Consider the following 53,226-nt stretch of genomic DNA (forward strand, 5'->3'; position numbering starts at 1 on the left):
AATTTGCTGACTGAATGAGTGAAAGCCTACAGCCTGCGTGGGCTGAGTTAAGGGGGAGCAGGATTGTTCTCGCTCAACCAGAAGAGCAGAAAGCTGGGCTCAGGTTGGGCCCAAGGAGCTGAGCACACATGGCAAACGCTGTCTGTCACCCTGACAGGGAAGAGGGGTTGAGGATGGTGACCCCATGGCTGGGGCTGGGGGGGTGGGGCTCAGGATTTGGGGCCTTTCTGTACAGGAGGTCAAAGCTGGCTCCCCATCTGGGCTGTCAGTCTAGGGGCTCAGTGGGGGGGTGGTTAGGAACACAGGGTAGGGGGGACCACTTCCTGCCGCTCTTGGGGTCTGCTCAGGGCCAGGGTGTATGGTCTTCTAGGGCAGTGGGGAGGACACCCCCTTTCTTACCTCCTGGGTGGGGAACCCGGAGCGCCCCTGCCTGGTCATAACCCAGGCCAAAGCCCCGTGCCCCTGCTCCATGCCCCACCCCAGGAGTGACAGTGGGGAGGGCCTGGTCCCCTTCCCAAGCAGAGAGGAGGGGGCCGCCGGTCTGCATCAGTCACCTGAACAATGCAGAGCAACCTCCCCGGAAACATTCATAAGTTTAATCCACGCCAGTAATAAAATCGCATTACATTTCTCATAAAATAAATGTTCCCATTTATATACAGAAGACAGACTGTACAGGCCCAGCCTGGCCCCAGGAGGGGTCACACACAGACGGGCGGTGGCGGTGGAGGAAGGGACGCCCCCCACCCCCCATCGAGGATGGAGATGTTCTGATGTGGCAGGACAGCGGCCGGCCAGGCTGCACGGGCAGAGCGGTGGGCTGGCCGGCCGGGCGGGCAGGCGGGCAGACAGACAGACGGGCCCGGAGGCCAGGCGCCGGGCGTTACTGAACCTGGGACTCAAAGGTGCCGTTGAGCTGCCCCTCCTCATAGTCCACCTGGCACAAGATCATGTTGTTCTTCAGGAAGAATTTGTCTCCCACACAAAACCTGGAAAATCCAAGCGAGAGGGAGAGAAAGAGAGAGAGAGAGGGCATGGGGGGGCCACACAGCGGGGGCTCCAGACAGGACCCGGCCTGGCCCAGGAGGTGGCACATGTGAGAGGGGGGTGGGGCAGGGGAGTTCGCTCCTTGAAATTGCCAGAGGGCGTTGCCCAAAGCCCTGCTGCACACCCGGCCACCTGCCAAGCCCTCGGACACCCCCTGAAGACTCGGGTGGTAGGACAGACGGACAGTCAAGCCTGGCCTCCCACAGTCAGGTCTCCCATGGAGGTGGGGAAAAGGCTGAGCTTGGTGGGGAGGTGGAGGAAAACATAATGGTCCCAGAGAGGAAGAAAGAGAGAGAAGGACAAAGAAACACAAAAAGACTGCGAGAGGAGAGGGACAGAGAGAGGTAGCAATGGGGAAGGAGGGAGGGATGAAATGGCTGATCTCTCCATCCCTCTGCCCCCCTCCCAACTGAGAGGATGGCTGAGTAAGGCATTCTTCCTCCAAAGAGAATCTGTGGGTTTCCAGGACATCCTTCCAGGAGGCGGTGACCCCGCCCCCAATCTCCTCCCCTGCCTGAAGAAGTGTTGGCCCCCAGTCCTTCTCAAGTCCTAGGAGATTCCAGTCCTTCCCCAAAGATGTCCCCAGATTGGCTGAGGCCTTTAGTGAGACCCCAGGGCCACTAACCCACACCAAGTAGTATCCCAGTCCAACCACCAGGTGGTGCTGTAACTTCACCGAGCTCGCCTAACAAGGGGTCTGGCAGCAGCCCCAGGTCAGATCCGCGTTCCCTGCAAGTCCCTCTAGACCTCACCCTCTAGGGACACTTGTATGACTCCTACCTGACCTTGAAAACCAACCTTCCTGAGAAAGGGGCCTGCTTTCTGGTGCTAGGCTCGCAACCAGGGCTGGAAGTTGGGGTACTAAATAGGGGTCAAAAGACAGACAAGGAGCTGGCCTGCAACCAGAATCAGAGTGGGGACAGGAGGGAGTGCTCATTTCCTGCAGGAATTCTGCCTCTCATGTCTAGGAACCCCTTTTCATACACATAGTGCACACAGATATGCATCCATACACACATTTTAAACACACAGGTACACACATACACACGCACATGCACATACAAGGCACACACACATCCCCCCATGAAAAATTAAAATGCATATTGATCCCATCATGTACACATACCTCCTTACACATGGACATTTGAAAACACACATAACTTCACATGCACACTTACACTGTACACGCACAGGAAACTTATACACAGCCTCATCCAATGGCAATCACACAGAAGTGTGCCACACAAATATGCACACACAACATGTAAGCACACATATTTGGCTAACAGGTTTAGGCACACGTAAAACACAACAATGTGCACACACAGGCGCACGGGCACACATATGCACACAGAACCCACTTCTGCATGCACGCCCCCATGGTGCTCCTAGCCTGTCCAGCAGGCCTCAGGCTGGGGTCTGGTGAGTGCATGGATCTGCCACCAGGCCAGCACTCACCTCTGGTTGCAGAGCTGGCAGGCGAAGCAGTCAAGGTGGTACACGTTGTCCCGGGCCCTCATCACCATCTCGAAGGCTGGGATCAGCTTGCTGCAGGCAGCACAGTTTCCTGTGGTGCCAAAGAGCCTGCCCAGGGAAGGCGCAGAGGGCTCATGGTCCTGCCGGGGGCATCAGTGAGGCATTGCCTCCACCCAGCCTGCCCCACCTCTCACCCTTGTGGTCTATGCAGTTGGGCTGGGTGAGGGCACAGGAGTTTCTAGATTATCCTAAGAGATCTGGCCTCAGAGAAATCAGCACATCTACCTGGACAGGGAGTGCAGGGGGTTAGGGGTCAGCTGACATGCCCAATCACAGATTGACAACGCCCCTTCCCAGGGTCCCACTGGGGTCCCTAAAGCACCTGGGGTCACCAGAAGAGCATGAGCTGGGCTCTCGGCACAAGCTCCAGAGTCACACAAGCCTGACTATTAGAGACAGTCTGCCGATCATGGCTGTGTGTCCTCAGGCAAGTCATTGAATCTCTCTGATCCTCTTTTACTGCAACTGTAACATGAGATTGTGGTGAAAATAGTTGTGAACACTTGGTCACAAATTAATATTGAACAATGATATAGCCTTTACTATGTGTCAGACACTCTTCTAAGAGCTCCAAAATTAACTCACTTAATCCTCATGCATGAGGGGGTAATTCCATTATTATCTTCATTTTAAAGATAAGGGAAAGGAGGCATAGAGAGGTAAGCAACTTGCCCAACATCACACAGCCTGGCCCCATAGAGTGTGTACTTGACCACTGCACAAGGCTATCTCCCACCTCTAAAATGACAGTATATGTTATAATCTTTTTCTGCTATCAATTAATTGTGTGGCTTGTCTGAGACTCTTCCTTTCTCTGAACCTCAGTTTACCTCTCCGTAAAATGGGGGTACTGGACAAGGTGATCCTATTTAAAGATCCTTCTGTGACAGAACTGATGCTGAAAGGAAGCTCCAAGAACATCTGGCACAAACGTCTCTTTGAGGCAGGTGCCCGTCCTCTTAGCTACTGGTTGTGCTCCTCTAAGGACAAGGAGTTCACTTCCTTCCCATTTAAGCCACTTTTGGTCTGGATGTTCCAATGGTCTGAGCCAACAAGGCACCAGCTGTTTCTCTGCACACTGGTGCAGCATGCCACAAGCAAAGCAAGAGGTGGATATGAGGCTCCTCTAATCTTCTATTTGTCCAGCTCAAGCTCGGGCACTTGGAGGTGAATCTTGGCTCCATTATTCATCAGCCCTGGCTGCCTGGTGGCTCAGATTAAGGCAGACAAAGGCTGGACCGTAGCATCTGCCTGTCAAGGGGGCCTTTCTTGCCACCAGTCCAATGAGCAGTCGCTGCAGAGAGGGAGGGCTTTGGACAGCTCTTCTCTGGGGCTGCACAGCTCAAGAAAGTACCCCCTCTGACTAGGCCCATTGGCCTACCTAGCCTGAAGGTCACGCCTCTGCCTCTGGCCAGAGCCCAGGAAAAATACCTTTAGTCCCTAGTAACTGGCAGGTCCCCAAATGCTTGTGGGTGCTTTGGCTCAGCTGACAAGCGCATCCTGCACCAAGGTCCTCCTCTCCAAGCCCTGTGGACCCATCAGATGGTCTCTCACCTCCCTCTAACCTGGTGGGTTCAGCCTGCAGGTGACCCACTAAACCTCCAGGCTGGGAGGCCCCTCTGTGGTTCGCAAGGGGTGAACCCACAGAAGCATCCTTTCTTAACCCCTCCTCTGGGGCTCAGCCTCTCCCCTCCAGCCCCTGCCAGAAGCACTGAGTCACAGATCCTGTTTAATTACATCATTTTTTAAAACACTTGCCGAAGGCAGAACTTAAAAGGAGAGACAATAAGTAGATAGAAATCAGGCACTTCTGGGAAGTTGGGGGCCTTCCTGATAACACCTCTCCCAACGTGCTCAGACGTAAGCAGGGGGAGCCCCGCAAAGCCCTTGCCCTGACCTGTTAATTAATCCAACGGGCTTTCCTTTCCCACAAGGCCCGGCCACCATCCAGCAGCCAGGACTGAGCCAAATGCAGATGCTGGGTCTCCGCCAAAGCCCCTGCTTTGTGGCCTCCTTCCAGCCTTGATGGTGTCATAAATGGCCTAAAGGAGGGTTAATTGGGGAGGCAGCCCCCGGGGAATAAGGATCCGGGTTGTGGGGGAGGGCAAGTTAGAGGTCTGAGGAATGCAAAGCAGGGAAACATTCTTTTCATCACTCCACAGGGGAGTAAATGGAGGCCAGGAGAAGACTAGAAGCCCAAAGGCTCGGAGCAAACTCAAACCCAAACATCTAAACCAACAACAACAGTGGTCCTTTTTGGGATGCCCATTCCCAAGGCCTTCCTGGACATGGAGGGAGTTGGGCACTGGGGAGGAGGTGGGAAGGAGACTTCATGAGGGAAGAGGGCCCTGGAACATCAGAGCCTCCCCACCTGCTCCCTGCAGCCCCTCTGAGATGGTCCCTTGGAGATTCAGGGACCAGGGTGGGCTGGGGCACCTGGCAAAAGCAGGGGCAGAGCCAGCCTGGCCCCTCAGGAAGCTTCTCTCAGATGCCAATGTTACAAATATCTGCCTTGGACCTGGGTTGGACATTGAGTGCAAGGAGTTAAAGACATATCCCTGTGAAGTTTCTTGCAGAGGCTGAAGGTGGCAATGGGGAGCCCCGAGTCTGCTCTGCTCCAGGGGCTCCTTGAGTGTCGGGGGAGAGGGGGGAGGGGCAGGAACATAAGGGATGATGGACACACAGGCCATGCCCAGAAGCATGCAGAAGGGTCTTAGAGGAAGCGGCAGCGTCACGCTGGGCCCTGGAGGATGGAGGGGTTTCTGAGCAGGAGAAGGGCAGGGAGGGTGCAGGGGAAGGGTGGAGAGGGCGCTGGCAACCCACCTCAGGTAGTCGCGTCGGCACAGGATGAGGTTGGCCTTGGTGTACAGGGTGGAGCCCACCTCGCCCAGGCGGCAGTCGCAGCAGGCACACTTGAGGCAGTCTTCGTGCCAGTACTTGTCCAGCGCCTTCAGCAGGTAGCGGTCCTTGATCTTGCGGTTACAGCCCGCGCAGCCCTTCTGCTTCCCTTTGGGCTGGACGGAGAGCATCGGCACGCCTGCAGATCGACAGGTGGACAGATGGACAACAGAATGGGCACCGCAGCTCCGGCCCAAAGGGACTTGGCCACGAGAACCCTCGAGGAATGGGGAGCTCATTGTTTCTCTCTGCTGCCCCCTCAAGGGTTAGGGCCCCCAGGAGGCCTCGCTTTCTCCCCACGAACCTCTTCCCCAGGCCCTGGATCCTGTCCTGCGCGTTGCATAGCACAGCCTGCTTCCCCTTCCCTGGGAAGGCTCCTGCAGAGGCTGATGGTGGCAACAGGGAGCCCCGAGTCTGCTCTGCTCCAGGCCGCACCCAGCCCTAGGCCGTGGCTGCCCTGGGGTGTTCCTCTTCAGCCCAGTCATGGCTCCCTGTGAGGTCTGATCAGGAGTCATCCCCAAGCCCTCCTCATGCAGCCACAATCCCACTGGCTCTTTCAGCAGCCCCCAGATGAAGTCTTAAAATGCACTTGCAGTCTACTAGAATCCCCAGATCTTTCCTCTAATGTAAATTGTCCTCATACTGCTTGTGCATTTGCCCATTTGGGCTTCAGCCTTTTGGTCTACCCATAATGAACCGTGGAGGTGTTAAGAAGAAAGTAAGATGTGCCCTGACCCCCTCAGGGGGGAACAGGAGCCTCTGGAACCCCCAGTACTTATGGGTAAGCAGCTGGGCCCGGCCTCCTTGGGGGATTATTCAGGAATGCGTCTAGCTAGATTCAAACTTCCCACCTGCCCTGGTCTGAGAGAAGGAAGATTTTGAGCTTCTGGATCATCACTTGTTCTGCTAGCATAAGATGCCCCATAGGTGGGGCCCATCGAAGCTTTTTAACATTCGAGAAAGCACCAGGAAGGGCAGGAATCTGGATGCAGTGCTCTCCGGGGGGGGCGCTCACACAGCCCTCGCTGCAGGCGCAATGCACAGGTGTGCACCTGGATGTGCGCAGGGGCTCCTAGCCCCTCTCCCTGGGACCAAAGGGAGGGGCGGTGAGGAAGAGGTAAGGACAGAGGTTATCCACGATCCTGAGATTTGACTGTGGGGAACACTAAGCCTAGAAGTTGGGTTGCCTCAGAACCTCTTCGCTGGCCAAGGTGCAGCTGGAAGAAGGGGTCAACTCTGGAGGGAACCGCCCACACCCTCCCACCTTCCCCAGCTTTCCAAGGAGCCCCTGCAGGCTGCCTCCGACTGACCCCACTCTCTGCAAAGGACCCCTGCTCTCCCCAGGGCTCTGGCGTTCAGCTCCCATCCCCCTCCCCAACCCAAGGTATCCCTTGTGTCCTCCCCCTCCCCCTTGTTCTCTGCCCCCAACCTAGAGTCTGAGTTGTCTGGCCGCTTCCCTTCCTTTCTCTTCCCTCCTTCCACGTGTGACCCTTTCTTGGTTTCCGAACAGAACAAGTCATCAAGGGGCCTGATCTCAGAAACCACCGATGTCAGGTCAGAAGGGCTCTCAGAGATCTTCTGGTCAAATGTTCCCATTCTATAAATGGGGAAACCGAGGTCCAATAGGCAGTGAGACAAGCATAAGCTGTCAATCAATCTGACCCTAAGTCCTTCCTCTCCCCTAGCTTTTTCTTAGCCCAGCTGCCTCCTTGCACTTCTCTTGGAGAGGGGGTGACCCCCCAGTGTCCCGGGCCAAGTGGAACAGCCGAGGCACAGAGGAGGCACAGGCAGGCTGCAGTAGTCTGAGTGGCAGTGGGGCTCTTTTCCTTTCCCTCTTCTAGTCCCCGCAGGGCCTGTCTGTTGGCTGGGAAGTATGCTGCCCAATTTCCCTAATGCAGCTCTAAAGGTTAATTGGTTTGAGAAACTGATGGGGCTCAGAACGACTATGTCCTCAGGCCTGCCTGGGTCTCCTTCTGACAGGGTCCAGCCTGGGCACAGAGCTCTGAGGAGCCCCTGGAGGCCCCGAGAGCTGAGGGGTGGGCCATGAGACTCCTTTTAATAATGGCCTACAGAATCCACAAGGAACAAGTGTGTGGGCAAATGGAGGAAGACGGGAAATTCAAAACACCTGGATCATGGGGAAGTCTGTGGACTCTGGGAACAGGACAGTTGCAGCTGGGCCCTTTGGTGGAAACACCCAAGAAGGAGGTAGGGGGTGGCACAGGCATTGGCTATTTGCCATCCTGTTCAGAAATGAATGCTGCAATATTTAACCAGCCAGCATAGCTATGCATATAAATGCCAACTGGAAAACCTCAGACCAGGCCTCTGGTATAACCCCACCAGGCTGACTTTCCCCTCAAGCCCCTGGGCTTGCAGCAGCCTGGCTCCCTTCCCAGCAGTCCTGGGGCTCCAGGCTGTGCTATTTATGGAGGTGGGTGAGTCACCGGGATAACCATACTCGGAGGCTACACCTGGCCCATTGAGTTATACCCCTGAACCAAGGGGGAGGGTGGGACACCCAGCACCAGCAGCATCCTCCCTGCTCCACTTACCATCCTGGTTTGGTTCCTAGACAGGCTGGCCTTCCAAGCTCACCCCCTTCCTTTTACTAAGGCTACAGTGCAATGAACTGCACATTAGCCTGGCCACCCCGTCACCAGCAGGAGCCGGCACTCAGAGGACCCCGTGGAGACCCAGAGGAGAGGAGCCACAAGCTGCCAGGGCCCCTGTCCTCTGCTCACGCTGGACTGGAGGACAGTAGGTGTTCTGCTAAGACCTGGGTGCCCCTGCTCCAGGGTGCTGAGCTCTGATTCCTGGGCTGTGCAGATTAGCAGCTGCATGGTTTCTGCCAAACAGTGTCTGATGTCCACCGAGGCACAGAGCGCCAGGTCCAGCCTGGAGGGGAGGCCCCACAGCCAGCATCTAGCTTTCTCCAGCAGGGTTAGCAGGAGAAAGCCTGATCAGGGCAGATCTCCTGGTCTCTCTGAGCCTTGATTCCCTCATCTGCCAAGGTAACAAAATTAAAACGATGTCTTGTTTCTTACAGAAAGGAGGAAAGAGGTTTGTGGGTCAAATGAAGCACAAGAGTCACCCACAATGTGTTTGCTCTCATGGGGCTCATCTGGGAGACTAGAAAACACCCCTGGAGAGGGAAAGAGGTTTAAGGGGGGCACCTGTGCTTTCCTGCTCCCAAAATTGAGGGAGCTGTTCCCCGGAGGATCCGGGTTTGCACCCCTGCCCTGCCTCCCCAGCGCCCCGGTCAACCTGTCAGTGTGCCCCCTGCAGACACCTCTTCCCTCCCTCCCTTCCCTGCCTGGCTCTGGGAGCTGAGCCGCGGGCCGTGCACTTTCCATTAAGGAGATAGCATCCCTTTGCCGAAGTCCATTTGGGATCCATTTTAGTGTTATCTAAAAATCAAATCTACATGGTAATCCTTTTAATGTACTCCTGACTTTAGAAAAAAAACAGCTTTGCCCTCCTTCAGGAAAGGTTTTAAAGCATTACCCAGTAATTACTACTCACCCATGGAAACACTGATATTTTACAATGGATGTTGGCGGCAGCGGCTGCTTGCGCACACGTGCAGACACGTACTCAGACGCACACGCCGGGGGCCGGCAAAATAAGCAGGCTCATTGAACCTGTGTGTCACCCCCAGATCCCAGGGTGTGTTTGTGGGGCGACATCTGAGGGGAGTCAGGCCACAGTCCTACTGCCACCTCTACTGCGTGTGGGGGGTGATGGCACAGGGAGGCTGCCAGGCTGCAGAGAATATTCCCAGAGTGAATCATGGAGCTGCCAGACACTTACCCTCAGTTCTTTAATCTGGGGAGAAGCCAGACAGTCTGGGTGATGGGGACAGCCGGCCAGAGGTCATCCTGCCCCTCTCCCTCATCCTGCACCCTCTCTTTAGTTGGGAGAAAACCCTCCTTTTCGCATGGACCCCTGAGAGCAGTGTGCCAGGCCAGGCCCATGTTCGCAGCTTTCCCCCAACCCCCACCCCAAGCCAAGCGGCCCCTCAGGTCCGGCACGTGGACTTCTCCAAAATTCCAAGGCCGAGGGCTCTCAGCCCCACCAGTGCCTCCAGCTGGGACAGTGGCCCATGTGAGGCTGGGGAGCACTCCCCGGGGCTCCCAGCAAGTCCCTCCAAGGCCAGTCCTCCAAGGTCGCACACCCCAGCCTGCCCCAGGTGCCCCAGGCTCATGCTCTGAGGTCCCCAGGATGAGATGCGGCAGTGGCCACCCCTGGCAACTCGAGCCTGGCGTGTGAGGTGCCCGCCCACGTGCCAGAGTGTCCGGCTTGGCACTGCTGGAGCTGCTCCCTGCAGAAGCCTGGTACAATGCCCCTTTCCAGCCAATGAACAGTTCCTGTTTGCTTCTGCCCCAGGCCCTTCTACCCTGCTGTCGCTCTAGGAAGAAATGCCTTTCTCCTGCCCAGTCCGAACTGCCCAGTCTGAACTCTCCCCTGAAAGTCCGAGGCCTCATCTGGGTTGAGGCTAAGGGCAGAGGCCCTGGAGTCAGGGCGCCTCATGACCAGTCTGGGAACTGCCCCAAGTAGCAGGGGGCGCCTGGAGCAGACCCCTCCACCCCTCTGAGTGACATCTGTGATTCAGATGGTGGGGAGGTGAGGGCCAGCGGGCCTGGGCAAAGTCACGGCACAGAGTCTGGCACCCTCTGCGCCCAATGAACAGAACCGTTTGTGTTAACACCCACTCCAGGACACCTGCCCTCCTCTCATACTTCTGTTTTCTTTTCCTTTAAATGTTTGTTCTGACATAACTGTGAACTTGCAGGAACACTGTGGGAAAAGCAGAAAGGCCAAAACACGGATGAACCTTGAAAACATGATGCTAAATGAAAGAAGCCAATCACAAAAGGTGACACACGATATAATTCCATTTCCAGAATCTGGAAATATCCAGAACAGGCAAATCTGCAGAGACAGAAATAGATTAGGGTTGCTTAAGGCCAGGAGCAGGGGGTAAAGGGGTGATGGCTAAAGGCACAGAATTTCCTTTTGAGGTGATAAAAATGCTGTATAAAGGACTGTGCCGATGATTCTATATATCTGTGGATATACTCAAAATCCCTTGAATTATACATTTTAAATGGGTGAATTGTGTGGCATGTAAATTATATCTCGATAAAGCTGTTTTTAAAAAAAGGTCTGTCTCCTTGTCACCCAGATTCCCTAAAATTAACACTTGATCACATTTGCTCTGTCTCTATCTACCCATCCATCCAATTTTTTTCCTGAATCATTTGAGTTGATTTCAGACATGAAGCCCCTTTACCTCTGAATATTTTGGTATGTGTTCCTAAAAAACAAGGATATTCTGTTATTTAACCACAAAATCAAAATCAAAACCAGGAAATTATCATTGATATGAAACTATCTAATCTACAGACCTTATTCAGATTTCACCAATTTTTTGCAATGTCTTTTAGGGCAAAATAAAATCCCAGATCCTGTGTTACATTCGGTTGTCATATGTCTTAAGTCTACTTAAACCTGGAAGAGTTCCTATGCCTTTCTTTGTATTTCAAGACACCAGCATTTCTGAAGAGGAGAGGCCAGTTATTCTGTAGACTATCTCTTAATTTGGTTTTGTCTGATGCTTTTTGGCTGTATCATTTAATTAGCTCCTCTGTGCCTCAGTTTCCTTTTTTTCTAAAAAAGGGGCTAAGGATAGTACTCAACTCAAAGAGTTACTATGAGAAATAAAGGAGTTAACGTACATGAAGTGTTTAGAACTAACTCGGCTTAGCAGTCACGTTAGCTCTTATTATTACTAATTAGTGTCTCCCCACCCTCAGCACATATGAAAGGACAGCCTTGTCATAGCTGTGTTTTGGTTCCTAGAATAGCATTGGACACTCGTTTTGAGGTGCAGTAGACTGACTTGAATGCACCAGGACTGGTTAAAGTTACACAGTGGACTTTAACCCAGTGGATGGTGCAAAAGCGTGCAGAAGGAAGCCGGCCCCATCTGACCAGTAGGGACCAGTCAACTGGGAAGGGGCATCTGGGGCAGCTCAGAGGGTGACAACTCAGGGCCAGGTTCCTCTGGGGAGAGTCCCAGGGGCACAGGCAGGGGTACCCCCACGGCTCCTTATCCCTCTCACGGAGCCTCAGCACTGGTTTAAAACCTGCCTCTGGTGCCCAGGTATCCTCTGGCCCAAGCCAGGACCAGTGCTGGGTGCCGGGGAGACTCAGAATCCAGCTGCAGGCCCTGTTCATAGACCACCCAGCACAGCACAGCTGTCCAAGGGCTTCCCTGCCCTTCCAGGCAGCCCCACCCCTGGGGCAGACAGGGAGCAGGGACTGGGCTTTCCTAAGGCAAGTCACAGGGCCATCATGCCCACTGGGCACTCGGTGCTCAACTTCTAAGAGCTTCAGTCAATCCCCACAATGGCCTTAAGAAATAGAAACCATTATTATTCCCATTTTAACAATGGGAAAACTGAGGCATTGGGTCATGCAGTTACGATGGGACAGAGCTGGGATTTGAACCTGAGCACTCTGGCTCCAGGCCCCTGGCACTGGCTCATCTGCTCTGCTGCAGGCCATGTGCTGCTAACCTGTGAAGAGCTAACAGACCCAGTCAGGAGCCATTACAGAGACCAGGAGACACAGAGAGGATGTGTGCATGCAAAGCACGCAGATGCAGGACACATGCAAATATACACAACAGGATGCAAATATGTACATGTGTAACCATGCACAGGTACATGAGGCCTGTTCCCTCGACATCAGTTTTATTCTTGTACCCAGCAGAGTGCAGACACATGATGGAGCTCCAGAAGTTGCATGAAAATACATAACCATCATGCATCCAAGCACACATGTGCAGGGTGTGTGTGTGTGTGTGTGTGTGTGCATGTGTCCAGTGTGCATGTGTCAACACACACCCCCACACACAGATGCACACACAGGCATGGGCAGTATAGTGCAGGTTTACTGTCATAAAAACCACAATTTCAAAAAGGGAAGCATAGCCCAAAATCAAGCTCTGATCTGAACAAGACCCAGGAGCTGAGACGCCTGGTGCTCTTCTCTCAATATCACTTCCCTGAGGAAATGGGAGAGTGCGAGGTCCCTAAAGGAGTTTGCCCAGTGGGTCATGTGGAACTTTGCAAATTATCCAGAAAGCCAGTCCCACGGTTGTCACACCCACTTCAGCTGTGGGAAGGAGCGGGGAGGAAGGGGCGAGGTGGGGGGCAGTCTGTGGACTTCTGGGGTCTGGGTTCCTGCCATGTGCAAGGTCCTTGTGCCCACCGGGCCCACACCCAGGCCTGGAACTGCAGAGCAGGATCCCAAACAGGCCAGCGCCCCCGCCCCCGCCCGGGGCCTCAGTCCCGTTTAATAAGGAAATTTGAAAGTGTAATCTAATTCTGCAGAATCTCTTTAAATCTCGTTTTCTCAGAAGCCACTTCATTTCGCACGGACACATCCAGCCTTGTGAGAAGGCCTCCATTTCACACCAGTTTTATCTCCACAATTTCTCGTCTCACTGCACTCCTATCCCAGGGCCTTGCCATGCAGCAGGCGAGGCCTGAACTAATAGCATTTCCTACTCATTTGGAATCAAAAGCCAACGAGAACAACTGTTGGAACACGCAGCGACAGTCACCTAGAACACGTCCATTACACCCCCTTTGTGCACCTAGCAGGCAGTACGTTTATTGTGTGAGATGAGGGAAAGAAGCAGAGGTGTCTGCGGCTTCCAACTACCCACCCCACCCCCGGGGCGGGGAGAGGGAGGCTGGGAGTTTGGGCTCAGCTCACTGGGTTGTGGTCAGCTCGGTGGGGGGCCTGGCACCTTTGGCTCTGGCCTGCCCCTTGAAGGGAGTCTGGGAGACTCCCATCATCAGTGGAGTGATGGTGCCTCAGCTTGACTCCTGCCTCTATCACTTAACCAGGTCTGCCTCAATTTCTCACCTGGTAAATGGGGACAGCAACGGAGCCTACTTTCAAGGATTATTTTGAGGATCAAATTAGATAATGGATAGGAAGTACTTATAACAGTGATTGACACAGAAGGGCTGGCTCAATAGACAGTAGCTCAGAAAAAAGAACAATCAAGTAAGGAAGAAAACGTATGTGTGTCTTATGATCCAACAATTCTCCTCCCAGGTGTAGACCCAACAGAAATTAGAGCCTAATGTTCACCAAAAGACATGCACGAGAATGCTCATAGATGTTTTCTTCACAACAGCCCCAAACTATTACAACACCAATGTCAGCCAAAAGCGAAATGGACAAACAAATTGCGGTGTATTCATAGAAGGGACTAGAACCCAGCAACAAGGAAGAATGAATCACTTAATACACGCAGCACAGATGAATCACTAGGCATAGCGCTGAGTGAAAGAAGCCAGACAGAAGCAGGGACTCACTGCACAATTCCACTTATAAACGGTTCCCAGACAGGCAAAACCGACGTGTGGCGACAGATGTCAGAGTCTCCCCTTCGGGCGAGGTATCAACTGCTAGGAGGCATCGGGAAGCCCGCGTGGTGCTAGAAATGTCCACCATGGGTGCTCACAGACTAAAAAATCCATCATCCGCACATTTGAGGCTTGTGCCTGTCACCACATGGGGGCTAAACCTCAGTTAAAACAGCAGCGACCCAGGCGGCCACTCCTCAGCCAGGACTCTGCGAGCCTCTTCAGGAAGCCAGCACCGCACTAAGCCCCTCACATCTGCCATCTCAGCGCCTCCTCACATTAATTCTGAGGAATGAGTGATTACCCTCATTCCACAGACGAGGAAACTGAGGCCCGGGGAGCTTCAAGCTGTTCTGCCAGGCTGTGGGGCTGGGCCCGGGACCTGGCCCTGCTGGGCTCCCTGGTAGAGGCTCTCAGGGGCGCAGACCCCGTAGCCCCCCCACAGCCGGGGCGAGGAAGGCTCGCTGGGGCAGCATCTGCATTCTCCGGAGAGCCTGAGTGCCAGGTGATGGGGGTGGCAGCTGGGCTAAGACCAGGGGTAGTAGCTGCCCAGCTGGGCCATTTCCGCTCACCTGTTGGTCCTTCAAAAGCATAGCTGCTGTGGGATCTTGAAAGACCTTTGGGTAGGGCCAGAAAGGGGGGACCGGCCAAGAAGCCAGGGACAAAGAGGGCACAGGGCCTGGGAGGGAAGCAGGAGGGCCATGTAGGGGCAGAGCTGAGACCCAGGCATTGAGATGGCACCTGTCAGGGGGGGAGGAGGGGGGAGCCGTGAAGGGGGAACAGGGGCTCCAGACCTTGGGCCAAAATAGTGGGTGGCACCTCAGCCAACAGCCGGGGCTTGTGTGAGAATGTGGGTGGGCAGGGAGGGGTGGACGGGGTCCCAGAGGGGGCCTGGGCTCATGGTAAGAAATTTAAAGCAGGTCAAGCAATGGCTGCCTTCTCTAAAGTCTCAGGTTCCTCCTGTCCCCACAGCCCACCAGAGGAGGGGAGGCCTGCGGGAAGAGCTGTTCAGGCATGTCCTGAGCACGGACAGCAGGCAGCCGCGCTGAATCAGACGACGGTAAACCACACTGCCCCTTACTGAGGGCTCACTGCATGTCAGGTGCTTTACACACGTTAACACTCATCCTCGCAATAACCATAGTCAGAGAAATCATGTAATTTTCCCAAGAGCAAGTCTGCGAGTGGCCAAGCGGGTTTCAGACCCAGACTGCCAGCTGGGAAGCACCCTGCACCACCTCCCCTGCCCCTGCTATACCTCTGTGGCCAGAGGCGAATCTCAGCATCTTTCTCCTAAATAACAGGGAAGGTGAGCTTCAGCTTGGAGTTCCTGCCAAAAGGAAAAGGTTCTGAAAGAGCCCAATGTGCTCACTTATTAGCCTGGGGGCAGGTAAGAGCCCCCAGTAGAGCCACTTCCTGTGCATGAATAAGAAATGGCAGGCATTTCTGCAGCATGTTTTGGTGGAGGCAAAACTCCTTAGGCATGTTGCATCCTAAACCCTGAACCCACAGTGAACTTCAAGGGTTCAGAGAGAAAGAGGCTGAGGGGTTTCCATACACACACTACAGGACTTCATTTTTGCAGGAAGCCAAATCCTGCACCATCTGATGTGGGATAGCAGCAAAAGGGGACCCAGCTGAGAACTTTGAGGAAGGTCTGGATGGTGTGCAGAGAGACCCTGGAGTGAAAACAAAATCTATTCTCCAGCCAAAAGCAGTTTTCTGCAGTTCTTTAGTGAGGAGGTCTTAAAAACAGTAGAAGCTGCATGTGCTATTTGGAGTTTGTCATGTGGAACGATGCTTAACATTATTATTAATTGTATGGTCATCTGCAGCCTGCTTTCCTTCTCCAACACTTGGGTCGTCTATATAAAGTCACAGACACATCTCAAGAGTAATGGGTCCAAAATAGGACTTCATGCATTCTCCCCAAAACCGGGTCCCTGCACCCCTTCTGCAGGCTTCCATGGTGCTACCACTATCACCCACCCACGTGCTCAGGCCAGGAACTCAGTATCAGCCTTGGGTCCTCCATTGTCCTCACTTGTACCACTTGCCAACTCCCCCTCCCAATCCTGCCAGTTTCTTTCCATTTCCAGAGTCACTGTGACCTCTCACCCACTATCAGCAGAGCCTCCCCCTTCAGCATCTAGTAACTACAATTCATTTTTCAAATGGCAGCTAGAGAGAGAAATCTCTCCAAACAAATCAGATCAGGTCTTTGCTTAGCTTGAAATCCTTCCATAACGTCCATGAAGTGAGAATAACATCCACACCCTTCATCAGGGCTATGATGTCCTCATGAACTCTGGCCCCTGCCTCCAACCCCTACCCCACCCACATACTGTACTCCAGTCACATTCCAGCTCCCCTTCCTGCCTCAGGGCCTTTGTACGTGCTATTCCCGTTCTTTCCAGAACACCCTTTCCTGCCTCTTCACATGGTCAGCTCCTTCTCATCTTTGAACTTCACCTTAAATGTTATCTCCACAGAGAGACCTTCCTTGGCCTCCTTATTTAAAGGACCCCAGTTATTTCTTTCTGAGTTTTTATCACAACGGCAATTATTCGACTTTTCTCTGAAAAGAAAGAGGATTAATCTCTCCCATAAGAACATAAGCTCCACGAAGGCTTATTCTTGGGGCCTTGTCTATTTTGTCTAAAGATGTGTCCCTAGCACTTAGCACTGAGACCCATAGCAGCCACTTTTTCATCATTAATGAATGAAGAGACAGAGTGGACTCTACCTGGATTTTACCTTTTTTTTTTTTTTTCTTTTTTGCATTGGCAGGCAACCAGGAATTGAACCTGGGTCTCTGGCATGGCAGGTGAGAGCTCTGCCTGCTGAGCCACCGTGGCCCGCCCTCTACCTGGATTTTAGACACAAGAGTCTGCTGGCCAGAGTGGGCTGATTCTCACAGATGGGCTTCCCAGAGAGAGGGGCTGAATCGGGCTCACTTCTGCCCCTGTGCCATCCCCCGAGCACCTGGAGCTATAAGGCCCTAACAAAAATAGCCCAGCCTCCTGCCTGCCACAATGGGGATTTCCGAGAAGCCCACCCCAGGGCTCCTGCTGAGAGATGACAGCTCTTGTGCTACTGTCAACTCATTATCCCTTAGATAAAGGAGCAGCAAAAGTCTGTCCTTTGGTCCTCACAGACCCATGAGAAATGAAAGCCCCATTGCCCCCTTCACACAGAGAAGCACCCATCCTGCAGGGAGTGGAGGGGGGTGCTCCAGATTTGGGGCAAGCCCTGCTCAGGTATCTGTCTAACCTCAGCAGCTCAGTCTTCTTTGCAGCTCTGGTCTGGGCATCTCTCCTCCCCCAGCACAGCCCTAGTCTCCCCAACTCTCCAACCTGAGGGTCTGTTCTTCCCTCCCATCCTAGTCTGAGGCTTGAGAGGTCAGTGGGAGGGGAAAGCCCCTGGCACTGGCTACAGAACAAGCCTTTCCTGACCTGTGTTCTCTCCCTACCCCACGCCCACCCCCACCCCAGCCTGGGCTGCTGGAGCCAGCCCCCAGGGTACCTCGGCAGGATGCTGCTTGCAGCTTCACAGCTGTGGGGACCAGCAGGGAAGCGTCTGGAAGCTGTGTTCCCCAGACAACAACTCAGCTGCTCCCTGGGCACCTGCAAAGCCCGCGTCACCCATCTAATGAAACAGGGCTCCCAAGAGGCCTGCAATCTCCGCAGAGGAGGAGGGCATGGACTCTCAGACGAGTCTCAATTTCACAGCATCAGGGACGTAAGCACCAACGCGCTGAACCAGAAAACGAGAGTCTGGCAGGAGCTGCAGACACACCGTGAACGCCAGGGGATCGGAGATTAGGGCCCTTCAAAATCAATTTTGAATTCAAACTTTAAAATGTGTTCTCCAGACGCTAGGAGGGGACCCTCCAGGCAGGCTCAGGCTAGCCAGCTGCTGGGTCCTGCTTCTTTCTCGAAGCAGCCACAGCCCATCTGCTCGCCACTGGGCTAGACGAGGGGAGGAAAGGCAGGGACTGGGGGGAGACTCCTGTGCCCTCCACTGCCCCCCAGGAACAGCAGGAACAGAGGCCCCTTCGGCTCTTCCTGAGACGGCACTACCACGGGGTGCCTGTCTGAGGCTCTGTTCCGGGCTTCCGGCTGAGGCTTGGGGGCTTCTCCAGCTCTCCTTTGCTGACCTGAATGAGCGGGGGATGAAGGCGGAGCCCATCAGGGAGGGAGGACCTCATGCCCGGGCCTAGCTGAGGTGGCTCATGGGGCACCAGAGGATGAAGTCATTTAGCCCATGGGCCCTGGAGGCAGACAGTCTGGGATCTGCGTCTGGGCAGCCCGAGGAGAAAGCCTACTTAGAGCGTGTGGGAGCGCTGGCCGGAGGGCTTGGCGGAAACATTCCATGTCTTTTCCTTGAGAAGAAAGGTCCCAGCCCTGTGAAGGGAAAGCAGCCTGAGGCCCACAGGCACAAGGGGAGAGAACGTTTAGTCCTGTGTGTGAGTCAGCAGGGCAGACCGGCTGTGGGAAAGCTGGTGTGGCCTCGCTGCGTTATCGGAGACACGGCGTCTGCTGATGATTGTGCTGTCATCTGTCGGAGCAGGTCTGGAGCACCGAGGACCGCTCGGGGCGCTGCACTGGGAGATGGACAGCGGGTGAATAAGGCAGCGGGCCTCACCAGGTGGGAATGCTCCAGCCACACCTTGGGGAAGGTCCCAGGGCCTGCCGAAGGAGGGCTCCAGAGGATGCTCCTTTGTAACTGAGCCTTTGGCACCCCCGCTCCTGCCTGAGTCCCTGCTCAGGCACATTTGTTCCTCCAAGCTTACAAGTCAGCCCACAGCTGCAGCCTTCTCCATCTCTGGTGGGGACGCTGGGATGTGACAGAGCCTCTTTGACTCCAATGACTCAGTCCCAGCCCCTCAGTTCTCTAAACCACAGGCTGCAAACTTTAAGCCTCACTTCTAAGGTATAAACGTGAGCAACTGGGAACCGCTCTGCAGCTAAGAGACAACCAACAGGAGGGCCAAGGCCCTGGGCCTGCAGGGGCTTCACGGGAGCCCCTTCTGGAACGAGGAACACTAGAAAAGGAAGCTGGTATCCCTGGACCAGACGGGAGAAAGGCACAGGGCCTCCCCGACCCCTCCCGCCCTCTAGCCTGGGAGGGGGCTGCTGGGTTTGCAAGGAGATTACAACGTGGGCCTGGGTAATGCTCCTTTTAGTTACAGCATAAACTGCGGCAATAAAGTGTACCTGGGGAATGTTTAGAGAAAGCACTAATGATTTCTTCCCCAGTGGTTAATAAATTCACTTCCAGATCAATTTGTTCGCGATAGAGCCCGGCGAGCAGAATCTGCGCGGCGGGCACAGCCGAGTGTGTCTTTTTCAGTATAAATGATTTATTACGATGATTAGCGGCACATAAACAATTTAAAATACAACGCTAATTAGTTTGGGGAAGAAAGGAGGGGAAAAACCACCCTGCCTCTCTCCCCATTATGTTCTACTTCCCTAAGTGTGTACTTTTTAATTAAATCCAAATGTCACAATAAATTTTAAGTGTTTTATAACTGCTTGGGCTAACTAAGGCAGTCATGCAAGCCCCTCTCCCCGTCCCCCCACCCCCACCCCCTGGGCATCTGTAGGCCCAGCTTGGAGTGAGAATTGAGGGCATCAGCAGGATCTGTCCACAAGCTCTCCCCAAAACAGAAGATCTCTAGTTAGACTCCCTGGAAACTTTTCTGGCTCCTGGTAGCCAGGCTGAGAAACACTGAGACCGCCTAGGCGATTTCCCACCTCTCTGTCTCTGTTCACCCGTCCTGGCTAACCCAAGTGATACCTTCCCTATAAAGCCTGCCCTGATCAGCCCCGAAGCCAGCCACTTCTCCTCAATGGCCCCACAGCACCCTGCACCCCCTCCAAGCCCTCATGTGTGCTCTGTAAACTTATACCTTGTTTGAGTCAGCAAGAAGCCTGGCACTTCACCTACAACAGCTCACCAAGTCCTAATTCCAGTGTGATGAGGTAGTAACTATTACTTCAATTGTATGGATTGGGAAATTGAGGCTCAGAGAAGTAGAGTGACTTATCCAAGGTCACACCGCTAAACCGTGGACTGGCAAAATCCGTGTCCCTCCTTTGGTAGCACTGCTTGTCTCAGGGCCCACATCTGGCCACCCCTGACTTCCCAGCACCCAGGATGGGGCATAGAACATTGTGGCTGCTTGGGCAGGGCTCTCCCAACACAGGGCCCTGTCTTGCCTAGAAACACATCTAAGGCAGAGCTTCAGGCTAGGACCTAGATTCTTATGCATTTAGGTTCAAGTTCAGGCTCTGCCATTGACCCACAACGTAAACTCAGTCAAGTCCCTTAACCTCACGGAGCTTCAGCTTCCTCGTAAGTAAAACCAGAGTAATAACACCCAACTCACAGAGCCAAAGAACTAAAGCAGGAGCGCTTTGCAATCCTTGACATGCTACGGAAGTCCTAATTAGGACTAATATTTCCAAAAGTCCTTGAGGTGGGCAAGACTAAATATGAACCCCATGCTATAGATCAAAACACTACAGGTTGTGGAATTGTAACTTATATCAAACTCTGAAATCCGTTCTACAACTAACTGTTGTGATGGACTTGTAAATTTATTGCTTTTATGTATATATGTCATTTAAAGAGACGGAAGAGTATAACAGAGAAGATAGGATTTAATAAGTGAGTGTGACTGCTGAATCATTATATCAATATTTCTGTTGGTCTCCAGTGTCTTGGAGCAGCTAGAAGAAACAATGAAAAAATCATGGAACTGTAACCTATATCAAACTGTAAAATCTGTTCTATAACTACTTGTTAAAATGTACTTGGAAATTTATTGCTTTTTTTGTGTATATATGATATTTCACAATAAAATAAAAACGTCAAAAAAAACCCCCACACATACACACTATAGGCCAGGGTGGCTCAGTGGTAGAATGCTTGCCTTCCATGCGGGAGACCTGCGTTCGATTCCTGGATCATGCGCCCCTCCTCCCCCAAACAAAACAAAACAAAACACTATAGGACTTAAGCAAGGTTTTTTAGAACCTCAAGAGCTCAGCAGGTGCCATGCTGTGGTAAACCTCCCTTCTGGGAAGCTCAGACAACCAAGGATGGTTTCTCTCCTAAAAGTTCTTCCACTGCTGATTTGAATCAAACAAACAAGCCCTAAACATAGAGTTACCATATGACCCATTATCCCACTCCTAAGTATACACCCAAGAGAAGTGAAAACACATATACAAAAACTTGTACACGAATGGTTATAACAGTTGCCCAAAAGTAGAAATCACCCAAATGTCCCTCAACTGATGAATGGATAAACACAATGTGGTGTATACCATACAATGAAATATTATTTGGCCATAAAAAGCAATGCCACAACATGGATGAATCCTGAAAATACCATGCTAAGGAAAAGCCAGATACAATGCCGCCTATTGTATGATTCCATTTATACGAAGTGCCAAGAATAGACACATTCATAAGAGACAGAAATTGATTAGTGGTTGCCAGGGGCTGAGGTAGGGGGGAAATGGAGAGTGACTGCTAATAGGTATGGGATTTCTCTGGGGGATGATGAAAATATTCTTGAATTAGAGAATGGTGATGGTTGCACAGGTCTATGAAAGCACTACATTTTAAAAGGTAAATTTTGTAGTATATAAATTATATCTTAATAAAGCTGCTATAAAAGAAACACACATGCACAAAACAAAATCCCTTGAGAACAGGAGAAAATTCATAAAGAATGAAGTGCTGGGATGGCAGGGGTGCGGGCGAGGTGGGGGTCAGCAGCCGCCAGGCGGAGGCGCTGGGCGGCCCAGCAGCAGAAGGACTGCGGGAAAGCTGGTGCGGCCAGGCCCTACTCACCCCAGCTCCCACCAGCTGCCCTGCAGGGAGGAAAGAATTCCAGAGCACCCCAGCCTACCTCTCCAACCTCTCCACCATGATCCAGAAATTTTCCTCCATCTACTTTCCCAGCCTGGCTCCCCGGGAAACTCGGACGCTTTTTCACTGCTGCTACCACTGTATTCACACTGTGGAATTTTCACATTCTGCAAGGACTGTGCTCTATCTGAGAACTGGGCATGCCTCCGGCTGCTCCGGGACCCCTCCCCGCATGGGGCCCTGTTTCTAGGACCTTGAGCTTGTCCTCCAATGGGTATTACAAGTACGTGCATAATGCATAGGACCATGGTGAAACCCTCCTGGCCCCCAGTCCAGGTGCAGAAAGGAGTAGCTGCTCTCTCCAGGGGCCTATGAGCCACACCCGGGGCAGGCAGGGGTGTACAAGCTCAGATGCAGGCCACAGAGGTCAGGAAAGAGGGAACAACGCTGCCTTGGGGTCAGAGGAAAACCACTGCAACTGAGACAATGGCCCAAGATGATAAAGTGCCCTGGCCAGCAGGGGGAGCCAGGGCCACAGCGCTGGCCCCGGGCCTGGGGGAATGACTGGGGTTAGGCTGGGGGTAGTGATGGTGCCTCAGGCCCCCTCTCAGCGGAGACAGATCAGCCTCCCTTGTGAGAAGAGCCCCACAGAGCAGAGGACGGCTCTGGTCACCTGAAGAGGGTCTCTGGTCCTTGGGGGCAAATGGACACATATCTACTTTCTAGGCATAAGGCCGATTCCGTGAGTCTTCATGGCTTCATCATGGGCTGCTGTCTTGTGAAGCTGCTCCTTAGGGAAACTATCCCCTAACTTCTCTAAACTTATCTTCCAAAGCTCTATGGGATCTGGGCCTGAGAAGACCTCTCAGGGCTGAGAATTGGCAGGAGGGGATATTATAGGTGCCACTCACTTTATGCAGCCATTGTGTTCTCATCAATTATTCCTCAAGCGGGCACAGCGCAACCCAGCTGGCAAAGCACATTTTCTCTTATTTGAATTCTGTGCAGGAGACAGGGAGAGTGCTCTGGGCTCTAATTTGTGCATGAGAAAACTGAGGCTCAGAGAGGTTAAGTGATTTGCCCAGGGTCACACAGCAATGAGTGGTAGGGTGAGACTCACCTGAGATCTTCTGGTCAGAGGATGGCAGAGGAACTCAAAGTCCATGCTCATTACCTTCCAAGTCAAAAGAAAGCTACTTCTGCAGTAAACTGCACATTTTACTGCATGTGTTCATGCAACTGCTATATCTTTTAAAGAATTTCAAATCTGCATGTATCTAGTCTGGCGATATTTGGAGTTCCCTCCCCTTGGGACATGGACTCCTATACCCTGGAAGGGGAGGTAAAACTGCTGGAAGTGTGGGTCATGGAGGAAAGAACACTTGCCTCTCAGACAGGCTGGAGAAGGCTAGGCAGGTCTCTAGGCCCTGAGCAGCCAGACTTTAGGCTTCCTGGGCAAGCAGGAGCCTCAGGGACAAAGGTGGGTAAGGACAGGCTTGATCTGCCCTCCCTCTGACTCTACCCTAGCTCTGGACAGAAGTTCAGGGCTTGCTAGATAAGCCTCTACTTCCCCAAGGCCACAGCTCCAGGCCAGGCCTCCATCGTTCCCCTCTCAGAGTTCAACTGCCTCCTCGCTGACCAAGCTGCACCCTGGCCTGAGCCTGCTCCCCCACAGGCCCAGTCTGCACCCTCTGAGGGAAACAGAAATTAGAGAGAGAGGGAGGGAGCAGTGGGCAGCCCAGAATGCAGGGAGATGGGAGAAGGCACCCTGTGAAGGTCAAATGGAAGAGCCCCTGACCCCCTATACCACACATTGTTTCCCCTGCCTCTAGCTTTATCCCTTCCAGTTGCTTCCCCAGAGACCAAATGATCTTACTAAAATGTAAGTATGAGCAACGGTCTTCCCTGTGCCTAAAACCCTTCAAAGACCTTCAAATAAAATCCAGACCCCTAACTACAAAGTCCCTGCCAGCTTCGGTCACCACTGCCCACACAGTGTCCATGTGCTAAGCCCCAGCCAAGACTGCCCTGCTCTCAGGTCACAAACTAGAGGTTCCTGGTCTTCTCGCTGGGCCCTCACCCTTCTGATTCTCTCTGCTCCCTTCCGACCTCCGTCACCTGTTAAGTCATTCAGTTGCTATTCACCCAACAAATATTTATTACGCACCTATCCTGGAGACTTGCCCCCAACACCTACCTGTATTTTGATAAGAATTATATGGACACTAATGATTTTTCACCATGAAAGTATTTTTAAATGAACTTCCTTAAACTAACTGAATTCCTTGATCAATTTTCTATTCCATAATGTTAAACCATTTCTTCCCCTTTCCCATTTTTATCTCATTGGGATTATTTTCATTGGGAATGATTATTTTGAAATGTATAAGTGACGATCTGGTTCAGGATCAGTTTTTGGCTCATATCAGATCTTACCAATTACAGCTTTTGCTGCTGCTGAGATTTTTTTGTGGCAATTATTTTATCAGAAAATGTTTCCTGAGCCAACCTTTGCAGATCTAAATTTTGTCAGGAAGATTTGATTCTTCTGTCAATTTTTAGTCAATAACATATTTTACCAGGTGCAGTCTTAGCTGTTGCCAGTTTTACTTTTGTTAATTATTTCAGCTGATTTTACTAGATCTTTTTTTTTTTGAACTTTTCCAAATTACATATTACAATCTCACATATAGAGCATATTTTGGCACTGATCTGATAAAGCATTCTGAGGTTCAAAGAGTAGTGTGAAAATATCCTTGGGGCAAAATGGCAGGTCAAAAATTCCCAGTCTGTGTTTGGGCTGAGTACCAGCTTGGAACCCCGTGCCCGAGGGAGCCCCTGCCAATAAGATGCCCAGCAGATGGGAAACAGCTTCTGGCTGGGATGAGAGTGGCTCCCTGGAAGAGACAATCTTTGTAAAGAGATGGGGTGCAGCCCTGAGGTCCCATGCTGAGCTGGGTGCAGCCCCTACTGTGCCCTGGACTTTTCTATTCAGAAAGTATTTCAAAGACACACAGCTGATTAAGGAAGAACAGACGCTTTCTGGATTTTAGTTTTCCCATCCATAAAAGTTGATATTTCACCAGGGAACTCAGAAGCCCGAGGCTGTGACATCTGCTCCCAGGTTTTGGGCCTGGTCCAGGGCCCCCTCTGCCTCCTACTTGAGGCTTGACCTGGGAAAAACAGGGGCCCACCCACTTGGATTCAAGTGAGGCAAGTACAAGTGTGGAGAGAGGTGGGGATGCTCTCACTTGGAAACTGTCTCTCTTGATCCCAGAAAGTGAAAGAAGCCTGGTAAGGGTCCTTTCTCCAGGCTCCCCACCAACAGTTCTGCCTCTATACACAATGCCACAGGCAGCCATTAGCCCTTAAAGTGCAAATGGTGAAACCTAGGCTCAGAGAGGGAGGGGGACTTTCCCCAGGACACACAGTAAGATGGCGGCAGAGCTGGGATGTGGATGCAGGAGCTCTGGTTCTCTGACCTGTGCTCCCACGTGAGACGTGAGGAACTGCTGAAGCAGCCTCTGCCCAGGTTGCCTCTGGGATGCCACCTCCACTTCTCCCAGCAGCAGCTAGGCGGGAACTGGGGCCCTTGGTCCACCAGCTGCCTGGGACCTGGCTCAGAAAGGAACCACCCTCCCCTCCTCCAAGGGTTGTGCTCACCACTGAATGAGAACAGAGGCCCTGGGGTAAGGGTGCATTGAATGGCTGCACTGCGGGACCCCCTTGGCCTCGGCAAACTTACCACCTGTGAAAAAGGGTTACAGTGGCCCCTACCCCCAACCCCGTGCATGTGTTTGCATGTATACGTGTGTGTGCATCCATGTGTGTTTACAGTCAGTGCCACCCCACCCCCCTTACCACAGGGCCAGGGAGGGTTGGGAGGGTTTTTACCACCCCATCTCCCTAGGTCTGTGGCAGGCATTTCTACCTGGGAGGCCTGATTCTTCTTACGTGAACTTTGCCACATGTCAGCTCACTGTGGACCAGACCAGTATCTTTCCCTGTCTGGACCCAGCTACCTCTCTGCAAAATGGGGCTAGTATTTGCCCTCCTGACTTTCTAAGGGTGTTGTGAAGATAAAGTAAAAGGCTGTGAGATATCTGCGGCCTTCCTTGGTGTGAAGTGACCCACGAAGCAGAGGCACTGGGTGCTCTGGGGATGGAGCTGGTGATTCATTTTCTCTGGAGGCAGCTAAACTGTCAGGCACCTGGGGCCTGAGATGCTGTTCTAGAAGCTGACCTCTCACCGTGGGCTGACTTCAACAATGGCTCCCAATGGCCCCCATCTCCTGGGGTTCATGCCTTTGTGTAATCCCCCTTTGGGTGTGGGCTGGACTAGTGATTTGCTCCCCAGAGATACAAAGTGACAGAATGTCACATTTGTGATGAGGTTATAAAAGATGGTGACTTCCTTCTTGCCAGCAGATGCACTCTCTTGAGAGCTTTGGGGAAGCAAGCTGTCATGCTGCCGAGGCCCTAGTGGCACAGAACTGAGGGTGGCTTCTGGCCAAAAGCCAGCAAGAAACGGAGACCTTCAGTCCAACAGCCCAAAAGGAATGGAATCCTGTCCACGGCCAAATAAGCAAGCTTAAAGTAGATCCTTCCCAAGATGAACCTTGAGATGAGACCCCAACCCTGGCTGATACCTTGATTATAGCCTGTGAGAGACCCAGGCTAAGCCATGCCTGGATCCCTGACCCACAGAAACGGAGATAAGAAATGTGTGTGGTTCTAGGCTACTCAATTTTGAAGTCATTTGTTACACAGTAGTAGCTAGCTGACACACCACTGCAGGAGCAGACAGGCACAGACAGACCAGAGAGCGAAGTCCTGCAGCCAGATCTCTACCCTACAACCTGGCTTACTGTGAGTATCTTTCTGAAACCCAACCCTTGGGGGATGAGATGAGGAGAAGAGCTCAGAGGACAGATCCCTTACTCCAGCCCCATCCCAACCATCCCCCAACCGGGCCCCCCCCGCTGTCAGCTGGGTAGACCAGGAAAGTGGGTGGAGCTGGCCGACCTACAGCCTGGGGTCCTTACCCCAAAGCAGTTCTCCCAGAGCTGAGAACCCCAGGCATGTTGAGCAGAAGAGAGTTTCCAAAGCACATCTACTTCCCCTGCTCCTCACCAAAACCTTCATAAGGTTAGGAAAATTGCACTGGCCATCTGTAAAAGACTGTTGGCAGCTTTACCTATTGAAGTCTCAACAGTAATTTCATTTTATACAGAATTACTAAGAGGCAGCAGCAAGATTTGAACCCTTTGCGTCTGTCTGACTCCAAATTCATGCTACTCCACTTGTTTTAAAGAGGAAAAACCGAGCATCAGAGAATTCAGGCAGTCTCATGGCACCCACATGAGACTTCCTGGTCTGCTTCACCTCAGAGATCAGGAACCAGGGTTTTTTAAGAAGCAGGGGCAAGGAAAAGCAGGATGGAGCGGGGTGCCGGCTGTGGGCCACAGGGGCCCAGGCCTGAGCTGCTCCCACTTGTTTGGGAGGAACGAGTCTCTCTCCCCCTCTCCAGTAAGGCATCGTGCCAACCAGCAAAGGTGAATTATTAAAATCCTCCTCTGAGGTACCACATGGGTTTTTCTCCACTGAGATTCAGAGCAGAGGGGCGGTCACTCCCGCCACACAATATTAAAATGTCAGGAGTTTAAGGCCTGCTTTGGTTGAGTCATAAGTTATCAGCACCCAGTGAGGGCCCCCAGAATGCCTCCCTTAAATTATTAAGCAGAAAGCGTCAGACTGTAATATTTTGCTAAACCAAAGTACAGACACAGACAAAGATGTCATTTCAATATTTGAAACCAGCAAGTTTAATTTAAAATAAGAGCAAACCAATAAGCTCAGAACATAGCGGCGTATGAGAGGAAAATTATACCTTGAGAGGGAGGAAGAAAAAAAAAAGTGGAAGGACTTAAGAAATTTATAAAAGTAATCTCCAAGTGGAAATTAGAAATCAAGGCCTCGAAACAGAATAACACAAAAGAAATATTACTGTCCACTTTCTAAATCAATATAACACTGCTCCATGCCGGAATTACCATGGTAACTCAAGTAAAAAGAATCAAGCAATTCTTATTATTTCAAAATAAAATCACAGCCTGAAGCCTGGGTTTTATTACAACTACTGATAGATCGCTGGCTTGTATTTATCTGAAATATTGCTTTTCAATCAGCTGGTTTATGAATGTACACAGGCCTCTCAGCAGCCCACTTACAGCCCCGTTTTGAGGTGAGGGGCTAACCAATGAATGGATTCCTGCCCGCCTGCATCTGCATATATGCCCTGGTTTAAGTCAGCTCTTAACGGAGCTTCACAGCCTCTCAAACCATCCAGTGGCCTTTGCAGGAAGGAGAGAAGTGGGAGGCCCCTTCACCGGGGGCTGACCTCATTACGGTTCCCTCTGGGTTTGCCCATGGAGGGAGAGGGCTCGGGAGACACTGCCCACCCAGCAAGGCACCCCTCACCCCAAGTCATCCTCTCCCTGGCTCCACCCCCTCTTGTCTTCCATGGACTCTCCCCATGCGTCCTTCTCCCCCATTCCCAAGTCTGCCGGCTGGGAAAGGGAGCCAGCAGAGCGCACAGAACGAGAGCGCGGCTCTGCAGCCAGATTGTCTGGGCTCACGGCGCCTAAGAGCTGCGGGACCTGGGACCAATTACTCAGCCTCTTTGTACAACAGTTTTCTCATCTGTCAGCTAAGGACCGAAATAGTAGCTTCTTCATAAGGTTAAGTGTTAAATGAGATCATATATGTAGAAGGCTTTGGTAGATTGACTGGGAAAATGGCCCCAGTTCTCTAGCCCTCCCTGTATCCTTGCTCTTTGTGACGGTTTCCCCACCTCTCAAACCTGGGCGGGCCCAGTGAGTTGGTTTTGGTCAATAGGAGGGGGGCAGAAGTGACAGCTTCCCAGTGCCAAGCCTTGGCCACAAGAAGCCTTGTGTGGCCCGCGCTCTCTCCTGACCTGTCTCCCCTGTGAGAACGAGCTAAATGGGCCTGCTGGGTGACATGCAGCCCCGTCACCCCCAGCCCATCAGCCATCTGCCTGGGGGTGGGTGAATCCAGCCGAGACCAGAAAAATAACTCGGCCAAATCCAGCCAAAATCACTGACCCACAGATTTGTGAGCTAAGTAAATGCTTATTGTTTTGAGCGGCTGAGCTTTTTGGTGGTTTGTTTACAGCAATAGCTAATTGATTCAGATGCACAGCACAAGGCTTTTATTGGCTTCTATGGAACACTTTTGAGGGTTCAGTGCAATGACAGCTATTGTATTTATTATGACCTCTAAAGACAGAGCGGCTGAAGCCTGACAGATTGTACTGTAACTGTACAGAGAGCAGAGTCACCTCCCACAGGCCTGGGCTTCCTGGCTTATTGAGTTGGATTCATGGACATTAGGTCCCAGTTGGGTACTGTCGTTTCCATTGTAGAGATGAGATAACTAAGACCCAGTAAGTTGCCTGAAATCATACAGCCATCGGCTGGAACTAGGACCAGGTCACCTGAATCATGCCAGTGGGCTGTGTCTGAACACAGTAGGCCACTCAAGAAAGCCCAGTATGACCTTCAGGGAAGGAAGTGGGAGGTATGAGCTAGTGAGGCTTGTGGCCCACATGACCTGACCCTGTATACCTTCACTCTGAGACATGTGAAATTCCTCTTACTCCACCTGCTTCTAATCTGCCCCCAGTTGTGCCAGTCACTGTGGGCTCAAAAAACAAACACACTCCAACCACTAAGGAATGAGTTTCTTGCTAGATTGGGTGGACATGATTCTGAGCATGGCCTGGAATGGTCTGTGAGAGGCCTTGGCCACCACCTGTAGGCTCCTGGGAGACTAACTGAAGAGGAGAGGGCATGGCAGGGAAGGGGGGCAAAAGAGTAAAGGTGAGACAAGATAACCTCAACAGTGGGTGGGCACTGAACGCAAAACCAGAATGGACATACTGGGCTTGCATAGCTTTGCATGATGGTCAAGGTGGCAGCAGGTCTCAGGCAGAATGTAGCATAGCTCGGGTTGGGTCAGTCTGGCTATACTGTGTATCAGGATCAAGATGGCAGGACAGTGGTGGCAGAACAGAAAGAAGTGGGTCCAGAGTCCCAGGTGAGTTCAATGCAATGGCGGAATGTTAAATGTTTAATAAGCATCTCTCAAGGGTGAAACCCTGATTTATTGCATCTGCCAATTTCTGTAGTATAAATTCTCCCCTACCTCACCCCCTGTGGCTGATTTCAAGCTACCAATGTGATATCACTAAACTTGGGTTGGGGGGGGAATGTGCAAAAATTAGCTCTTACAAGCCAATATAAAGTTGACTCCTATACTCAACTAGTGTAGTTCCAACCTGAATATGGACATGTCAAGAGAACTCACTCTAGCAGCACCGAGAAAAGCTAAGCCTCGTGGGTGTGGGGGATGTTCCACATGCCTCAATATCTTTCAATTCCAGCTTGGGTGGGCAGGTAGGATGGGCTACCTGCTATATGTACCTCGGGGGCTTCTCCAGTACATTGGAACTCAGGCTGGGTTAGCACGCCAGCACCTTCCAGAAGGAGCCCCATCAGAACCGCATCTGCTGGGCTGTCAGCAGGCTGGTGAGGGCTGTGCCTGGGAAGCCCAGGCAGGGAGCCCCCGCACCCCTGATGCTCCTCCTTCACTGGGTGTGGAACCCAGAACAATGGCAAAGCTCTGGGCTCTAACTCCCCACATAACCCCATGCAACACTCCTGCCCTTTTTGAGCCTCAACTCTCCCTCTATAAATGGAAAGGTTGGCAAAGAGTAATTAACCCTGGAGGATACCACCCACCTTGGGAACCTGGACAGCGGAAAGCAGTGTGACAAGCTGCCGCCACAGGCAGCAGTGAACAAGAGCCACGAGGGAGAAACTGGAAGAAGGAGGAATGGGCCCACTATCCAGCAGTGAATACGATACACCAAGGACTGGGCACAGGACTATTGCAGACCAAACTGTTCACTGTGCAGAGAGCAATGTCATTTCACGCAGACACAGGCTTCATGGTGTATCAAGTGTGTACACAGACACTATCTCGTTTAATCCTGATAATCCTGCCAGTTACTGTGGCTGTTCTCACTGTAAAGATGAGGTGTGGAGGCAAAGCAGCCTCAATACTGGGTGAGCATGGAACACAAAACCAGAGTGGACATGTTGGAGCTGCGTAGCTTAGCCTGATCGAGGCAGCAGCAAGTCAAATGACACCTGCTAGGGTACCCACGTTCTTTTTTGCCACCTTCTGCCCTATCTCCTTCCAATCTTCCTAACGCAGGGGTTAGGGGTTTGGGGCGGCCCTTTGGCCCCTGGAGATGGATCCAAACAATACCCTTGGCCTCCCCTGCTCAGGGGAGCAGCTCTGCCCTGTGGGTGATGTAGCTTGGAGGGAGCTTCTAACTCCTCAGGGTCATACCTTCTTAGGATCCCAGCAGAGTTTGGGTGGCTCCCCCATCAGCCTCCCCTAGCTGTAACATCATGGCTCTGTCATTTTGCTCAAAGAAGGCACAGTCGCTCTAACCATGGCTACTTCCCAATTCTGGAAGCCTTGCCCTGGCAGCTCCAGACTGAGGCTGAACCTCATGTCTCCTTTGTCCACGACCACAGAGGGCCAGTCACAAATGCTTGTTGGCAATCATCCATCCATTCCAAGGGCGAAAAACCAAAACAGGCCTCCCCTTGGTTCCGTTCACAAACAGAGCCTGCTTAGAGGTTTCTTAAATGGAAATAAGTGGGGCAGCCGCCTGGTCCAAATCCAGGACCCAGGGCAGGAAATCAATTCTCAGGAGGGAGAAGAGGCAGGCCCCAGCTCTACAAAAATGCACATTTCCATGTGTTAAAAGCATCTTTGTGGGACATGTTGAGAGAGAAAGAGACAGCAAGAGAGAAAGGCAGCTCCCGCAGCCACAGAGGCCAAGCGCATGGACACACGAGCGCTAAGCACCGGCACGCAAAGGGTGAAGCTTTTAGGCAAGCAGCGGCCAGTGATCTCAGCTTCCCCCAGTCCTAATGCTTCTGAAAGGCTCTCTCCCGCTCCCTGTAATTGGGCATCAGTAGTTAATGCAGTATTGACTGCATTACACGCTCCCGTGCCTCCCCTCGCTAATGCCAATTGCATCACCTTGTACAGTCACTGGCTTGCTTGGCCAATAGCCGTTAAAAGCAATCCAAATCATGAATCATATGGGAAACTTTTAGCAAGACACCGCCGTCCAAGGAGACAATTTACAGTTGAGTTAATCTGGGTACATTAGCGAGACATGGATTCCGGACGACAGACCAATTTATGCTGTTTCCCTATCCCCCCTTAGTGCTCTGGGTGGGCAAATGAATGGAAGAGCGGGGAGCAGAGAGAAGCACCTGCTTCTTTACCCAAGACTCATGGAGGAGGAGAGGGAGGGGGAGGGTCATTTTTTAAAGACTCTGCTTAGCTGAGTTTGGGCAGGAAGGGGAAGCGGTTATACGTGCTGCTGAAGATTTGTGATGTTCATTCCCAGCAGTGAGGAGGTTGCTGCTGCTGGCACAGGGTGCAGTAGAGACCAAACTATGATGGAGACCACTCCACCCCCGCCCCCACTTCCAGGCAATGAGTGTCAGTTCTGGGTCACACCTTGCCAGCTTCCCAGGACCCACTGGGCTCTGCCATTGATGAGCGAGGGCCTCTGATGTGGAATAAAATGGGGGCCCACTCCCTGCATCCACTGCAGGCCTACAGAGGTCCTGGCCACACTCTGCCAAGGGAGGCTTCCAGAAGTCTCCATGGTCTTGTGTATGATGGGGTAACTCAGAGTTCCTGCTGATGACCAAGCAAGGGCTGGTCAGTGCCCAAGCATAGGCAAGTGCCTGCCCTTGCTGATCAACCGAGTCAAGTGTGGAAGCCATGCTCTCAGCGGTCATTAACAATTGAAGACTCCACTGTCTGCTCCTCCTTAGGCCAGCTCCACTCTCCTTATGCACTTTTACTTATTAAAAATGCTCTAGGAATCATGTCTGGCATTTAGTTCCACAATCCGCCTGCTGCTTCCTGTGGTCATTCCAGTCTTCCCCGCTGGGCCTTTGCAGAGGAGGCTTACACACAGACCTGCCCTTCTCCGGTGTGCACCTGGAGACACCTGAGCACCCCGACCTGGGCGCCCTCAGCCTCCTCTCCTGCCTAGCCCCCCACAGCCCCAGCTCATCATTGCTCATGAGGCTGCTGGGAGCCTCTGCTGTCTGCTCCTACTCAGAGGTTCCTTCTCGAGCTGTGGAGGGACAATTGGACTCTCAGGATTCAGGGCGGTAGTTCCCTTTGCTCACCTGGGACTTCCAGCCTCCCCCAGAAAGCCCTCAGCTCACTCCTGTCTGAGGGGTCCCCAACAGCTCAAGCTGCAGGTGCCAGGGGAAGACGGCCATTTCTCCAGGAAAGTTGGAGCTGAGCTCCCTTTCCCTGACAGGTCCAACAGCATTTAAAAAGCCCAGATTCTGAGTTCCAGTAAAGTGGAACTGGCCTGGCCAAGAGCAAGTGTCCAAATGAAGGCAATTAATCTTAAAACCTGAAGTTTAACCATTTGCAAAACAGATCTTTCCGTCTCTGTGGTGACCCTTTACTGCTCGACCTAATGGATTACTTTATTAATAATGCACTGTGCTTAAAAGCAAAAAAAAAAAAAAAAAAAAAATTCTGACAATTCAATACTTCAGAAAGTCTCTTAAACCCGTTGCCACGGCAAAGCGATTGATATTTTATTATCGTTCAGAAGTGCAACATGAAAGCCCTGCAGCACAGCAGAGCGGGAGCTTTGGTCCTCGGCAGCTGGCAGACCTGACTTCAACCAGAGAAGCCCCAGCCTCTTCTGACAAGATGCTGTCAGGTGGAGAAAAGGTGTTGGGAGTGGTTAATAGGAGCCCTGAGTCCCTGCTGCCGCCAGACAAAGGTAGCTGTCACAGCCCAGAGGACACACCCCTTGGGGGCCCTAGGGGCCAAAGCTGCCACCCAGCCTGGGCGGCTGCCTGCTAAAAAAGCACAAGTGCTCAGAAGTTAGGCAGCAGGTTTGGAGGTAAACGTAAATGGGTCCAGAGCTCTCTTCCTCCCCCAGTTGAAGGTGCCACCTTCAACTGAAGATGTCCTGCATCCGGGGGAGGCCAGACGTTAACAGAAAGTGGAGCATGAATTTCTGAGCAGAAAGGCTGTTTTTGAAAGACAGCTCTAGGCTGGACAAGATGAGACAAGCTCTAGGCTGCTCAGGGACTCGGCTGCCTGCCACCTTGTGCTGTAATGGGTCCCAGAGCCCAGTGGCATCAATGGTAGAGGGCACCCTATTGTTTAGGCTGGACAGAGACAAGGGGAAACACTTACACCCAAGGTGGTTAAAGTGAACTGTACTTTGGATACAGGAGACTGTCCAAAATGACCTCCAGAAATCCATTCCCACTCAAGGCTCATCTGGAAGCCCTTGACATTATGGAGCCTGAAGCACCTTGGGGTGCCTGGACATGCAGTTAGTTCCAAGACCTGGGGAGCGGCGGTCATCTTGTTGGCATGAGATGTATCTGCCCGCTTGAGACCACCCATGTAAAGGGCTCTGGTCTTCTGGATTCTTGCCTTAGGCCTGGGGAGCTAAGAATACTGAATAACCCCTAGCTAAAGACAGATCTTAATTTCCACATCTCTCCACAGTGACAGGATTCCCAGACATCAAGAAAGGACCTTCTGCACTGACTTCTGCAAGCCCCTTATTTTATTGAGAAAAAAAATGAAGCCCTGAGGTGGGTGTGACTGGTCTAAGATAACACAGGGGGATGGAAAATGAAAAGGAACTGAATCAAGGCCCCCTTTCTCCCCATCTGACCTGTTCCCAGGCCCCTTTATCCTCTTTTCATTCCACGAAAAACTATATCAGCCCTGTTCTCTGGTGGCCTACTCCCACCTGGGAGGCAGTGCTGGGGTCTCCCCAGAGGGCTCCGTGAATAGAGAACACACAAGATGGTCGTCACACTCCAGCCAGTCTCCGGCACATGGATTCTTTTGGCTAAAAGCCTCAAAACATCTAGCTACCCCTTCCTCTCTGGCTGCACACGTGCTGAGAAATGCCTTTCATGGGCTTACCAGCCACAGGGCTCGCCCACATCCACACCCAGGCCAGACTCTGTGAATGCCTCAGGAGGTGGTAGGTAGGCTGGGGGCTCCGGCACGCAGTAGCAGCAAAGGGTCCTATGTGACCTTGAGCAAGTCCCTTAACTTCCAGATTTCAACAAGTGACTGTGTCCATACCACTGCCCCCATGGGCAGAGGGCACAGTAGAAGATCAGACTGACTCACATGAAACCCACCCTTTCAGTTCCTTACCCGTGGCAGAATGCAGGCAGCAGTGCCGGTGCCAATGATTACATACAGAACTTCCTGGAACACCAAAAAAAAAAAAAAAAAAAAAGCAAGCAACCCTCACCCCCAGGTCAGGAGGGTCTGGGGTAGCAGCCAGGAAACTGTCAATCTCCTGACCTCAAGGCTGAGCTTAGGCCACAGGGCTTCAACTCTTAAGAATGCTGGGATCCCCAACCTCTCCTGAGTGTTCCAGGACACTCACTGCAGGGCACCCCTAGCCACGAAGGCATTAGAATCCGTGGAACCACCTGCTAGTGGCTTCCAGCAGCCATGGGCCCCTCTGATCTCTCAGCACCGCAGATCCCTGGGACACTGAGGCTATTCAAGTCCACGCCACTCCCGCGGGGCTTCACCCGCAAGAGCGCTACTAGCCGGTGGCGAGGCGCTTTCCTCGTCTGGGCCGAACTCCTGCCTGCAAGGCAAGCTCAGGGAGACAGCCGGCCGGAGAGGGGTCTCTCCTCACCGAGTCACGCTAGTGGACAGCGGTCTTCCGGAGGGCCCAGCCGGCCTTGCCCTTGCTTCCCAGGCATCCTGGGCCGAGCGCCGTCCTCTCGCGCGCCCGCTGGCCCCAAGCTCGGAAGTCCGATTCTCCCCGAGGCCGCTGATTTGCTAGGCGCTCAGCGCCTCTTGGGTTACGCGGCGGGCGCGAGGGTTATGGCTGCGGTGAGAGGAGCAGCCGCAAAGACCCACAGCTCTAAGTAAAGCATTACGGCGCCGACAGCCGAGGGGAGCCGGGAGCCTCCACGCGGCCCCGCCGAGCATCACACCGGCCGGCGCACACCTCGTCCGCTCGCGGTCGGACGCGCCGCGGGACGCCCAGGGTCGCGCAGCCCGGGGCTCGCTCAAACCGCCCCCGCCTCCAGTGCCTCCCTGCCCCGCAACCCCAGCCCGCCGCGCGCCCGCCAGGCGATCTGGGCACTGCCCGACATGCGTACGCCTGTGTCCTGGGCATGTGTTTTTTTTTTCAGAGAGCCGCGGCGGGGGCAGGGGGCTACGGGCGTCGGGACCCCCGCCTGCCACCTACCGTCCTCCTTGTCCAGCACCATCATCTCGGGCGCTCCGTGTCCAGCCGCAGCTCAGCTCGGCCGGGAGAAGGGCGCCGACTCCGGGCGCGCTTCGGTGGGGCGGCCGGTCCTCCGGCAGCAAGCGGGCTCTAATTACCCGCTTGTCCGGCTCTTAACCTAGATTGCACTCAGCTAGAATTACATTCAGGAGTGAAGCACTTCGCAGCTACAAAAGCAGTCTCACCTACTTTTGTGCCTCAGAATTGCAAGGAACTACGAACTGCAATTTAGAGAGAGAGAGGGAGAGGGAGAGAGAAGGGGGAAGAGAAGATCAGAGCCGTTTCTTTGATTCTCACCTTCTAAATGGCTCAATTTGCCCAATATAATCTGTCTTAATGTAATTGCATTTGATAGCTCATAACCCTGGCTCTGGCAACGACACAGCTTTCAGCCTCATAAAGTGTTTTCCCCTCGGATTTAATCTGAATCTCAATCTAAAATTATATTCAAAGAGCTGGGAGAATCTCGGCGGCCGTCTCCCGCTGCCTTTCTCCCTCAATGTATGAGGTTTGCACTCCTGCTACTGAATAAATGCACACATTTCTCGAGGACCCCCTCCCTCCCGGGTTAATGGGGAGTGGAGACGCGCGGCTACCCAGCTCCGCAGCGCCACCTCGAGGCCACTCAGCTCTCACTCGGCGCGGGATGCGCTCAAGTTGCCGGGTGCCGGCGAGGCCTCGGATGTTTGTCGGGTTGAAGAATCGGGTCTGTTGCTCCCAGGCCCTCAGCAATAGGGCGCCCTCCTCACCCAGGCGCTCTGCCTCTGCCTCTTAACCCTCCCTTCCTATCTGCTCTGCTCGGGGTTTCTACTTCCCAGATTGCTCCACAAAGCTAACCCACTGCAGGAGAGGACCCTCCTACCCGGAGCCTGCCCAGCACCACCTCTGACTCCAGCAGCTCACCATTGGGGCAGCCTGTTGAACATCTGAGCAAGCAGCCCCAGAGCGTACATGCCTTCGGGCTTTCTCATTTCACAAATATTTGTTGAGTTTGTATTATGTGTCAAGCACTGTTCTAGGCATTCGAAATAAAGCAGTGAAAAACAAACAAACAAACAAAGAATCCTGCTGCTATTACAGAGTTGACAAGTCTTGTTCTGCAACTCAGTGGACAGGAGGAGAGACAGCGTTCATCTGTTCTGCTCCTAGATCCTGCTTCTCTCCAGGGCCCTGGGACTGGTGCCCAGGCTGCCTACTCCAGGAAGGCCACCCATATTCAAATCTCAAGAGTGGTTTTTTTTTCCCCTGTCGGTAAAGAGTTCCAGGGTGGGATGGAAATTGTAATTTTTCTCCAGCCCAACGTGGGATCTAGACAGCTGTGTTGGAGGCTGGGTCCTGGCAGTCACTTCTGGGCCTAGACTCAGGCAAGGAGAAGAAAGTGGAAGTCCCTGGAGGGGTGAAGGGCCACCAGTTGGGATCTCATCCCATCCCTGCCAATTACCAATGGTGGACCTTGACAATTAACTCTCTCTCTGGGCCTCAGTTTCCCTGTTTGTGAGGATTTGCTCTTCCTGTCTCCAAGGTTGCTGTGGGGATCAGAAGAGATGATTAATATGAATGAGTTTTGTAAACTGTGGCACCCTAGACAATGGGGGGTATTATCAGGTACAAAGGAGACCTGGAGGCCAGGCCTTGCCCCTGAAACTCTGGAAGGCCCCAATTCAGGGTGTGTTTGACAGAAGAGGAGTGGGGTGCTGCAGCCCACCCTCCCCTCTCCTACCCAGGGAAGTCAGCTTTGAGGAAACAGAAGAGAGGCTGCTTCTAATGAGATGCCTTATCCGCAGCTCAGAAGGTTACATTTTCTCCTTCATCTTGAATACTTACTTAATCCTAATTGTCCTTGAGTACATTTGATGTTAAATATATCATTTTGCACAGACTTGCCAATCCTCAGGACTATGGGCTTGATCTCTCCCCTGCCACTGCAGCTGGAGTAGTACCCTGAGGGTCTAAGGAAGGCTATGGCACTGCCATTGGGCCACCACTGCCAGTGGCATAGTTAGTGCCAGCTGGTCACCTAGCCTGAGCTGGGGGCCAGGCAGTGTAACAGGCACAGGGCCTGAGAGATTGGAAAGGGGCAGCTTCTTGTGCAGAACCCCCCATGCTACCCAGAGGCACTCATTCCACAAGGGCTGCATCCTTACTCCTAACCACCATGGGCCACTTCTTCTCACTTTCAGGGTCTGGCCCAGACCCACAAACCAGGCTGGCTTCCCACTCTCTTGTCCATATGCTGTGCCTGGGAATCTTCATCCCAATGCCAGCTCCCACCAGTCTCCAAGGAACCAGTTATCAGCTATGCAGCCTGTATACCCTTGGGGAGTCAGGGCCCCTTTCACTGCCAAGCCCTGGACCTGAAGCAGGCCTGGAATGCTCAGCAGTGAGCTGCAGAAGCAGGTAAGGTGTATCAGCATGGGAATGGGGCTGTGAAGGCTCCCAGTGCCCACAGGTGTCTCTCTGCACCACCACCCACGGGCTGTAAGCATGAAGTTCCCAAACTGATCTGGAGCGGGGGTCCACAGCTGGTTTATGGAGCTGCCTGGTGCGCCCCAGAGAGTTTGGATGACTTGAGCTCCCAGCCAGGAAGGGGCCTATTGGGTTGACAGAGCCAGACATAAGCCACACTCATCTGGTGGCTTCCCTACAGCTCCTGGGTAGCTGCTGCGCAGGCAGGTAACCACCCACCGCATGCTCACCCTCACCCAAGCTACTTCCATGTCCTGAGACACACCCACAACACCAGGGAAGAATCCTTGGCTTCCCTGGGGCTGCTCCCAACACATTCCACAGGTGATAAGTACGTACTCTGTATTCTTGCTTCCACCTGCCAAGAATGTTCCAAAACACCCTTGAAATGCCTCTAGGGTCATCAGGGAAGGTCAGCTGATCAGCCCTCAAGGAAACAGTGGGAAGAAAGGGGAGCTAATGTCTGGCCTTACAAAAGTTCTGGGTAGGTCCCAGCAGTTTCTGGCTGCACACAGCAGCAAAGTCCTGAGGAAGTGTTCCTGCATAGAAAGTGGAGAGGTGGGAAGAGTGGGACCCAGGGCCTGAGGCCCCGGGCAGACCAAATATTCCAGAACTGCCTTGGAGAGTGTCAGATGTATCTCAGCCTGAGGGCCCTGCACTCAACACAGTATAGCTGTCTACAAGCTGAGGTTACCAGCCGGCCATAGAGGTAACGTTCAGAGAGGGAGTTGGGGTGACGTGCCCATTCCCCATGGCCACCACAGCTGACAGGAGTGAGCAATCCTACAAACTTTACAATGCAATCAAGATAGATCCTGGCCAAGTTCCTCCCTACTCACACCAAAGCAGACAATGCACGGGAATTTTACAACTAGCTAAAGTGAAGAAATGCATAGTTGGTAAACGTTCCCTCTTGGTTTCTGGGGAGTCCTGGAGAGGAGGCCTTCTCAGAAACTGCAGCCGCAAATTGTTAGGCCTTGTGAGGCCTGGGCCAAATCTGCACCCCAGAAAAGAAGACTACCTCAGCCCTTTGATGAAAGCCAAGCTAGCTTCACACACCAGCCCTGAAAATACTGTGCATGTAGGGTGAGCAACTGTTCAGGTTTGCCCTGGGACTGAACGGTGCAGGATACAAGACTTTCAGTGCTAAAACTGGGACGGTTCCGGACAAACCAGGACAGTCGAGCACCATAGAGACTAATGGAGCCAGAGAGGAAGGCCAGGCAGCCAGATCCTTTCCCTGAAGACCAATAGCTGCCTCAGCCCCAAATATTCCAGTCTCTTGCCCCAGCAGCTTCATTCTCCAGGCATTAATGGGCTGCTTTAACCCCTGGGGACTGCCCACCCCCCAGCCAGGCTATGACTTATCTTGGGAGATCAGCAATTGGAATGGGGAGGACCTGAGTTGGGCCTAGGGGTGGACCCAGATTTTGTGAGGCCCCAAACATATATTTTGCAGCACCCTCTTTAAGAAAAGGAGGGTGAGATTTCTAATGAGATTACTAATGCTAATACAATATTACTACCAGGGATGGACTAAAGGACCCCGAAGCTAAAACTTCACTAGCTTCCAGGTAGATCCACCTTTGGTTGAACCTGATATTTTGGACTATATATGGCCCATCCACATACTGTGGCCAAGGTGCCACCTCCCTACGTGGCTGGACCCCGGTGAACTGACCACCTTCTCCAGTCCTGCCAGGGGCATCGGCATTGTCACCCATCCCTCAGCCCCAGGACTGACACTGGACAGGGACCCCAGGATGACACTGGTCTGGCTGGACCCTCACTTTCAGGTTGGTCGGCAGCGGCTGCTGCCTGGGAGTTCGCGGCGCTCGCGGGAGAGGCGCTCCCGGGGTCCGCAAGGCGGTAGGAGCAGTGAGAAAGTTCCTGGCCGGGAACGTGCTGGGGTGCGGGCTCCAGGTGGCCGGCGAGACTTCCTAATCCCTCTGAGGAACCCCGGGAGCGGAACCTGCTACCCTTGATAACACGCCCGCACATACAGCCAGCCACCGCGCTTCCGGGAAGTCGCCCACCGACCCGAGCGGCCGGGGAGGGGGCGGGAGCCGCCGCCGCGGGCAGGGGAGCCACCGCAGGGCCGGAGCCGCTGCCCCGCCCGCACCCCCACGCGCCCCGGGCACCTACCGTCCTCTTGACCCAACACCATGGTCTCCTCCCTGGCGGCCCCGGTCGTCCACTGGCCGAAGGCGCGGAGAGGCGGGCGGCTTGGGCTTCCTCGCGCGCCTCCTGCTTGCTATGTTCCCGGCCGGCGCGGGCTCCGCACCCCACGAGCCGCGGACCGGGACGCACGACTCACCGCCCGAGCGCCGTCCGCCGGGCAAGGAGCGAGGCACCCGGGGAGGGCGCGGCTCAGGGTCCCCGGCGCGTCCGCACAGAGAGACGCTGCGGGACAGGCGCTGGGATCGCCCGGGCCGGGCCGGAGCCGCCGCTGGACGGGTCGGGCCGGGGCCGGGGCCGGGGCCGGGGCCGGGGCGGGAGCCGGAGCTGGAGCCGCAGCCGCGCGCCCACTCTCTCTCCGCGCGGGCCGCGCTCGCCTCAGCCGAGTGAAGCCTGTATTTCCCAGGGCCCCTCAGATTCCCCTGTTAATTAAATCAATTCATTATGCTCAGATCTGATTAGCGGCCCTTCCCCCCTTTGAATCAATTATTCAATACACAAACATAATTGCTTGGGCCAGAGGTGCCCGCCATTAGCTTATTTAACTCCAAGGACACTAATTACCCGCAGGGCACGGGAACTTTTCTCATTAATTCTGACAAAACACAAAAGCACAGCCGGAGTGTGTGCGTGTGAGGGACTGCGTGTGTGTGTGTGTGTGTGTGTGTGTGTGTGTGTGTGTGACCGCATGCCAGTGTGAGGGATTGCAGGGTGTGAGCGGGTGTTTGAGCTGAGGATGAGGCGAGGGGTGGAGTGTGGGGTGTGGGGATGCGCAGAATAAATGCGATTGAGATTGTGCGTGCCGGAGGGTGTAGTTTTGAATCAGTGACCATGCCATTGTGAGACGGGTGTGGGATTGTGAGTGCATGGGGCTGGGTGCGATTGTGCGTCTGCAGACCTCCGTAGCTTCCGTGGCGGGAGCACTCACCCTGGATCTTTTATCATTACTGCTCCTACCGTTGACCAAGGCATGCCCAGGTCCCTCCGGGACGGTGCAGGCCACGGAAGAGAAACGGGGGATCAGGAGGGAGCGGGTAGCGCTGGAGCCAAGTTGGGACACTGAGCTCACCCCTCTCAAGATGGAGGGCTCAAGCAACTCGCTCCCCTTTCCCCTCCCGCCTTTATAAACCCCAGGATCTAGTCCCCCACTTCCTTTGCGCTCTCACTGCCCCTTCCGATACTGCACCCACTCTCACTGGTCTCCCAATCTCCCTACATACAAACTTTTCACACCTTCCAGAAACGGAGGCTGCACCCCTTTCCACACTCCCCCCCCATCCCGCCCCCCAACTCGACCTGCCCCACAACTGGCACCTCCCCTCCTGTCTGCAGGGCTGTAGCCAGGGTGTGCCTATGGCTGACCAACTTCTCTACATTTTACCTCCCAGGAAATCTCTATTGAGATGGCTAGTGAGAGAGCCCACAGAGGCAGGGACACAGAGGGTAATTGATTCCCCCAAATTAGGTTTCTGCTTTCTAAAGACCGGCATTGTTCCTGTTCTCAATGTGCACAGAGGTATTGAAGATTTTCTTTTTGTTTCCTCAGGCAATGAATGAGCTTAATCCATTTGGCTTTATAAATCAGGAAACTAATATTCGCTCCTTCCCGAGCCGCTTTGAAAAAAATTTAATTGGTGCAGGAGGTGCCGTTAGTCACCCTTATGCTGTCCCCAAACCTCCACTTATCAAAACTCATTCTGATTGGGGGGTGGAGAAAAGGCCAGAGTGGGGAGGGGTTCATCCTGATTCCTCACCCCCTCCACCATCCTTGCTCATGAACCCACACAGTTGGAATCTGGAAAAGTTTGTGAAATGACTGAATGAATTATGTTCAATTCAATGAGGAAAAAGAGGGTGTTTGGAGGAGCCCTTCAGAATGACTTCCAAATCGGCTGCTTTCAATTCCCCCACCAGCCCAGAGCAGAGCCATGCCATGCCTGGGTTTGGTAAACCTTCCTCATCATCCTGCACAGGCTGTTAGAGTCATCTTCCTCGTGCTGAGATCTGACTCTGCTGCTCTCCTGCTCAGTAATCTTCCATGGCTCCCAATTGTTCACGAGATGAAGTCCTAACTGCTTATCTATCATTTCAGTCCCTTTATGATCTGAAGAAGCCTCTGCTACCATCACTACCCCTCACTTTAATTCATTACTCCTACAATCTTATGCTCCTGACCTTCTGGACTGCTTGATTAGTAGTAACTGAACACATCTTTCAGGTTCTTACTCTAGTGACTCTTCCCATGGCTTCTCTTAGAAAGTCCTTCCCCTCCTCTCAAAGTTCTGTAAGGAAACAACCCTCCCATATTCCTCTAGGTGGTTTGCTGAGTGAAATGTGGATTATTCTGTTGAGGCCTGGGGGATAAAGTTAGTTCCTAGGGGCAGGGTTTCTGTTCTCCCCTGGAGGGGGTTTACTGATATGGTATCAGAAAATGGGAGCTAAGAATACAGGGGAGAGAACCCTGCTTTTTCTGGGCAGTAGCCTCATGGCTTCCATATGAGAATGGAGGGTGAGAAGGATAGACCTTTGGCACGCTGTGTTTTTCCCAGGACCTCAGATATATGGCATAGGACAAGAGCCCAGGAACAAGCCTTCCTTTGAAGGACCAATATTTATATCTCCATGCTCTCCCGCTTTAGTTCTCTGTGTAGCTGGGTAGGGCCACTGCCTCTTCGGTGCTAGCTGCTTCCTGATCTAGGGCATCTAACCAAGAGAGCAAGTGGAGGTGGAAATTCTGCCTTTTCTCTGTTCTGCAAGCCATGTGTCCTGGCATAGGCTGCACCCACTAAGAGAGGGCACCTTTTGCTAATTTGCACAAAGGCGCCATAAGGGCTAGCATGGCTCTGGAATTGGGTATCTTGGCTTGGTGAGGGCAGCCTGAGGGATGAGCACCTGGCCTTCCCTGTCCCCACCCTCATTCTCACCAAAGACCTGTATGAGTGTAAGAGGCTATATGAAAGACCAGCCTCCTGGTTTTCACAGAGAAAGACTAAGTTCAGGGAGTATAACTGGCACAGAGTGTTCAGAAACATTAAAACAGAGGACCAGCCCCGTCCCTGAATTTATATGGGGCCAAAGCCGTGGTGAAAGACACAGAACTCAGTCCATAGCTGGGATTCGGACGTAAGGACCGAGGCCCCCAGTGGGGGCCATGCCAGAGAGGAGATAATGAGATTTTTGAGAGGAGAATCTCAAGGTTAGACTAGACTGAATTGCAAGGCCTGGAGTTTGGAGGGAGAAAGTTTCCTGTATGACACAAAGCTGGGCCTAATCCTTTGAGAAGAGGGCAGCAGTATAAAAAAGGAACCAGGTCATTCAGGGCTGTACAGTTTTGTTTGGGGAGTTTGATCTGAAAGAGCTGGTCCCTAGAAACAAAAGATATCTGCCTGCTGAGCCGAGAAGGAAGGGAGCAGCTAGGGTCAGCAGACTGGTGGTATTGGCAGTAGCTCATGGATGGAATGGACAACAGTCAAGCAAGATGGCAAGAGTGACAGGCAGTGGTTCTAATTATATGGGAGACATCTATCCCCAGCCCATCACCTGCTAACTCCCAACCCTGGGATTGTTGGAGAGAAAATGACTTTAAAGGGTACATGGGTTACATATGCATTACATGAGAGATCTCACAACTTTTTAGAGAGGAGAATCCTGGGTCAAGAACTGGCATCAATCAGAATTTGGGACTAATCCCTATAAATGTGTGTAATGTGGTACTCAGCATTTGCATGGCTTTTATGCTTCCCTTGTCTTAGTTGCATGGCAGGCATGAAGGGAAAGGCCATGTGAGCAAATATGGGCCACAACAACAAGGAGGAAATCACACACACACATACACACACACACACAGCTTTGCTGCTGCTGCTGGAGCTCGGCAGAAGATGTGAAGGCACAACACGGATGTCAGATAGGCTGAATGTTTTTCTCCCATTGCCTCTGCCCACGCGGAGAGCCTCCCGCAGCCATGCTTGCTCTCTTATGCTCCTGAACCAGGGTTTCATATTCTCTTCTCTTATCCCCTACAGTCCAGTCCCCCTGCCCCATTCCTGTCTCAACAAGAGGTCAGATGAGAGAAGGCATCAGGCAGGAAGACTGTCCCCCTCCAACCTGGAAGTCTGTGCTCCTACCTTCATCTACAGCATCTACAAGGAGCACCAGGTCACATCTCCCTTCCCTTCTGAAATATTGGCGAACTCATCCTTCCTCCTCCCAAGGCCTGATCCCTTAGCATGTTCTCGGGCCCATTTGCTTCCACCTTTCAAGGTGTCCCTCTTTGACTTCCCCATACTGCTAGGCCTTTCACACGGTAGGCAAGCAACTCTGTTTTCTTACTCCCAAAAGCAAACCAAAAAATTCCCTGAACTCCACATCTTCCTTAAGATACTTTGCTATCTACTTCCCTTTGTAGGCTTGCTTCCCCACTGCCCTGTCTCTCTGCAGCCACTCCTATCTGGCTTGATCCTTCACAAGTCTTGCCAAGGTTACCAGTGGCCCTTTTTGCCACTAAAGGACCATTTTCAGGTCTCACCTTATCTGACCTCTCAGTATTTAAAATGGTTGGGCATTCCTTCCTTCTTGAACATTTTTCTTCCTTAGACTAACACATTCTCTGAGCTTTCTTCCTATCTCCTTGGGCATCCCTTTTAGATTTTATTTATTTGCCACCTTTCCTTTTTTTTAATCCAAACTTCAGCTGTTGGTGTTTCCTAGGCCTTCTTGGAACACTTTCCCCTGGGTGCCATCCTCTGGGGTGTCATATGTGTGACTTTTCATTCATCTCCTTTGAGTTTTACACCAATATTGCCACTTGCTCAGTAGACACCTCCTCTTGGATATTGCAGAGGCATCTTAAACTTTAAGATCCAAAACTGAACTCTTGATATTTCCTCCCAAATCGTTCTTCATCTTGTCCCAGTATGCCAGCCTCCCAGAAATCTGGTGGTAAGGCAGAATTTCAACCAAGTCAGCAAAAGTAAGAAAAAGCAAAAGAAGAAACAGCAACACTATAAAATAAAAGAATAAATATAAATAAGATAGAATATATGAGATTAAGTATATCAGTATGTTCTACTAAATGTGCAGAGACTGAATTTCCCTGTCATAAGACAGATTGCTAGAGTCAGTTAAAAAATAGAATACAGCCAAATGCTATTTACAAGAAACACTCCCAAAACAAGGCGACAAAGAAAACTGAAAATAAAGCAATGGGCAAAAATATATTAAGCAAATGCAAGCAGAGAGAGAGCAGAAACAGCAGTATTAATGTCTAACAAAGCTGACTTCAAGGCCAAAAGCGTAAACTGCTTGGAAATTAAAAAATACCCTCTTGAATTACAACTAGATCAAAGGGAAGATCAAAATTAAAATTGCAAATCACCCAGTTATAAAAAAGAACACAGCATACCATACAGAACTTATGGGACACAGCTGTACTCAGAGGAACAAATGTAGCCTTAAATGCTTTAATACCTAAAAAAAACTGAAAACAAATGAGCTAGATATTCAATCTAAGAAAATAGAAAAAGGGCAGAATAAAACAAAAGAAAGTAGAAGGACATTAATAAAGTTAAAATCAGGAATTAATGAAATAGTAAGTAAACAAATAATAGAAAAAAATAATTAAAAGGAAAATTTAAAACAAAAGCTGGCTTTTGTAAAAGACTAATAAATAGATACGCTTTTCCAGGCAAACTTTGTTAAGAAAAAAAAGCAAAACTATACAATATAAGCTGTAAGGAAAGAGATATAGATTAGAATGATTAAAGAATTAAAACAATAATATGCATAATTGTCTGAAAATAAAAAATCCTAGAAGAAATGGATGATATCCAAACAAAGCAGAAAACTACCAGAATTGAATGTAGAAGTTGAAACTCTGAATAGGTAAATAAACAGAAGAGATTTTTTAAAAATTAAAACTCTTCTGTTAAAATATCATAAGGCACAGATTATTTTAAAAATGAGTCTTATATAACTTATAAAAACAAATTGTTCTAATGTTATTTAAACTCTTTTAGACAAGAAAAAAAGTCGGAAAATTTCCTGGTTTATTTTATGAGTTACTGTTTTCTTAATTCTCAACTTTCTAAAGATTGAGTTAAAAAATAAAAACAGAAAAGAAAAAAATCCCAGACCAGTTTGAATATGAATGTTAAATCTAAACCAAAATATTAGTTAACTAGACATGGGAAGAGTATCAAAATGATTATACACTATAGCAAGGAAGAGTTTAACACCCAAACTTGATTCAGCATCAAGAAATCTATAAAAATGTCATCACAACAAATAAAAAGGACAGAATATGAATACAGTAACAGGTACCAAAACAAAAATAGAAGAAAACTACTTCAATCTGATAAGGACTGTTCACAAAAATCCAGTAGCAAATATATAAACAATGACATTCTGAAGCCATTTCGATAAATTGGGACAAGACAGAATGCCCACTATCATCACTATTTGTCAACACCTTTTTGCAATAAGATAAGGAAAATGAACTAATTAGAATAAATAGTGGTAAAAAGGACAAAACATGTATTCATTAGTGATATGATTATATATCAAGAAAATCCAATAAACTTCAATTTAAAAGATGCCAGAATTAATTAGGTTATTTGGAAGGCAGTAAATATAAGGTAGAGATCAATAATTTTTCTTTGTAAATGCAATGATGTATTGGAAATGGAAATGAAACAATATTTCATTTGCCACTCTTGCAATACCTGGGGATAATTTTAAAACAGTAACAACACCACAAAGGTAAAGATCTTGTTTGAAGAAAGTCATAAAATCATATTGAAGGACATATAATGAAATCTGAACATATGGTAAGACAGCCATATTTTAGAAAGAGGAGTCCTTCAAAAATTAATATTCCATTAGAATCTCAATTTAAAAAAAACTCAAACTGTACAAATTTTAATTTGAAGTACATTTGATGAAGAGAACTTGCATCATCTGATAATAAAACATACTGCAAAGCTACCATGATCTAAACTGTATGGTGTATACAGGAAGAAATAAAATAGCTCAGGGGACCAGAGAGCCCATAAATAAATCCAGGTACAGAAAGGAAATTAATATATGCTAAAAGTTTCATTTTGATTAATCCGAGAAAAATTATTAATAAATGGTGCTGTCATCTAATAGACATTTCTCCAAGGAAAACATATAGATGGCCAGAAGCACTTGAAAAGATGCTTGACATCATCAATCACAGGGAAATGCGAATAAAAACCACAGTTAGATACCACTTCACACCAACAAGGATGGCTAGAATCAAAAAGTCAAGTACTAACAAGTGTTGGTGAACATGTAGAGAAATCGGAATCCTCTTTACACTGCTGATGGGAATGTAAAATGCTGTACTCACTTTGGAAAACAGTCTGGCAGTTCCTCAAAAAGTCACCATTTGACCCATTAATTCCACCCCTAAAGAAAGAAAACATGTTCACACAAAAACTTGTGCACAAATGCTTATAGCAGCATTATTCACAATAGCCAAAATGTGGAAACAATCCAGATGTCCATCAGCTGATGGATGGAGAAACAGAATGTGACATAGTCGTACAATGGGGATATTATTCGGCCATAAAAAGGAATGGAATACTGATACCTATCATAACATGAATGAACCTTGAAAACATTATCCAAGTGAAAGGAGTCATAAAAGACCACATATTACATGATTCCATTTACACGAGAGACCCTGAATAGACAAATCTATAGAGACAGAAAGTAGATTAAAGACGTTTAGGACAGGTGTGGATAGGGGTATAGGGGCATGGTAACTGAAGGGCATGGGGTTTCTTTCTGAGATGATGAAAATGTTCTAAAATTGACTGTGATTATGGTTGCACATATCTGTGAACAGGCTAAAATCAATCAAATTGTACACTGCAAATGGTGAATTGTATGGTATGTGAATTATATCTCAATAAAGCTGTTTTAAAAATGGTGCTGCCATAATTGATCATCTATATGGAAATAAACAAAAGGGATCCCTACCCCTTCTAAATATAAAAAATGTGTTCAGAGATTTTAATACAAAAATTAAACAATGAAAATAGTAGAAATTTTAACACAAAAGTTTAATAGAGTTGGGTAATAATAACATGAATAAATTTGGTGAGATTTACCTTCAATAGTAACAAAGGAAAAGATAGATATACTAGATTTGATTTTTTAAACTTCAATGGCAAAAACACCATAAAGAAAAGAAAAAGACAAATGATTTACTGGGAAATAGTGACCTAATATATGAGTAAAAGGGAAAATATGCCATATATAAAGAGTTTCTAAAAATTGTAAAGAAAAAGAAAAATGCCAAAAAGAAAGATAGAAAAAGGCCATTCATAGAGGAAAACACATGAGTGGTTAAATACTCACTAGTAGTCAGAAAAATGCAAATTAAAGCACAATAAGGTTTCTTCTTTTAATTCATCAGATTGGCAAAAATTTTTTAAAGAGTTAAATGTTGGGGTCTGCCGAAATTTTGAGAAAGTAGGTACTCTCATTTGTTGCTGAGCAAGTAATCTGCCACTATTACAACTTGGGGCAGGTAACCTAACAAAATCTATTAAAATAAAAAATGCGCACACCATTTGACCCAGAAACCTAATTGGAGAATATCCCTTGTATGTGAATTAGCCCTGTAATTTCAGCATTGTTTGTAGTGGCAAAACCCTGGAAACCACCTGACTATCAATAAGTGAATGATTGAATGAACTGTCATACAACCACACTGTAGACTACTACGCAACTGTTTAAAAAATGAGTTAGAGCTATAGCTACTGACTTGCAAGGGATATCTGCAATGTATTAAGTTGGAAAAGTGGGTTGCAGAGTAGCCAGTAAGACTATCCTATTTAAAAGAAACCTTGCTCTGTTTAGATGGTGATGGAGAAAAGACGTGAAAAGCTGCTTCCATGCAAGCTGTCAACAGGGACCTTAAGCAGGTGTGAATGGGTGGTTAAACGGAGAGTTTTCACTTTCCTCCCTGTACACTTTCAGATTCTTTTCTTATAATGAACAAGTAGTATGCAATTTTAAAATTTTAGACTAATCAGGGAGTCATCGCAGTTGTCACAGATGCCTGCTAATTCTATCTCCAAAATAGCTCTGAAATGTGTCCACTTATCTCCACAGTTCCCGCTACTATCCTTGTTGATGTGACCACGTTTTTAGGACTCGGTTGCGAGAGCCTCTCACCAGCCTCCCAGCATCTGTTCTAACCAAGCCGCACCAATGCAACCTCCGTACTCTATACACAGCCATGGAGATATTTTTAAAAATGCAAATCAGATTTTCTCAACCAACTCTAAAGCCTGCAGTGGCTTCCCATGGCCCTCTTCGGAAAGCTCCTCCCCTCCCCCACCCCACCCCTCCTGTGAGCAGACTCTCCAGATGCATCTCCTGTCACTACACCAATCCCTTGTTCACAGGCTGCAGCTTACTGCCCTTGTCACTGTCTGAACCACCGCTTGCCTCAGGGCCTGCAGGTGTGCTGTTTCGCTGCCTGGAATATCGTCCTCCCCTCTTCATCTGGACCAATGCTTGCTCATCCCTTGGGTCTGGAATTAAATGTCGCTTCTCCTGTCAGGGTGGCCGCTCCCCTCAAGACTAGGTTAGACCTCCCTGGTACCATCTGGCCTTGACCCTTTGTACTTCCCCTCCACAGCTCTTATCATAATGATCTTGTTAATTATATACTTACTTGTATAATTATTTGTGTGGGGGAGATAAAAGAAAAACAGTTTGCCTCTCCTCCTCCAACCCCTTACCCTGAAGGAGGAATGGATCAGACAAGAAGGCGTCAAGGGTTCAGGCTGACTCTGGATTCCGAACTCTTGTTCTCCTTGCACTGCCCACTCCAACCCCCCCCGGGGGAATTGCCTGGTTCAGACATTTCCCTCCACCCTCTTATTTAGCTAGCCAAGTGGCTTGCTCTGAAAATCAGCTATAGCAAAGCTTTCTGAGGTGCTGGTGAGCTCGGGGGCTTCCCCAGCTGGCTAGCAGCAGGCACAGCTGTTGTCGGGGAACCTCCTAATCTCCAAATGGCTTCATTTCTTGCACCTCCCACCTCACCAAAGGGTTCCCGCAGCGCCAGGGTCCTCTCTGAGACTACGAACACCCGGCTCTGCTGTCCATCTGAGTCACCATTCCAACTGTCCCCCCTCCTGCCCTCCTAATCACCTGTCCGCTGGAGACCTGGGGTGCCCCCGGGCTGGGTCTGAGAGGCCAGGTGTTCCCACGTGCTCCCGGCGCAGGTTCGAAAGCTTCATGGAGTCTGTTCGACTGGCGTGTGGGGCCGAGCACCGTGACTCACTCCCAGACAACAGACTGTTTCCCGACAAGCTCCCCAGAGTGAACACACCCACATGCAGGTGGTCCCCTCGGAGCTACAACCACATGTCCCAACAACATGCATGTCTCAGAAACAGTCCTCCCTGATGCTGCAGGCAAGGGGCTGAGGCGTGTGGGGGCGGGACAGGAGCACTCCTGCCCACCCACCCCCGCTTCCAGTAGGGTCTTCCTGCCCCATCTCTACCCCACAATTGAAGAAGCCAAAGGGGTTCCCCCTTGCCCAGTATGCAACCTGTCTGAGAGGCCCAATCAGCATCTAAAGGTATAAATTTGAAAAAAAGAAAATGTCCCCTAGGAAGCACATATTCCTCCAGGGCTGCTGCTTCCCAGGACTTGCCTGGGCTTCTCCAAGTCAGGATTTGAGCCGCTGTGCTCAGGCCAAGTGTTGGCTTGAGTCCTATCGGGGCTGGAGGTCACAGTCTGCCGCCACTCACGGGCTGCACTAGCTGTATGCAAACCAGGTGGATTGGGCCACCCACAGCCCTGGGGGGAACATGTCGTAGGAACTGGTTTGAGACTTGGTAGAGACTGCTGAAGCCTGGATCCTGTTACTGGTTCTGACTCCATTTCCAGAAGATCTCAGGCAACTTCCCCTTCCTAAGTGTGGCAGGCTGCTGGTGGTGTCCCCAGTATACAATCTCCCCTTCCTTCTAGGCACATTGCCAAAGTCTGTATTTCCCAGCTTCCCTTGCAACTAGGTGCAGATAAGTTACTAGCTTTCTTTTGCAGGTGGAAGAGATGTAAGCCTCTTGTGCTTACAATGAATTTGCTTATTCAAGGGCTTCGTGTCTGCCCCTCTTCCCACAAGTTGAATATGGATTCTAGCATCCAGGTTTGAGTATGCAGGTAAGAACAGCACCCTAAAGCATTCAGAGAAGCAAGGTGGAAGGAAGTTGGGTCCCTGAGTGACCTTGTGGAGTAGCCATGCCAATTTGGACCTTTTATTTCCTATTACCATAGAAATGAGGTGTCATCTTATTCAAGCTCCTACAGTGTGGGGGCTCTTTGTTACAGCAGCTTAAACTTTTCCCTAACTAATATGCTGAGCCTCTGTTTACCCATGAAAAAAATTGTCACTGTGCTTTCTTCAAGTTCCAAGTTTCCACTTCTAGGCTGTGCTTTGCCAGGTCCCTGGTTTCTGAAGAAAACTGCTCAAGATAGGAAACTCTGTCCCTTGGCCTAGAGCCAAGGCTCAGCCTTGACATGCCCTTTGCTTCTTTCTTACTTCAAGAAAGAAGTTCTCTGGTCCTCACTGACTTGGGAGACGTGGGGGAGAGGGGCATACACAATCATCCAAGGCCTTTTCCTTTTGGCTGAGGGCATAACTGGAGCAGGGAGTCATGACAGAGGGGTTAGGGTGGGTGACTGCTTCACATTTCAAGACCTCCTTGGTGTGCGATCAGCCAGATGTTAATCCTGACCCCACCCTTGACCATTTTAGTTCAACTGCTTCAAATGTAGGCTCATGGCAAGACCCATCCCACACTCCCCCTTTGTGCTAGTTGTAGGCTACAGTCTCTGAACTTGAAGTTGTAGCCCAGGCCTGTGGACACAAAAGTTCAAGGAGCTGTTTTCCCAAGCTCCCCCCAACACGCACAGGATCCCCATTGGGCCCTTGGACCCACAGGTTAGAGTGAAGATGGCCCCCTACTTCATGCCTTGCCTAAGGCATGTTATCTCAGCAACTCTTAGATCAATGTGATAACATGTAAACCTGGGCCCCAGAGGACAGCATTCCTAACCCCTAACCTAACACATTGCAGCCCAGCCTGACCTTGAGCATTTGCCTAGAAATGATTGCAACAGGAACTTGGGAGCTGGAAGCTACTAGCCTAGAACCAAATGGTCTAGGACAAGCTGAGCTCTGCAAAGGCCCAGCAGAACATTTCAAGGGGTGGAGGTGGCGCTAAGACTTTTATCTGCCTGTCTGGACTGGAAGCCCTCCTCCTCC

At 51.0% G+C, this 53,226-nt stretch overlaps 1 protein-coding gene across 2 annotated transcripts; it reads right to left on the reverse strand.

Annotated features, from left to right (window-relative positions):
- Positions 1-583: 583 nt before the first annotated feature.
- LMO1 (LIM domain only 1) lies at positions 584-41,057 on the reverse strand. Of its 2 annotated transcripts, none has more exons than XM_077112250.1 (4): positions 40,881-41,057; positions 5,407-5,620; positions 2,506-2,631; positions 584-989 (listed from the first exon to the last, which is right to left on the reverse strand). In XM_077112250.1, the coding sequence occupies exons 1-4, from the start codon at positions 40,900-40,902 to the stop codon at positions 884-886; spliced, it is 468 nt and encodes a 155-aa protein (XP_076968365.1). In that variant the 5' UTR covers positions 40,903-41,057; the 3' UTR covers positions 584-883. The 2 variants fall into 2 exon arrangements, with proteins under 2 accessions (XP_076968365.1, XP_076968364.1); XM_077112249.1 differs by lacking the exon at positions 40,881-41,057 and adding an exon at positions 36,231-36,779.
- Between the last annotated feature and the right edge of the window lie 12,169 nt (positions 41,058-53,226).

This window comes from Tamandua tetradactyla, chromosome 8 (genome assembly GCF_023851605.1).
Source record: "Tamandua tetradactyla isolate mTamTet1 chromosome 8, mTamTet1.pri, whole genome shotgun sequence".
NCBI classification, from domain to species: domain Eukaryota; kingdom Metazoa; phylum Chordata; class Mammalia; order Pilosa; family Myrmecophagidae; genus Tamandua; species Tamandua tetradactyla.

Bases quoted from the DNA above. Each gene is read 5' to 3' on its own strand.
- LMO1 (XM_077112249.1), bottom strand. From the start codon at position 36,255: ATGATGGTGCTGGACAAGGAGGACG. The intron at 5,621-36,230 runs GTAGGTGGCAGG...GTCGATCTGCAG, and splicing joins GGTGCTGGACAAGGAGGACG to GCGTGCCGATGCTCTCCGTC. The intron at 990-2,505 runs GTGAGTGCTGGC...TGGATTTTCCAG, and splicing joins TGCCAGCTCTGCAACCAGAG to GTTTTGTGTGGGAGACAAAT.